At 39.3% G+C, this 72089-nt stretch overlaps 1 protein-coding gene and 1 non-coding gene across 27 annotated transcripts; both read right to left on the reverse strand.

The window, feature by feature from the left end:
• Nucleotides 1-10476: 10476 nt before the first annotated feature.
• LOC131219407 (uncharacterized) lies at nucleotides 10477-26882 on the reverse strand. Of its 26 annotated transcripts, none has more exons than XR_009158181.1 (10): nucleotides 26554-26865; nucleotides 16553-16726; nucleotides 16375-16434; nucleotides 16126-16209; nucleotides 14296-14364; nucleotides 11532-12183; nucleotides 11255-11379; nucleotides 11115-11177; nucleotides 10943-11017; nucleotides 10477-10618 (listed from the first exon to the last, which is right to left on the reverse strand). XR_009158181.1 is itself a non-coding variant. In XM_058214526.1 (8 exons), the coding sequence occupies exons 2-6, from the start codon at nucleotides 16580-16582 to the stop codon at nucleotides 11344-11346; spliced, it is 327 nt and encodes a 108-aa protein (XP_058070509.1). In that variant the 5' UTR covers nucleotides 16583-16726; nucleotides 26554-26882; the 3' UTR covers nucleotides 10863-11017; nucleotides 11115-11177; nucleotides 11255-11343. The 26 variants fall into 26 exon arrangements, 3 of the variants coding, with proteins under 3 accessions (XP_058070509.1, XP_058070510.1, XP_058070508.1); XR_009158178.1 differs by having other exon boundaries at nucleotides 10477-10634; nucleotides 26554-26864; XR_009158175.1 differs by lacking the exon at nucleotides 10477-10618 and adding an exon at nucleotides 16896-16963 and having other exon boundaries at nucleotides 10863-11017; nucleotides 26554-26868.
• A 36746-nt stretch (nucleotides 26883-63628) lies between these two features.
• Nucleotides 63629-63735, reverse strand: LOC131219731 (small nucleolar RNA R71). Its single transcript, XR_009158376.1, has one exon. It is a non-coding gene; the product is annotated as a small nucleolar RNA R71 (small nucleolar RNA).
• Nucleotides 63736-72089: the final 8354 nt, after the last annotated feature.

The following is a 72089-nucleotide window of genomic DNA, read 5'->3' on the forward strand; positions in this document are numbered from 1 at the left end:
CTAAACACTTTGTATGTGTTTTGTATCATGGCAATTTCTCAAGAGATTTTCAAAACTTGTGGTTTTTCCTGCGAGATTATTGTGACAATCTCACCTAAAATAAATTATTTAAAATAACACACAAACACACACACACACACACACATATATATAGAGAGAGAGAGGGAGAGAGAGGAATGATCCTGCTCACCTGTTCACACGTCATTACGTGTGAATCTTGATGTCGGCCATATAATATGACGTATGGTTTAGATGATGTGCAAGTTTGAGAGTGAATTTCAGTCACGCGCACCTCGCGGAGAGAAAAGCTCTCTCACTTGCACACCTCTAGATGCGAGTTTCCTACCGAAGCCTTTCGCATAAAGTTATTTCGATAGGATGCTGGTGGGGCCCACCATGATGTTTGTGAGAAATCCACCCCTTCCATCTGCTTTGGGAGATCATTTTAGTACGTCACATCAAAAATGGGGCCCACTCGAATTTTGAATCTGTCCCATTTTTGGTCGTATGTCTTAAAATGATCTCACAAAATGGATGAACAGGGTGGATTTCTCACAAACATCATAGTGGGCCCCACCTAGCATCCACAGTAGTAACTTCATGCGAAGGGCTTATATAGGAAACCCGCATAAGAAGGCATGGGAGTGAGAGAGTATCTCTCTCTTCACGAGGTGTACGTAACCGAAATTCACTCTCAAACTCGCACATTATCTAAACCATATGTCAAATCTTACGACTAACATCAAAATTTACACGTAATGACGTGCGAATTGACGCATAGGTGAGCATTCATATATATATATATATATATATAAAGCCGAATGCTCAACACTAAGGTCTTGGTATCGATTCCCTAGTGGGGGTGGCTAATAGTGAAGTGTGAACTGATAGTGGGGTGTACTAACAAGCTAACTAAAAAAAAAAAACATGCTCAATTGCACACTAGTTCACACGAAACTCGTGCAAACCTTTTTGAGAACTCATCATACGTGATGTAACTCTAAAATCTGAACAGTCCATGTGAAGCAGCACCTCATGAAACCCCTCGAGCCTAATTTTTACTTTAATCCAAAACTTTGGTGGGCCATGAAAAATGAAAACAGTTTCCTCCCTTGATTTGCATTTCTCTACCCCATGGGAACTTCCCATAAGGTCGAGTTATGTGGGCCACACCGTGATGTGTGTTAAACATCTACCCCAATAGTCAGATGCACCATTCAATGGTGGGCCACTAGCTTAAAAATCAAGTCAATCTATGACTTGGGTGGGCCACACCACATATAATAGTCGACAGGGGTTACCCTTCCATTAAAACATTCATTATCATTTATTGGCCCCACCAAGATGTGGTTCACAAATCCAGACTATCCATTGTGTGTCCCACTTGGATGAGGGTTCAGACTAAGTTTCAGCCACATCCAAAACTCAAGTTGGCCCCACCTAGTACTTTAATCAGTTTTAAGTATGTACATTTGATATGAAGTTCGTATATGTGCTTGCCGGATGGGAGGGATCTGCCTCTGATGTACGCGTCTTACATAGTGCATTGACACATTCCACTGATCGCTTTACTATTCTCAAGAGTACTTCATGTAAATCATTATGACCGAACATCTTGATAATAAGATTTCTTATGAAATTATATTGATAATTACTCATAATTAATTGTAGGTAAGTACTACGTAGTTAATGCTAGTTATACTCATTCTCCTGGATTTATAGCTTCTTACCGTGGTGTATAGTACCATCTCAATGAATACCGCACGGGCCGCAATCCTTCCAATAAGAAAGAACTTTTCAACTACTAGCATACTCAATTACGAAACATTATAGAGTTAATTTTTGGAGTATTGAAAGCTCGCTTTCCAATCCTCAAATCAGCTCCACCATATAACCTTTTAACACAAGTGAAGATAGTGATCGCATGTTGTGTGTTACACAACTTTATCCGTTTATTTGGAGGAGATGGTTTGGTCGAAGATCAATCTATCACCATATGATGTTAATGTCACACAACGTGAGAAGGACGAATGGGCGACATTTCGAAACAATATTACTTCGAGGATGTGGAATGAATCTCATCATGTGAGTTATAGCGTATGATAATCGCATTCTAAATTGTCATTTTGTAGGAGATAATATCCTCATAGGATTGTAATCCATTACCTACAAGCATGTGTTTAAATTATCATCATTTTGGATGATTGAAAAAAGATAATCCTCTTGCTTCAACTTTTATATCATGTTTGGAATATATGTATATTTCTCTAATTTGTTAAATATTACCTTTATATGACTTGTATACAAGGTCATAATGTTTATTAAATATGTTCATTTCACTATTTGTAGATAATTAAAGTTAGTGACGAGGAAATGTCATCGAACAAATGAATCAACCAGTCAACCCCAATGAAACAAATCGGTCAAGACCTATGTGTTTCACCATGAAGGACACCGAGAAAATATAAATTAAAATCACTTGATGACAATGGATTGTCTAGTGGTGTGATGCGTTGGACCAATGAAATGGATGACTGCCTACGCTGATGGATGTTGTTGTGAATGGCTATAAGAGTGATAATAGATTTAAGAAGGAGACCTATAAAACAGTCGTGAAAACTGTGAAGAGTGCATTAAGGATATCAGTTCAGGAAAAACATGTTGGGAATCACCTCTACACGTTGAAGAGGTTGTATTTCAAGGTTCGGGATACCCTAAACGCCATTGGGTTTGGATGGAATGATGACAAGAAGCTAGTGATCGCTCAGGACGAGGTTTGGGAGGGTTACATACGGGTGAGATTAACTTTTTTGTAAATTCAGCAAAATGTTTCGTTTTATAATTGTACATATATTCTCATGTTTGTTTACTTGGACCAATTTTTCTTCGTTGTTGTCAATAGTCACATCTTTATGCACAACATGTTCGGGGCAAAGTGGTGCGAAGGTATGATAACCTAATGTATTTATTTAAAAATCACCTAACTACTGGATTGCATGCTTCAATAAGAAACATACATAATACTCTACGTTCGAGAAAGTCTAGGGATCCTGATATTTCACCGACAACGTCAGTTGATCTAAATAACGATATACTCGTGTCATCAAGTGATGATGTAGGAGACAGTGCACCTAACATCTAGTGGTCATATCAAAGTCGTGACGGTACTCATATTGCAAACTAACGTTCGAATGTAAACAGGAACAACTCGGTGAACACAAGAAGCACATCCAATTCAAGAAAGAGAGGAAGAATGAATCGCCCTGGTAACATCATAGGCAAAGGAATGAGCGACGTTGCTGAAGCTGTCAAGTCACTAACTATAACTATACACCAAGGGAAGGACATGGTACATATGTCACAGATTGTACCTACCTTGGAGCAGATTGAGGGCTTTACAGGTCATGAGATCTTGCGTGCAACAAGGATCCTATTGAAAGATGGACAACAATTTGTCTCATTCCTTTCTCTCCCTAAGCATAAAATGTTGGACTTTGTGCTGATGCTGCTTTCACCAGATCAGTTGTCTGACTGATCGCAATGCGCTCCACTTGAGCGATGGTTTTATGTTTGCTTTGGCTGGTTAGCCAAGTGGTTTTTTGGATGAAACTTTTATTTTTTTTGCTATAGGGTTAGTTGTGTTGACTAACTGGATTTATGTGAGTTTTTTTGGATGATCACTTTTATTTTTTTGGATTCTGATGTATATTTAATGCTTCATCCTTCAATGCCTTTTAACTGCATTACCTGTTTTTAATCTACTGGAATATTTGATTTAAATTACGATTATGCTGCTTATATCTGCGTAATGTATATGATAATTACATAGGTTTATTTCCAACAATCACAACTTCAGGTATGTTGTCTTCGAATCGTTATATCACCAGTTTTCTGCTGTAGTTAGAGACAAATTGTGATATTTATATTAATATGTTTCATTATTAATACAATCATTTTATCCTTGTACATAATATTCTGTTATGTGCAGATGGGTAAGAAGATGTATGTAGTATTCAATGGATGCCAACCCGAGATCTATTATACCTGGGAGGAGTGTCGTGAGCAGGTTGAGGGATGTTCAATGGCCCGTTTCCGTGGATACAAATCGGCCTCGGAGGCATTTTTTCAATGGACAACTTATTGTGAGACTTTGGAGCTTTCAAATGCACCAGTACGGGAAAACGAAGACGATCATGACAATAAGGGTTGATGCATGGAAGGTGTTTCGTTGCCAATTGCACGAACCCTCTAGCAACCTCCCCAGTACCATCCTATTATTGTCCACCCAGTGGTGGCGACGACGCACAGGAAAAAGGTGTTGAGGAAACGCTGCATTCACTTGCGGCCCTGATTAGGATAATCTTCACTTGCTTGGTTTTAATCCTCACCATTCAGCTCATATTGTGGCGCTAATATAGGGCTTGCCGGATCACAACTTCAGTTTACTAGCCTTTTGATTGTAGATGCTTAAAAGGACTGTTTGGACATTTTTTGGACAATGATTTGCATCGGTTTGTCAGTATGAAAGACTGTGGAAACTGCGGGGTTAACCTTAATAGAGGTTTTATTCTCCCTGTACCTATGTAGGCGGCACACATATATCATAACTGACTCGTAGCATTTTGGATTAAATTCTGTTGGAGTTTAGGTATATCATATATTCTTACAAATTCAGGCTTACCATCAGACAACATCTACAGTGGGTTGTTGATCCCACGTCCAAACAACATCATAGGGAAGGGTTTTTTATTTATTTATTTATTGTGGAGGGCCTACAAACAACACATTGGACTCTATTGGTCCAATAGATTACATTGCCTTAATGAGGTGAGGATCTGCTAATAGTCTAAAAATGATATTGAAAAATGGGGAGAACAGGTAAGCTCGTATGTGGCCACCTTGCTTCCAGTGTCGATTTATCCACACTGCCCATCCGTTTATATATAGTCAACCATATAGTGGTGATTCCCAAAATTGAAGGATATCCAAATATATTGTGGACCATACGACAGGAATGAAAGAACTTGCTGATATTTTCCCACGTTGAAACCAAACTAAGGCCCCCCACTAATTACAACATCATACCAAATGATTGATACAGATGGATCAACAACGTGGATGAAAAATGTACAGAAAAGTGTCCCACAGGACATTGACCACTAACCACCGATCTAACGAGAGGGGGAGGCTACAATCTATAACTCCCATCAGGATTACAAATGAATACAGACAGTGCTTTGCATTTGTAATAGAGTTGAGGTGCTGGGCACCATATGAGTAAAATAGGAATGACATGACTAATACACCTTCTACCCAAACACACGGCTAGTGAATTCATTCCTATTCTACCAGAAAAATTGTAAAAAAACAAATGTGTGAGAGCAGTCAATGGGAATACGGACAATCATTGCAAATACAAGTAAAAAATAATTATGAGTTCTTTACAACCAACTACCATGGTAATTGGAAAACCAAACAGGCCCTACAATCTTAGCTATTAGAGAATGGTGTATCAATGTATGTGGAGCTCCGCATGGGAATACACTATAAGTGTAGAGGGACACTCACACTATAAATAGGCCTAGCTTGATTTCCAAGTCTCGGCCGACTTGATTTTCATGGGAAAATATATTATGAGGCATCTATTACAGAGGCCAGACTTTAATACATGTGCGCCGCTTACTTGATGCTTTTGCCGGGCTGTGCCATCAAATAACTAAAGGCCCATTTGGATATCACCAAATAAGTTACTTTTTTCTACTTCTAGCAGTAGATAAGTAACTTATCTGATATAATTAGGATTAGTTTAAGATTAATTATTAGTTTTTTATTCAAAGTTAATCACTTCAGTTTAATTAGTAGAAACCAAGATAAACTACACAAAGCAGTACTGCAGAGCTGTACATGTGTTTAGTTGGTTCGATTAGCTCGCTCGGCTCGACTCGGAAAAGCTCGACTCGCCTTGGCTCCATATTGGATTCGGACTGAGTTGAGCAGTTTTTTGAGATCGAAAAAATTTCGAACCGAGTTCAAGCTTGCTCGGGCTCGACTCAGATCAAACTTTAACTTGAATCAACTCGGATCAAATTGGCTCAGTGACTCGGTTATTTTGATATTGATGCTGCTCGCAGAGTGTTTGATGAAATGACTCAATGAAGTGTTGTTTTAGGTGCATATATTCTCCGTGGGATCAGCCTGTGGCCCTCATATCTTGATTTTGATGTTGCCCGCCAAGTGTTTGAAGAAATGCCTGTATACTGGTGTTAATGTTTTGCATTATGTGAGAAATTGAAGATGTATTTTATATACTTGAGAAAATGTCGCACAAGCTCAAACTCGGCTCAAATTATCCTGAGCCACTGACCAAATTGAGCCAAGCTGACAAGTTACGCTCGAGGACCGAGCTGAGCCAAGTACAAATTGGGGTTAGCTATTGGCCAAGCTGAGCCGAGGTGTGCCAAGCTCGACTCAGCTTGACTCGTGTACAGCTATAGGCATTAGCAGCTTATCTTAAGTAACTTGCGATACAAAACCCCTGAAAGTCCACCCAAATGCATGAATTTCATAAATTCGGGGAATTTTCCTTCCCTTAGCTACCCCTAATGGACCACAACTTATTTGATGTGGCTGGTTGATATCGGTGGGTGACGGTTCAATTCTATGGTTCGTTCATCGGATGCCCTCTACCGTGGATAGGAAGTGCTTAGAAAGCCTCCCAATCAGAGAATTCTAACCCTTTGACAAGAGCCTGAAAATTGACAGACATGACGAAAGACCTCAAAGATCTGGAGAGAAAATTTTATAGAATCTTTCCAGACAATTGTGGAAGCCCCATCGACAATGGGACCCATTACATTAACGGTCTGGATCACTGAATCATCTCCCCATCAGTACGGGCTGGGCTGGTGGTGGCACTACGTACGGTATTCACTCCTTGGAGACTGGAGTATCCGGGTAATTACTTCCACGCACAGGACTCTTATGTTAGTTTTTCACTGTTTGGTGGTGACTGCTGCCTCTCTCATGTGGCACTGATTTACAGCAATCCTGCCGATCCAGATAGTGGGTCCCACTTTGAATGCTGATATATTTAAAAATCACACTGATGAAGCAATCCTTACCATCCAATTAGTGGCTATCAAAATGGATGATTAAAAGTAAAATAAAGAATCGTCAAAATTCAACTGAAAAAATCAGATGGTTAACATTATCTTTTCAATGCAAAATTTCGGTTATGTTCCATCCACAGTTAGGCCAGCGGTTTAGACGGTCTGATTTGCCTTAGCTGTACCAAGTGTACGTTTGAAGAGTCATCAATATTCTTCAAATGGTGAAAAACTAAAATAAGGAGTCTTCCTTGCAAAACTCTAAAATTAGAATATTTTCAATGGCCCATTGTTTTGTAAGCCACTGATTGAAAGTTTAGATCAAATTTAGGGATGGTAATGGGCTGGTTTGGGTCAAATAAAATCAATATTTTGAATAAGCTCAGCCCAACTAATTCAACATCCATGCCAAAACCAACCTTAGGCCCGCCTGTTGCTGGGCGTGTAATTAAGGATCTTTAAATCTTTAATATTTAATTAGGAGCAGCCATAATTAATGGTAGAAGTCATAGATCAACGGTTTGGATCACCCAACATGATCCTGAATCCAACAGCATAGTCCAATTTTATTTTATGAAATGGAACAATACATTGAGACATTGTACCAAACCTGTCATTCCCAACCAACACAAAACACAAATATTTCATTAAAATCACTAGAGAAGATACAAATATTATTGGAAACTGAAAGAGATTTTGCCATTTATCAAATCAGGTAAATCAGGTCCAGTAAATTTTATATATATATATATATATATATATATATATATATATATATATAAACAAGGCTGGTCCAGTCCTCAGATGGGTGGAACGTGAACATGGACCACTGATAGTTTTTCTGGAACCTATATACTTTGTCACACGTGCTTCTCACGAGGGGAGAGGACAGAGGTGATGTTGACAAAGGACCAACCTGATTAGAGTGGCCTGGATCTTACACATGGATGCTATATTGGCATGTATGAAGAAGGAGAGGACTTAAAAGTTGACTCTTGTAACCAATAAAACATCACAAAATACATACGAAGAGAGCGATAGAGGTTTTATCTGCACCCATATGTTTTCTCGCATGCTCGATCGTAGGGTTTTCCAGGTTTGGCTTCAACAGGAGCAGGTCGATTTGCCTCTAGAGGCATATATTTTATTTTCTCTGCAAGAATCCTTCTGTTGATATCAGAGTCCATGAAAAATTCTACTTGCTCTTCGTAGCATTCTCCAATGGAACCATTGCATGCTGCACTTGCCTCACTCCTTTCGCAACTCCCACCACCAATAAGACTCCCAATCACTATTACAAGGATTCCTGCAATGATACGAACTCTCAACTCTCTCTCCATTGTGGCCTCTCTCTCTCTCCTTCTTATTCTATGGTCTTATATAATGTAAAATCCTTTCTCTCTCTCCACCTTATTTTATGGCCTTATATAGTGTAAAATCCACTCCCCTCCCACCTTATTTTATGGCCTTATATAGTGTAAAATCCACTCCCCTCCCACCTTATTTTATGGCCCCCTCCCCCCCCACTATCCCTATGGCCTTATATAGTGTAAAATCCACTCCCCCCCCTCTCTCTCTCTGGCCTTATATAGTGTAAAATCCACTCCCCCCCCCCTCTCTCTCTCTCTCTCTCTCTCTCTCTCTCTCTCTCTCTCTGCACGTGTTTGCACTTGCACTAGACAACAAAGAAGAGGTTTTCGCCAATACATTATCCCTACTTGATCAAACATTATTGCAATACGATACTAAAGGATTTTTGGCCTTTAAATCAGGGTCATCTTGTAATAATCCTAACCGTTTATACGAATATTCTCATTCTGTATTATGAAACCCAACAAATAAAAGCAATCAGTTGGATTATTTCAGCCTTTTATAATTTGGGATTTTTTATTTGAACATGAACGGTTAAAATATTCATAATAGAACAATCAAAGGTTTGAGATTGTTCTCTCCCATATTTTTTTGAGTAATTCCCGTCTAAGCGGAGCCTTATCAAATGAACGGCTTGTATCATTAAAAAAAAAAAAAAATCTAAATCCAATGAGTAGGGTCTCAACACTCCTTTTATTGTTATAGATCGAGATGTACTGGAACAACGCCGACAAAGAGTGCGACATAATTAGATCACTTTTGCATCATCAGTCATCTTAGAAGGAACAGAGAGACATGCAGAAAGTTACTCGCGAGAGCAGGATACTCCATACTGGAAACGTATTGGCTACTCTCGGTGCTCTGTGGGCCCCACCATGATGTATGTGTTTCATCCATGCCGTCTATCTATTTTTCTAGATTATTTTATGGTATGAGACCAAAATTGAGTTATATCCTAATCTCAAGTAGACCACATTACAGGAAACAGTGTTTAATGAACGTAGACCATTAAAAACCTTTTGGAGCCCATAAAAGTTTTGGATTAAGCTTATCTTTGCTTTTCCCCTTCATCTGGGTCTGTATGACCCAATCAACAGATTGGATATCAAATAAACAGTACAGTGGGCCTTATGAGGATTTTAATGGTGGATATCCAATCACTACTGTTTTTCTATGGTGTGGTCCATCTGAGATTTATATCTCTCATCTTAGAGTTTTGCACGGTATAGATTATGCGCTGGATTACGACATTGGCGGGTGTCGCCAGTAGCCTTAGCTAGTGCAAGAAACGAAATGAAAGGAACACATCATCATGCACCCACATAGATCATGCTTTTCACCCGTGTTCCACATGAGTTATGCTGCATTTAATGAATACCACCCATTGCTTCTTTTTTTTTTTTAAATAAATGTCGAGAAGAATCTCAAAACCATTTATACCATGGACCGTGGATGGACAAAAACCAAAATAAATAAATAAATAAAAATTGGAAATTCTTGTCAATGGCCTACCAAAAACGGGTCTATATTAAAATTAAAGAATTGAAGATGAAATTATTGAAACTTAAGACTCTGAGATTTCTTTTTCGAGTAACCCTCATCTACGATTGGGCCCATTGAATAAACGATTCGGATCATTGCAACATGAGCCCACATCCAAAATATACAGTGGTGTATAAATAACAATGAGTGGGGTGGATTGGGAGCCGATTGGGTCAGGTCGGTGATGCTAAAACCGTGGGGCTCAACTTGACGTATGTGTTGTATATGATGCAATTTTACCGTATTGTAAATAGAAACACAGAGTAATGTAAAATAAAAATAAAAACAATGACTAACAACAATGCTCAACAAGAGGGACCTGATTTCATAAAAATGGAAATAATAAAATCATGCTTACAGGGCCAACTTCCTTTGTGATGTTTCTTGATACAAAAAAAAATAATAATAATAATAATAATAATAATTTAAAGAATCAAGCCAACGTTTACAATGAATAGAAAAATAAACAAAATGTGTTATGGAAGCTTGCAGCTCATACATTTTCTTGCAAAGTCATAGGTTAGAATCTCAGTCATACCATATGATTCTTGTGAGAATGTGAGTTTTGCACGCAGAGTATGTTCAGATCCACCAACAATCTGAAATATTTCACATCTGCGCTAAATCATTAGTATCATGAAACAATAAAAACACTTCAGAAATGATAAAATCAGATATGTATATTGGACCCAAGACTCTAAACTACATGATGTGGACCAACCACTGCTACTTCCAGGTCAAACAAATCCATATTGTTTCTCCCAATCAAGCATCTTATAACACCTCTAAAGTAAGAGACAGGTCCGCAATCGAGAAAAAAGTTTTTTTTTTTTTCCCGCTAGGTTCTTCCTTCTGTGCAAGATTCCAGTGTAGACAGTATGGTCTAGAAAGCATGGCAAAAGCATCCATACGGGAGTATATACCTTGTCTATTTCAAGGTCAAACAGTTGATTTAATCCAACAATGTAAACATCCATGAAAAGCGCAGGCACCAAAGCCTGCAAACATTGATTAACGAGAATCAAAACAATACAACCACACGAGATACAATCAAATGTACACATACTCAGAACTGGAAGCTGTTCATCGTGTTACCTCCAAAATTGTTCAAACATGTGGTGCAGAACATGGGATCAACAAATTGGCATAGCATATTATCTGCCAAATACAGATATCTCCTGTCATATAAAAGCATATAAAAAAGAAAAAGGAAGAAAGAGAGACACGGTTCATACCATGTCCAAGAGCTTTTCTTCTAGTCTGTGACAAAAAGTAAACAATGATTTTCTGGTAGACGCCAAATTAGAAAAGGTGACAACAAAAGTCATTGCCTGGTTTGAACAGAGAAACCAAAGCCAATCTGCATTTCGCATATGAATTGTCAAATGTCTCCATAAATGCTCCTACAACCAAAAGAAAAGAAGAAGAAAAAAAAAAAAAAAAAAATCACTCTATAGCTTCATGAAATTCAACACAACTTAGAGGCATCAATGTAAATGGTGAGTTTGTTACAACTAAGGGAGCGCCATGATATAGTCGAACAACAAAAGATAGTTTGGTGAACTTCTTGCACTCAGGGTACAATACCTGATCGGCATCTTCCACCAATTTGAAAAATTGTTGTGCTTCGGTATTAAGCCCCAGTGTAGGTCCATATTCTGTATCACTCTCTTGACCATCCGGGCACGAAACACCAAACACATCTTCCAACAATCCGTGCATATTGTCACATGGATCCGGATCATCAACTTCAACATTTGCAGTAGCAGGCATAAAAGAAGACGTACCTTCTCTATGAAAACGCCAATGGGTGTAACTCGTATTAAATCCATCACACACAATATGATCGTATGCTTCTTGTCGAGATACCCAGAAGTTATTGTTGCATTTCTTACATGGACATAGGATCCTACTTCTATTGCTTGCATTTAGAAACGCAACATCTAGGAATTTCACGGCTCTACTGAAGTATTCGTTGCTCACCCTAAACCATCCAATGAAATTGGAGGACATGTCAAAAAAATGCATCTTAACCATTGGGCCATAACAACTAGAAAGAGAAGTTAGTGAGGTACCTTGACATACGAATCCAACTCTTATCCATCACCATATTCCTCAGCTTGATGATTGACTACGAAATACAACGTAGGCCCGACAAAGCTTCCTACGAAAGATTAACTAGAATGACCCACTTGATGATTCACTATTGTCAAAGATTTAGACATCCAATAAAATCCCTAATGGTATCTCTAACTGATTGACTAAATCAGTCACTCATCTAAGACCGGATAGATTGTAATGCTTTCATGTTCGCATATAAATGCCCACACCGAAATTCCGACAGCATCTCCCTTTGTCTCTCTAGATACGTTGATCTTGCATTTTATTCTCACATCAAGTATCCACACAATGTGAGGATATTTGACATTAGAAATAAATGTAAGAAACATAACAAAAAAGAAATAAAGAGATACAACGCAGAACAAGCATGAACATTTAAATTAAAGAACCGAAAACATTTTAATCTATCCAACCTTGAATTGTCCAAACGTGGGACAATTTAAGAATTTTTATGCTTCCAAAAGCACACTATATCTATGCTTGGCCACACAGAAATTCTCAAATGGGCAACTGATTGTCTTATACTTAAACAATTCCATAATCAATCGTAATTGACATTCATCATCTAGCTAACTAATAACAAATTCAAAATCAAATCCATTAAATTAAGTGCCTTCATAGGTATAAGCATAAAATAAGATTAACAAACAAAAACAAAAAACACTGCGTATCACTTTTAGACTCAATGGGCAGATCTGGTAGTTCTACGCCAGAACCCTTGGGTTGACGTGAAAGCGGGCTCCAAAGGAGCTACTGCTCAGAGAGCATGGGTAGAGGTGTTACCTCTTCTACCAAAAGGGTTGTTGTTCTAAAGAAATCAAACTCTCTTTGAGTATATTTGCCAATCTATATTAAGGAGGTAATTATCTGTAAAATTCTCAAAAATAAATTAAGCAAGATCATGTAGCCAACCCCAAATAATTGGAATAAGGCTTAGAGGATAACGATGTTGATGATGATGTATGGTGAATTGTTAGTTCACTGAACTAAAGTAGGCGATGATTTTTAAGGTGCATGCCTTAAATGCTACTAAATAGTCAGTTCAGTTACAAGAGGTAAGGAGGAATGTTCACAATTATATCTCTTAAATAAATAAATAAAGGCCAACCATTGTATCTCTTGAAGTTGATAAAGAGCAACTTGCACAATTCATCAAGATTGCATCAGGATCAACCTCAAAGGTGAGGTTATTGGTATACCTTGTGGTTGGAGTCATTGCAAGAAATGGTCCTGCATGTCCATGCTTGCATAGGGGCTTTCTGCCAAAAGCTATGCATGACCTTTTATGACCTGTTGTGGTATATTGTATACAAAGTTTGTTCTTGTATGGAACATTGTCAATGAGAGTGGGATAAATTTGCAACTAGTCATATGACTGGTATCTAAAGGTGGAGCACCTGAGAATTACTAGAACTTTCAGCAAATGTCTGATGTGGAAACTTTAAAATTGTTTTACTATAGTTTTTTGGACAAGTTCAGCTGTTTAGACTACAAAGGCTTGAATGATGTCGCTAGTCATGAAGTAGGACTTGATACATGATAGAAGGCTGGTCTCTGAGAGACGACATGTGTGGATAGTTCTTATATGGAATATAGTGAGAGATGATCATTAAGCTTCTTATGACTGCGTCACAGATAAAGACTTTTGTCGGTTTGTCCCATGAAGTGATAGGAAATGATATCAGAATGAACTTGTTGATAAGTCTTCATTACACCTTGCACATAAAGTATGCTCTGTTCTCCTGACCAGATGTTCTTTTCTCTGAGGGCTGGCAACATGTTGTTCTTCCTTTTTTCTTTTCTTTTTTTAGCTAACCTTCCCACCAATTTATGGAAGTACACTCAAATGAAACAGATGTATTGCACCAACAAAGAAAAAACAGTATTCTACTCTTGGATGTTACTAAGGAACGATCTCTTTAGATAATCCAATATGTTGCTTGTATACTTTTACCTAGCATCATGCATCCAACTAATTCATGATATAGTGAATTACTTCAAAGTTATAAATAGTTCAAAATTCAAATTAAAAAATAAGGTTAACCGCAGCAGTCATATAGTACTGATTGGTATTAATATTCAGCATTCCAAAGAAAAACAATATGAGAAGAAAGAACAATGTTCACAACACTCTAATCATGAAAAAGAGCTATACCAAGTCTGCAATAACAAAATCTATCTCTTTGACAAAATTTTCTCTACGACGTTCCCACTCTGCAGCAGTCTGGAAAATGTAATCCAACCATATTAGGATTATGCACATGGCACGACCCTAAGAATCAAACTTATAAAGAGAAAATTGAATTGTCAATTAAACTTTCAAATCTGGTCACATGCAATGGAAAACACATCTAAAATTCATTATGTGCTTTGGCAAATGTCATCAGCACTGGTAAATGAACCATCCATCAAAAAACTGTTTCCCATCAATCAGAAAAATAAATAATGGATCGTTCATATGTTATTCTATTCAGAAGAAATTCTTTATAGATTAGAACCCAAGATAGAAACAGTGAAAGAATCAAATATTGACCGAAATTTATTTCTGAAAACTAGAAAATGTGTGGTGAAAAATCACTGCTAGAGGACCAGTTGAAAAGTGCCACCTGCTGACCAATCATATCATGGAAAGGAATGGACGGCACAGAACTTATGTAGTGGCATGAAAACATAGACAATCATGGACAACAAGACAAGCCAAGAACAACATAACCAAGAGTGATCATCAAGTATTCCATACATCTACAATCACAACCAATAGTAAATGTAAGATTAAACAACATGGTGAAAGAATAAAATCCAACAAGCCTGACTTGCAGCACCAAAGTTATAGTCCCCCAAGCTTTCCCTGCAAAGCCTTGATAAGTGATAGTGCCCCTTTGCAGCTCCTCATCCACTCATTACCAAACATGTAATATTAAAACCACAGACTGCAAAGCATCTACAGCTCTAATATTCAAAGGCATGGTCATGGATGAGGTAGCAAACTGCTATAATAAATTGCCAATCTCATATCTTTCAACATCCAGTTATTCAAAACATCACAAGTACCATAAGCTAAACTCCAAGCAACCACCATCTCACAAGATATCCAAAATAGTGAGTTCACTATCTCTTCTAATCCCCACAACACAGTAAAGGGGGGAGCCCAAAAGATCAAAAAATGCCCACGTAGAAACAAGAAACCGGGGAAAAAACCATAACCTGATTATGAAGGTACCTGAGATGTATTAGAAAAAACATTCAGCACTCTAAAAACCACAAAATCATCATAAAGCTCAAAAATTCAAAGGAATAATAACCAAAATGAGGAAAAATCACATATAACACACACATACATATACACACATCTTTCATGTTAACTATATATGATATGGACCCAAAGTTATATTTTTGACTGGTTATGGTAAGTGAATAAGGTTAATCTTTTAGATTAAGACATTTCTTTTCTTTTTCTTTTTTCCTTTTTTTTTTAAAATTAAAATTAAAATTGTATCTCTTAACTGATCTCCACAAATTTCTCCCTAGACATCCCATCTCTCTATGTATAATTTCCCCATTGTTAGTGGAATAAACATACATATATGTAATCTTATGGTTTAACATGACTCATTGGTGATCACATGGAAAAAGTTAGCTGTCTGTGAGCAATTATTTTAAGGTGCTTGTGGACTTGGTGTTATTGACATACACAGAAGAAAATTTTGAGGCGAAGAAACTACCATTCCTTGTGATATAATCATAAGTAGAATATAATACAGATATTACGAGCAGCAATGATCTATTCAGACATTCCACATGAGAGGAAGAAAGCCTTCTCTAGAGACATATTCAGCACCACACACTATTAAATTTAGCCAATGCATTCAGAAAATTCTAGCAGAATCATTAAATGATAAATTTGATACTATCTAATAAGCTTCCAGATGTCAAAATGCTAAACTTTTCCCACGGTACAACAATTAGGAGGATATATCCAACTTACATCAACATCTCTCGCTTTCGAATTCTTTGGTTTTACCAAATTAGGATTTTCGATCTCATTAACACCCTGTGTGCCTTTCTTTTTCTGCCAAACATCAGGCAGAGTTACATAAAAGAAAGAAGTGAGTACAGATAATGACAGCCAAGTGGTGCAAAATGAAATTGTCAAGTTGTAACATAAGATTCCCAAAGTAAGAAGAGACAAAGAAAAGCACAAAAGAAGCAATAATCAGAGAGACATCCCACTGACCTCAGTTTCTTCTTCAGATTCTTCTTTGTATTCCTCTTCTTCTTTGTCTTTAGCTTCTTCCTGATGGTATTAAAATTTTTGCTTAAAACCCAAATGGATAAAACAGAAGTGTAGGCAAGTCAATAACGACAAAATGAAAAACTATGTATCTAGTTTTATAGTTTCACAATCATTCGACCTCAAAGAAGCTATGATTGGCTCCTAGCATATGTACATGCCTTTTCCTATGTAGCTACTGTCAGTGATATCAACTTGGTCTGTACAAGAGAATTCTCAGATCATCTGTATGCAAGTTGGGTCTTCCCAGAATTGCCTATTGAAGCACTAGGCTCTCCCAGCGTGGAAGTAGCTCCTGATGAAAACATCACAAGCAAGGGTTAATAAAGGGTCAGTCCAAACATACATGAGCAGAAATACCAAAAGGGAAATGCACATCAGGTGGGCCACACATGCATCGAGCATTCTTCACATGTCTGCTTTTAAATTTAGTTAATTCTTTTCACATTCATGCACTAGCCTACCTGACGAGTGGACCGGCCTTAGCAAGAATCATACAAAAGACAGCTCGGGAGGGGATTATCCATTATAGCTGCTCACGCCCGAATCACAAAACAAAGGAGTCAGGTGGGGCAGACTACTCCTTACTAGTTAATTCTTCACATGATGTTTGTTTGCAAAACTGGTAAAGGGTCCAAAGTGGGTTCATGTACATCACAAGCCTAGTGTCTAGAGATGGTCTTTGGCCCGTAAGATATCAATGATTGATGCACTAACATGTATCTATAATGCCAAAAAATAATCCATACAACCAATTATGCCACAACCAAAACAAACAGCCCATGACAAGCAAGTAATCAATGCGCTAACACCAAATACAAAGCTTTCAAAAACAATCTACGCATTGCTACCCAACAACATCGAGCACTGGAATCATTATCGATTACAGACAGCGATTGAGGGCTGACGGTGAACAATAATAAAAGGTGGTTAGAACCAGTGTATCTAACGTGCAGGGACCAGCAATCATACATTGATTACCAGCTTGGTTACTAAAAACAGAGTATGGATTCCACTGAAAACAGGGTATTGATTGCAGCTATTTGCAGTTGTGAAATACTGAATGTGAAGCATGCCACAATCCTAGATGATCCAATTGCAGGTGAAGATAAAGGCATGAAATCAATCAAAACATCATAATAAATGCAGCACAATACCCTTGGTTTAAAAAAGAACAAAAAAAAAAAAAAAAGACAAAAAGGGATACCACAAGTTTTTAATCTATAATCCACAATTAGGGAATCGACACTACAAATCCCTAATTAGGGATTCAAAACTCAAAAATTCCCAATACACAAATCATTGCACAATGTTACTTGAAGGATTAAAAAATGCCAAAAAAAAAAGCCCAAATTGATATGAATAGATAAGGGGGGAGAGAGAGAGAGAGAGAGAGAGAGAGAGCTGATGTTGCAGCAGAATGCTCCTTGATGTGCGGTAGATCGAGCGGAGAGGGAGATACCTGATGTTGCAGCAAAGGGCCGAGGAGATGGAGAGAGAGGACTAGGGTTTTGAGAAAGAGTGAGAGGGAGAGGGAGAGCGAGCGGAGAGGGAAAGGGAGAGGCAGAGAGAGGGAGGGAGTCGGAGAGGGAGAGCGCGCGAGAGGGAGAGGGCCGGAGACGGAGAAGTAGAGGCAGAGAGAGAGAGAGAGTCGATGTCGTTTGATAGAGGGTTAGGGCTTTGTTTATATATATATATATATATATATAGCCCCATCAGTCGGCTAAGGCCCGTTCTCTTGTAGTGCATCCAACCTATTGATAAGGTCACACGTTCCTAGATGAAGAGAAAACATAAATATCAGGTTTATCCAATACTTATGTGGCCCACAAGAAGTTTTTAATAGTCAATCACCATTGTTTATTGTGATGTAGTGTAGGCTGATGGGATGGATGGACCACTGTTTCCTACGATGTAGATGGATGGAGGCCGACTAGCTTGGCCTCAAGATTAACAATAGGGTCCTGCCCTAGGGAACAGCTAGATGTTGTGACAAGGGACTACCGAGAATGTAGTTGGGAGTCCCCAAACTAATGCAAGTATTGTACTTACTCTCCACGAAATGCCTCGAGATGTATTGTAGGACACTTGATATCATTATACCTTTTAAATTTGGGCATCTTAAAGTTTTAAGACACCTGTATGTGAGGAAATGAAGAAAAGTCACTAGACTTTGTAGTGGAAAAATCCACACCTGGCTGCCTTTTAGAATTACTCTCCATGACAAGCAGCTACTCTTGAAATTGTTCTCTAGGTTGCTCGAGGAGCTAGACTTGAGAGGTTTTAATGCAGGGGCATTTTCACACCGGGCTTGAGTAGGGTATCCCGTGGGATGCGGGGACACACTCAGGGTGGGTGACCCCTGTGATTTGGGGCCCAGGGGGGGAGGTCTCGTGTTCGAGACTCCTCATTGGGGGTAATTAATGCACATTTCACACCGAGGTCGAGTGGGGTAGCCTATGGGGTGCGGGTACATACTCGGGGTGGGCGGCCCGTGTGAGGTGGTACCCATGTGATTTGAGGCCCACGAGGTGGGTTCAGCCGAGGTCCTAACCCATGCGATGTGGGGCCTGAGCTATGAGTTAAAGGGATTAATTCGCCATACTTTAACAGTTCGAGCTTTTAGAGCAAGTGGTTAATTGTCCTGCATCAGGTTTTGACTCCTGCTATAATTGGATTACTTATTCTTCGTGGTAGTCAATCTTCTACTTCTACTATTAGTGTAGGAGAGGTTGGAATATTTGAATATTGCTCCCATTAGAGAAATATACAAGGCTAGACTCTTATAAAGGAGAGGATGTAATTGAAAAGGATTCCCGCTTGTGGGAAAAAGGCTTAAATTGCACCCATTACTAGAGTTTAGGTTTAGGGTTAGGGGAATGTGAGATTAGAATTTCACAGCTCGAGTCAAGCCTTAACAGAAAGTTCTACAGAACCTTCTATGGGGATGTTTGGTACATGGACTTTGATGGGATTAGGTGGGATGGAATTGCATTTGCTCCCATGTGGGATTTCTGGATATCCACTACACATGTGGGCCCTACATCGATGCATGTGTTTTATCCATGCCGTCCATCCATATATGCCTTTTACACGTGACATTCTAGTTATATTCATGTACAAGTGACCAATATCTATTGTGAATTTAATTCATTGATTAAAGTTCCATAGTACACAAACAATTTTTTTTTGTTTTCAATCTAGTGTTTTTCTCATAACAAGAATTTTATTCCAAACATGGGGATTGGATAGCCAAAATACTAGACGCGGATTGCGTCCTACCCCTGCTCGTCTTCAGTTGGGAATGTGCAGGGGCTCCGAGTGGCCACCGTGATGTATGGGTTTTATCCACACTGTTCATCCATTTTTCAGTGTCATTTCAGGAATTAGACCCCAAACTAAGGCAGATTCAAGAGATTGGTGGACCACACAGTGAGATTTAAACTTTTACCATTGAAAACTTCTTAGGGGGCACAAAAGTTATGAATCGAGCTAATATTTATGTTTTCCCTTCATGCAAGTCTACATAACTTTATGAATATTTTGGATGGAAAATAAACATTGCAGTGGGCCTAAGAGAGTTTCAACGGTGAGCATCCCTATCACTGCTACTTCTTGTGGTGTGGTCCACTTGAGACTTGGATCTTCCTAAATTTTGGTCCTATTCTATAAAATTCCACAGAGAAATGGATGAACATCACAGTGGCCCTATGAGAGTTTCAACAGTGAGCATCCTTATCACTACTACTTCCTGTGGTTTGGTCCACTTGAGACTTGGATCTTTCTAAAATTTGGTCCTATTCTATAAAATTCAATGGAGAAATGAATGAACAGTGTGGATAAAACCCATACATCACCATGGCCACTGAGAGCCCCTGCCTGTTCCCAGCTGAAGACGGTGGGGGTTAAGACGGAATCCGCATTCAAAAATACCATGGCATTTCAGATAAACAATCATTGTGCAGTAATGGTGTTAATCCCATCTAATGCAATTCCATACCATTTAATCCCACGGACCAAACAGGTAACATGGATTCAAATCAAGCACTTAGAAGGCACTCCGGCAGTTTGATGTATGTTATGATCTTTACGAGATCGGATATTTGACATGCAGTCAGTATTGTAAGCAGATACATGTCAAACTCCGGCAAGCAATATTGGAAAGCAGTGAAATGGTTACTTCGTTAATTACGAAGTATAACGGAATAAATCTTAACAATCGAAAAATCAGAGGAAAAATTGATAGGCTATGTAGACGTCGATTACGTAAGAAATGTGAACAATAGGAGGTCGACTTTCGGTTACTCATTTATATTAGTGGGTGGAGTGGTCAATTGGATGTCGAAGTTCAGTCTGTGGTTTCTCTTTCCATAATTGAAGTTAAGCGTATGACAATGACGAAAACATTCAAGGAATGTGTTTGGTTTTGGTTACGATGAATGATGAAGGAACTTAGGCTTCAACAGGAAGCTGTGCCGGTTAATTGTTACAGCAAAAGTGCGAACAATATGGTGAAGAATTTGGTTTACCATTCTAGAACTAAACATATTGATGTTCATCATTTTATCTGTCAACCGTTGGGTATTTGATGAAGGCAGTGTCACTCTCGAGAAGGTCCACACGAGCGTGAATTCGGTGGATACATACATACATATATATATATATACATATATATATATATATATATATATATATATATATATATATATATATATATATATATATGCTTACGAAGGTAGTTCCCTCAGAGAAGTTCCGATTCTATTTTATTTCTCTTTAGTCTGGCAAAAGGCTAATGAAGACGGAGTGTGCACGAAAGCAACGGTGATGGTGAAGCTATAATAGAGGCAATTAAAGAGATGGAGTTGTGGTTCATGATGATTGAAGACATGGTGGAGATTTTTGTCAAATGTCTTCAAATTGTACATGAAACAGGGGTTCGGTCAATCGATTGAGTGAGCCTAAATTATACAAATTGTTCTCCGGACAGTTTCGATTGGTTGAATATGTGGAGTTCAATCGATCGAGGATTGCTCGATCGGTGTCGATCGATCAATGCTTAGATCAATGTCAAGCACAATTTTGCATAATTGCGTAATCAGTTTCCTATTTCGAGTGTTATGCTATATATATGAGTGTAATTGTGGGATTGAGGTATTCTAATAAGGGCTAAGTTGTTTTTAGAGTTTAGAGAGGAGAAAAACGAGGGTTTTCTAAATTGTAAGTTCATCCATCTTATGTACTTTTCATTTTCATAGTGATTATTGTCTCTTTGTGCCGTAATTTTTTCCCCGTAAGGGTTTTTCCACGTAAATTTCATGTGTCCTTTATGCATGCTTTGTTGCATTTATCTTTCAATTGTTCGATTCGGATTTGAGGGTTTGCTTCCACAATTCCCCAATACCCTACACCAGCATATTGCCGGCTTTATATAGGACCTTCAAATCATGAATATTTTAGGACCGGCCATAATTAACTGTAAAACTCATTAGATCAATGGTTGGATCGCCCACCATGATAGAATATCCAGTACCTATAGTCCCACTGTATCTTATGACATGGAACATTACATTCAAATCAATAGAAAACCTACTCTTCCAAACCAACACAAAACACAAAATCTTTCATTGAAATCAGTAGAAAAATATCAATGTACATTGAATACACAAAAGATAGAATCAAATGAGAAGGAAGATACAGACATGTTTGGAACCGGAAGAGAAATGTCATATTTCTCTGATCCGATGTCAAATCAGAAGTGATTACATTGTGAAAACTATAATTTATTTATTTCAATACACACAAGATGAGAAAGAACTGTAGAGATATTAATAAATAAATAATCTAATTTAAGGAGACTATCCTGATCTATTCTAAGAATATTTTCTTCCCGTGGCCCATCTAAGGATAGTTCTGCAACACCAAGGAACAGTGAGGATAAGGATGTCCCACCATAGAAACCATCCTGGGGGTACTGTTTTTTATATGCCTTCCAACAAGGAACAGTGAGGAGATGTATTGCTTGACAATTTGGGCTTGCAATCGATCAGGATGGTGTAAAGGCTGACAGAAGTTTTGTATTTTGCGTCATTAGTGCTCTCTTAGCTTCTTCTCCTAAGCTGACATTTATATCAAATTGCATTTGCATTGGAGTTTGTATCTATAACTTGTCTGTTTTCCAGGCTTTGCAATAGAATCTGAGTGTGTGGGCTGCGGATGGTGGCATGTTCCATGCTAGAGCAAGGTCAGAAATACAAATGTATGGGTGAAGGTATGCAGAGTCTCCATGTGTTGCTCTACCCATTGTATGGTGGCCCCATACACCCCTGTCCATTGTTTTGTCCAGAGATCATGGTCGTCCGTTTGGTGTGGTGTGGATGTGATGCTGATCTTTTTAGTTATTTTATTAGTTTTGGGGCATCTATAGCAGCAGATGTTTGGGCTGCATTTCTAGTTGTTGTGGAAGCATGGGAGTTGTGTTGGGTTGGCTCTGTCCCCTCTTGCACACTAAATGCAATGTAAGAATTCTATAAGGTGGGGCTTGTTGATCAACGGTCAGGATTGCCCCAAGGGTTAGATAGTGTGATTGGGAGTAACAGTGGACCCCACTCAAATGTGATTCATCTAAAATCGTGCAAGGGGTGGTGCGCTACAACTATGTGACAAATTCATGTAGAGCCTAAGGGAGAGGAGTTTCAATGGTTCCAAGCTTCTCAACCCACACTCCTCACTTTACACCCTTTAGAGAAGCAATGGAACAAGGAAATAACTAATGTTGTATGTAGGCTTTCGAATCCAGTCCTATTTATATAACTTTGGAGGGTTGAGGTCCTTGCAGAGTTTGGAACCCATCAAAACTCTTCTCCTTAGGCTCCATATGAATTTGTCAAATCCTAGTCACTACCCCTTACACGATTTTAGATTAATCACAACTGAGTGGGATCCACTGGTACTCCCGATCACACTATCCAACCTTTAGGGAAATCCAGACCGTTGATCAACAAGGCCCACCTTGTAAAATTCTTTCATGAATCTATTTGCTATGTCAACTGAGGGCATATATTTTCTTTTTTGTTGCAGCCATTATGCCCAGCCCTTAAGGTGGACCCCCTCATAATGGTGGTTGTGTGAAATTTTGTAGAGATCTATTTTGACACTTGTATATAGAGTGTAGCGGCAGGTCAATTACAAGTCCCAAGAACAATTACAGTTCAATAATAGGTCTCAGAACGATTGTGGTGCGATTAGAGGTCCAGAGAATGATTACAGTACAATTATAGATCCGGGAAATGATTACAATCCAATTAGAGGTCCCAAGAAAGATTACAGTCCGATAATAGGTCTCAGTAGTATGACACTGTTGTTTTTTGAGGGGAGCTGGTAGAATTTGCATGTTAGTGGCCTAGGAGATAACCCTTGATAAACTTCTTCCGGGATGGATGGTGTGTGCTGCTCTTGTATTGGCAATTTTGTTGTCTGTACATCCGTGCGGTCTCTGTTGTGAGGGTGGTAGTGTTTGTGACTTGGATTAGTAATGTCTGTGCTTGTATATGGCCCTCTATCTACTTGAAGTCTTAATTATCATGGAAAGAAGAAAGAAAGATACAAAGATCAGGTGTTCAGTTGGTTGTTGTTGGGTCTATCTCACGGCTTGAAAATTGGGTGATGCTAGATTCTCGAATGTCTTGGAAATTTGGTTAGCAAGTTCAAAATAAACCAAGGGACTGAGGTCATTCTATGTGGAGCGAAGTGGCTGCTAAGCAAGTGTTTCACACCCTCCAGCTTTTTCGCGTCCTACAGACTAACTAATGCCATCGGTGGGAAGGATTAGCAATGTATAGAAGGTTGGCTGTGTTTGCAAACACTGGTCTTTGCTGATGGAGTACTAATGGACCTGTGGTGATGTTGGTTTTTGTTGCTGCCTTAGCCCTCAGTGCAATAAATAAGGGTCTTGATGGGTTTGAAGAGGAGATGTTAGCAGCTTTATGTGATCAGTAGAGACTGATGGAGTTGGGAATGGTTTGTGGCTATGTTTGATTGCTATAAGGTCTATTATTACAAGATGTCTCTAAGATATATAATAAATTTGTTTTAATCAACAAAGTTATAGGTGGAGATATATAGTAATTTTGTTTTAATTAACAAAGTTATAGGTGGTGAGCTTGTAATTTTCCTTATAACAAACAAAAACAAAAAAAAAAACCAACTTTATTCAGGATTTTACATTGTTCCTATAGTGTGGCCCACCTGAGATTTGGATCAGCAGCTTTCTTTTAAAAAACGGTGAAAATATGGTGTAAAAACTGATGGATGGAATGGATAGGCACACAAGCATCATAGTAAGCGTAGGCGATTTATGTGATTTATGTTGTTAATGGATGTTCATGGGGATGGAAGCTTTAAAATAGAAATAACAATCATGGGCCAGCATCATCAACAATGACCATGTATGCATGTCATGATGTGCTATAGATAGGCAAGGGACTGGAGGCTCTAAATTTTGAGCTGACGGCCGTAGGAGAAGCAACTGGTTGCAACCCCTGAGCCCATCTTGCAGCAAGCCAAAAGTGTCAACTTGATCCTATTTTGCTAAGAGCAATGAGAGAAGGGAAACACAAACAATAGAGAGCAACCCATCCAACCAGCCAACCTGAGGAATTGAACACAACCATAACCACAACAAACACTTAGCTTTGACCAGATTCTTCCATCAATCTCATGGCCCTTGCTTAACTCCTTGTTCCATAAACTAGCCACTAGTTGAATGGATCAGACGACAAACGCAGAACACGCGAGAGCCCGACCTGGAGGAATGAATAGTTCCCTGGTGCCTCGGCTAGCCAGCGAGCAAGGACTAGCTGAAAAGCCATGTGACCCATCATCACTATCCATAAGCGTTAATGCATGCATGATAATGGAGGGGCATTTTCACACCAGCTCGAGTAGGGTGGCATGTGGGATGCAAGGGCACACTCAGGGTGGGCGGCCCATGTGAGGCGGGTGGCTCGTGTAAGGCGGAACCCATGTAATGTGAAGCCCATGAGGAGGTTCGGCCGAGGGCCTAACTCATGGGATGTGGGGCCTGGGCTATAAGATTAAGGGATTGATTTGCCATGATTTATCAGTTCGAGTTTTAAGAGCAAGTGGTTAGTTGTCCATAGGATGTAGGGCCTAGGTTATGAGATAAAGGGATTGATTCACCGAAGACCTAACCAATTGTGCAATGGATGAGTATGAGGATGGAATCTATAAAATAGGAATAACAATCGGTGCCCATCGCCCCCACCCCCACCATCACCACCATCATCAAACGCAACTTTCCTATAACCCGGAGTTACAAGAATCCATTGCAACCCCAATTTTTGTGGGGCCTACCATGATATCCATGTGACATCTACTCTGTCCATCCGCTTTGACAACTCATTTTAGGACATGACCCCGAAAATGAGGCAGACCCAAAACTCAAGTAAGCCACACCACAAGAAACAGTGAGGATCGAAACACCCACTATTGAAACCTTCCTGGGGCCGACACGGTAAGTTCATATGCCATCCAACCTGTTCATGAGGTTATTCCCACCGGGACAAAGCAAAAAGAAAAATACCAACCTGATCCAAAATTCCTTTAGCCCCCAAAAATCTTTCAGTGGTGGGCATTCAATTCCCACTCTTTCTTGTAATGTAGCCCACTTGAGCTTTGAATCTGTTGCACCCCCATGCCCTTATCCAATAATTAATTTAAATTTAAATTTAATCAATTTCCTATCTATATGAGTTAGTAGAGATTTGCTATGCATTTATTTCTTCTCAGGAATGAATTAAATGAAGAGTTGCATTCTACCATTAACCCATGTTTTAGACCCTATAAGAATCTACCTGATTTTTGAGAAATCACCCTAACATGAACTGGCTCAAACGATGAACGGAGTGGATATAACAAAAACATCATGGTGGGCCCCCAAGAAGGTTTGGATGTACGAATACATGTTATATGGTGGTATTGATGGGCATGGAGATGTAAGCTTGAAAAATAGGAATAACCCATCATCATCAACATCACCATCAAGCAAGACCATGTTACACATGCATGTTATGGATGTATGGGGGATATGGATGTACGTACCTACGTAGAGCGTGTTCTTCTGCACTTGCAGATTCATCCTTCAATCTTCTCTTCCCTTCTGTTCTCTTTGCTTCGCTTCTCCTCTTTTGTATCCGATGAGCTGTATGATACTCGGGCTGTGTATGACGCTTGATACGCAGGCAGGCACTCAGAATTTCTAAACGTAGCATATATTAATCAAATAAACCGACTAGATTGTGCGGTCCACTATCTCCAAGTCAGGATCCTATGATCAGATTGGTTGGATAATCTTAAGGCCTGATTTGTGGATATTTGTTTGTGGAAATAGACGGTTGGATATTTCTCATTTTCAACTGTCCAATAAATATTCATTAATCTGATATTCACGTTATTAAATAAGATTATATTTTGGTTCATGATATATCTACACTGGTTTCCTTAATTTAGACGGTTTAATTTGATTAATTATACGCCATGTGCCTAACTTTTAGGTAATTTCTAAGTGCCTGTGTATCATCCAACATGCTCTGCCAGAGTATTGAAGTTTCTCTCTGGGGCTGGCTCCACCAGGACCTGTACGCATCATCCAAAATAATCTGCCAGAGTAATTTCCAAGTGACTGCGTATCATCGCCACTGTTTCTTATGGTATGGTCCTAACTGATCTACTTGAGTTTTGGGATAATGCCCTAAAATGATAGACGGTGTGGATACATAATACATACATCAAGGCGGGCCCCACCGTAATGGACACTGTGTCTAGGGCGGGGTCGGGGTCTAACCTAATCAGCTTTACGCTGAGGTGGACCATACTTACATAGAATAGTGGTGATTGAATGTCCTACTATTAAAAGGTTTTTAGGCCCACTATAATATTTATTTATCATCCGACCTGTAGATAAGGTCATGTAGGCTGAGAATAGGGAAAATAAATAAATCAGCTTAGATCCAAAACTTCTGTGATTCATTAATGGTTAATCAACTCTATTTTGTATAGTATAGCTCACTTGAGCTTTGGATCTACCTCATTTTTAGGATCTTGGTCAAACTCAGTCTAAACTTTTCTTTCTTTTTCAACCAATATTCAAACCTAGCCTAACATTCGACAAGCCGAAATAGTCTAACTTGGGCCCAGCCCAAGCTTAATTATAACCATTCTCAAAAAGAGAGAGGAGGGAGGATAGGTGGGTTTTTAAATTTTCAATATTATGAAGAAGGTGAGAAGTTGAATTGCTGGGTATTTTTATTTTAAAACTTTTTTAAGAGGGAGTGAAATTTCAATTGTGTGAGGGGAGAGAAAAGAGATGTGGCTGGTTTCTGAATTTTGCAAATTTTTGAAGAGGAAAGATATTTTATATTTTAAATTCTAACTGCGAGATGGTGGACGGGTTGGGGGGCTGTGGGCTTTAGACATGTAAGTCCAAGGCCGGCACAATTGTGAATCGGGCTATATTTTTAAGCTTGAGCCTACCCTGCGGGGTTGATACTCCAGCCCAAGCCCGGCCCAAAATCCTGTTAGGCCAATGTAGCCCATCCAGTTCTCAGCATTCCTTCCACTAGAAATTCAAATTCCCAAACTGATTATATCCTGCCCCACCTGGACCATAATCTGTCCACGTAAGGCTCTGCGAGCGTATGGCTTTTATCCATGCTGTTAATCCATTTTCATATGATTTTAGAATATGAATCATAAAATGAGGTAGATTTAAGGCTCAAGTGGACTACACAGTGGGGATTGAACTCCCACCATTAAAAACTTATGGAAGTTTTAGATTAATATGATATATGTGTTTTCCTTCATCTAAGTCTATATGACCTTATAGACAGGTTAGACATCAAATAAACATCAAGGTGGCCATAGGAAGGTTTCAACGATGAGTTTCATTGTCACCGTGTTCTTCCCATGGTGCAATCCACTTGAACATTGGACCTACTTTTCTTTTAAACTTGTATTCTAAAATGATTTGAAAAAAAAAAAAAAAAATAGATGAACAATATAGATAAAATCTATACATCATGGTGGGCCCCACAAAGCCCTGCATGAATGCATGGATTAAGCATTTAAAATGTTCATGTGGGACATGGATGCAATTTCCTTCCACAATTTTATAGCAAATAATTAATGCTAAAAAAGAGTTAAAAACATGATGATTCACATTACTTGCATCATTTCAACACAATCCCTAAATAAATGAGTCAGAGAAACAGGGTTGCTTGTGGTTTTGAATATCCAAGTACAGGCTCCGTTTTTAAAGTGCAGAAAACGGTCCAAATCCGACAAACAAATAATCCATTTCCACATAAGTCATGACATTCTAATTAATCAATCTTTTGGGAGATGACCAATCTACAGTGGGTCCTACCCTTTGAGCGGTTCAGATTTTTAGTACATGCAATCTACAGTGGGTCCTACCTTTTGGATTGGGAGATGACCAATCCAACAAACATTATTTTTGCTACTTACAACAGTAGATAAGTAACTTATTTAAGATAAGTAAGTTTGGTTTAAGATTAATTATAAGCAACTTTTTTACTTAAAGTTACTAAATCACTTTACTTAATAAGTAGAAATCAAGATAAGTTACTTGAGGCATAAGTAGCTTATCTTAAGTAACTTATGATTCAAACGCCTCCTAAGGGTCCGTTTGGATACCACCAAATAAGTTATTTTTTCTACTTATAATAGTAGATAAGCAATTTATTTGAGATAAGTAAGTTTGGTTTAAAATTAATTATAAGTAACTTTTTTTTACATAAAGTTACTTAATCACTTCAACTTAATAAGTAGAAACCAATTGATAAGTTACTAGAGGCATAAGTAGCTTATCTTAAGTAACTTATGATTCAAATGCCTCCTAAGGGTCCCTTTGGATACCACCAAATAAGTTATTTTTTCTAGTTACAACAGTAGATAAGTAATTTATTTGAGATGAGTAAGTTTGGTTTAAGATTAATTATAAGTAACTTTTTTACATAAAGTTACTTAATCACTTCAACTTAATAAGTAGAAACCAATTGATAAGTTACTTGAGGCACAAGTAGCTTATCTTAAGTAACTTATGATTCAAAGGCCTCCTAAGGGTCTGTTTGGATATCACCAAATAAGTTACTTTTTCTACCTACAATAATAAATAAGTAATTTATTTGAGATACGTAAATTTAGTTTAAGATTAATTATAAGTAACTTTTTTACTTAAAGTTAATCACTTTAACTTAAATCATTAGAAACCAAGTCAAGTTACTTGAGCCATGAGTGCTTATCTTAAGTAACTTAAGATCCAAACGCCCTTAGGGCCCATTTGAATGGTAAATTGCTTAAGACAAGTTACTTACTTAAGCTATTCATGCCTCAAGTAACTTATCTTAGTTATGATAAGTTACTTATACCACAAGTAACTTATCTTAGTTTATACTTATTAAGAACATAAATATGTTTAGTAAACAACCTACGTATCAACTTTTCCTTTCTTTGGTCTCTCATAAACATTTCATTTCTTCAGTAACTTAAGAAAAATAGAAAAGCTAATTGAAGTAATTAAGTAATTTCAAATAAAAAAAAAGTTACTTATCACTAATTATAAGCCAAACTTACTTATCTGAAATACTTATCTACTCCTGTAAGTTGAAAAAGTAACTTATTTGACAAAAGTTTGTTTTATGATTAATTATAAGTAAATTTTTTAACTTGAAAGTTACTTAATTACTTCAACTTAATAAGTAACTTATTTGAGATAAGCTACTTGAGGATTGCATGATGACCTACATCAAGGTGGGCCTCACATAAAATAGGCCCACATTAAAGGTCAGCCCCAAATGGCCTACATTCAAGGCAGGGCTTGCATGATGGACGGCTCACTTCGAAGGTGGCCCCATAGTGAATGGTCCACATGCATTATAAGTCTATATTCCTCAGCATTATCCTGAGGACTACACAAAAACAACCATTCTATCAGCAGCTCTCCCTCCTCTGTCAAATTCCAATCGAGGATTACAAAGGAGGTGAGAAACCACCATCATCGAGACCACTTCATGGGTTGTCTTCTTTTCCATGCTTACTTTCCCAAATCTTCTCTTTTCTTCGGTGATATTTGGGATAAGGTGAAATGTGCTTTGCCACGTGATGGCAAAGGCAAGGTCATTTTCATTGCTCATAGCTTCTCCAATGAATGAGAGATGCTGCTTACACAAACTCAAGCCATTATCTAATGAATTGGTGTGGGAACTCTTTAGAAAAGAAGCATTTATGAACAAAAACTTTCAGAGAACTTTCCCCGAACATTTGAAAGACGCGGCAAAAGCCATAGCGGGAAGATGCAAAGGTTTACCAAAGTGGAATAATGTGCTCAAGGATCTTCATTGGAGCCACAATCAAGATCTTGCAAGACTAAATCAAGTCCTGCTTACAAGTTACAACCATTTACCTCCTGAGCTCAAATATTGTTTATTGTACTGTGCTCTATTTCCCAAGGATCGCGAAATTAAGAGACAAGCTGATTCGTATGTGGGTGGCAAAGGACATGATGAGGTCGATCACTATCTTCCTCAAGGATAACTACTCTGAATCTATGGAGCTTCTCTAGATTCCTCATAAAGATTCCTCAAATCCAAGAAGGATAAAAATAAAAATAATTTCTAATTATTCGAAATAAATTGATTAATGATAAGAAAAAAATGAAATTACAATTTTAATCCTTTAAACAGTGAACTCAAACCGAGGACAGAGTTTCATACTCAAAACTCCAACTCAAACTCCCTAAAAACGTTACTTATTATAAATGGTAAACTTACTATTTATAGATGGTCATGATTCCTACTAGACTTCATGATTTTTGGTTAAAAATAGTACGTGTCTATTTTGGCCTAACCACGTTATTCTCCTAATTTTTAAAGTCCTTTTCATTTTGGACAGGACTCCTAAAACTCAAAGGATCAAGAGTTATGATCAAATTAAAAGTAACTATTTATAATAAAAATGAAAATAAAATGGACTTTTGACCGTAGATCTGATGGAATCTCACAAATCCGGCATGGGAAAACCAGCATAGTGGGGTTGGTTGGCTAAAGTAGCTTCTCCTACCCCAAAATCATATATAATATATCGAAAAAATCATTTCGGTTTGCGAGATATGACTGTTTTAAAGTTCTGACGGTCCTGATCACCTCCACATCTGATCAGGCCTTTTCTGATCCATCTTGGCCATGAAAGTGTCCACGACCCACTCTATATCAAACTAATGGATAGAAACCTGATACTACCTGTGTTTGATGAGTATGAAGGGGAAATCACAACGTGCCAATTGCACGAAGTCATGCCAGACATTGATATTTACATGTTTAAGAAGGAAGAATTTAGAGCAATCCTAACAAACCTAGAAGATAATTCCAAACAAAAATGACGTCGCTTGGCGATTCAAAACAATGCAAATGACATTCTAGGAAGCACAGTTGAATTGAATCCTGGATCGTTGCTCTCGTGTTTAATGAAAATGAGTTTTCCTCTCCCACTTTGGGCAGAATGTTGTCTGAATTTAAATTTATGAGAGCATTAGATCTCAAAGGCATTAAAATCCAGGGCTTGCCAAATGAAGTGGGCAACATGATTCTAAGCAAGGAGATGATGTAGAGCAGGTCGGGTATACCTTCATGGAAAAGATGGATCAGAGAAGGCCCGATCGCAGGTAGAAATGATTCGGACCGTCAAGACTTTAAACCAGTTGTATCTTGCAAACACCGGGACGAGTTTTTTGACATATTATATATGATTTTGGGTAGGAGAACCTACTCAAACCAACCAAGCCGCTATGCCGGGTTGCCCACACCGGATTTGCGAGATTCCATTAGATTGACTGTCAAAAGTCCTATTTATTTTCATTTTAATTATAAGTAGTAAGTTTTAGTTAGAATATAACTTTTGATCCTTTGAGTTGTAGAAGTCACGCCCAACATGAAAAGGGCTTAGAAAAGTTAGGAGAATAACATGGTTGGGCCAAATTGGATACTTACTAATTTTGGCCGAAAACCATAAAGTCTAATAGGAATAGAGGTCATTTATAAATAATAAGTTTACTATTTATAGTAAGTCACGTCTTTAGAGTGTTTGAGTTGGAGTCCAAGTCTAAAAATCCGTCCCACATTTGAGTTCATTATTTAAATGGTTGTAATTTCATTTTTTTTTTATCATCAATCAAATTATTTCAAATTTAGTAAGAATTATTCATGCTTTTTATTCCTCGTGGACTCGAGAAAGCTCCGTGAGGAGTCCAAAGAGCTCCGTGGATTCGCAGTAGATATCCCTTAAGGCAGATGGTGATTGACCTCATCACGTCCCTCCCAGTGTCAGGAGATCACATATTAAGAAGCTCCCAACTTCATTAAAGAGACTACACAACTTATGGATGTTAGAGATTTTGATGTGAAAAGATTGCCCAATAGGATTGTGAAGCTAGTGCAATTGAGACAGCTTCTCTTTGTTAATCGTCAAGGCGATCTCAAGTTCCTTGAGATGCCGAGGGGAAAGAGTAACTTACGTTGCATCCAAACATTATCAGGTGCATTAGTTGATGGACTTTCAAAATGGATGTTGGTTATGAAAATGAATAACTCCGGTTACAAGCATTCTCAAATCCACCACAATCACTTGAGAAACTATATTTGGAAGGCCTCACGAGATAGTTTCCTCAGTGGGTTGTGCTCTTGCCAAAGGGCAGGGCATAAACATCCGCGACCCGCTCTACATCACTCTTATTCATCAGATGCCCCCTTGGCTCAGATAGGCTTCTTGAATTCCTGTTAGCAGCTTCTTATTCTGGCACAACAGGGTTGGGCCTGCTTGTTTGTTTCAAGTGGCTGGTTTGGTGAAAGAAGCTCAAGTGGTTGGTTTGCAATTTTGGTGGAAGGCTTTTTCAAGTGGATGGTTTGAAGCAAAAGATGTTTTTAGGTTCTTTTCTTGGGCTTTGTTAAAGTAGATTAATCTAGTATTACTAGACTAAGCTATTTCCTTTTATGTTAAGATGAGTATTTGCTAAAATATTGTATGTCTTTCACATATCTCTCTCTTTTTCTATATATTTCTAATATTCTCAGTGATAAAAAAAACAAAAATAAATAAATAAATAAATAAATGAAAAAGAAAGAAGAAGAAGAAGTTATATTTAAACAATGTAATCTATATTGTGGTTTAAGAGAGTTTGGAGATCTTTCTTTTCTTTTCCACACTTAATGGAATTCCCTTAATGCAAGGGCATTTTCACACTGGGCTTGAGTAGGGTGGCCTGTGGGATGCGAGGCCGTGGTGGGCGGTCCATGTGAGGCGGGTGGCTTGTGTGGGCAGAACCCATGTGATGTGGGGCCCACAATAAGGATTCGATTGAATAAATAAACGATGGGATGTGGGGTATGGGAAATGAGAAAAATGGATTGATTCGCCGCACTCTATTAGTTCAAGCTTTTACATTAAATGGTTAGCTGTCATACATCATTAATCCGTGAGTTAGAAAATCATAAGCTTTGTCAACCATCTACATTTGGGCCCACTATTTGAAAGGTTTGATTTGAATTACTTGTATGCCATGTATACAATTCTGTAATGCCAAGGTGATGAGTGGTTGGAATGTTGCACATGTTATCAGGGCAGGAGATCTGTGCATGTACAAGCTCTGGCCCAGAGGTCTTCAGATGGGCCTAACATGTACTCAAGAAATTGATGCTTGTTTAATTTTTCTGAAGGGTTTACAATCAAGCATGTGTGGCCCACCAGATGAGCGAACTGGCTCTGATTTTTTTTTTAAAAATATTGCTGGGAAATCTGCATTGTATGACCAGGCTTGTTTTTAGGGCTGTCAACAAGCTGGGCCAGGGATTGTACACGGCTCAGATTTTGAATGGTTCGAACTAGGGCCCATCTGGCCATTTTTATTTTTTATTTTTTTAAAAAAAAGATCATTCTGATTGGGTTGGGCCCGTCCATCAACAGCCCTTATTACTTTCTTAGAAAATCATTGATAAAGCGATCCTAACCATCACATTCGTTGGCCTTTTTGTTATATGATGATCACGTGCAAACGTTTTCATGGCATGGGCCCCATTGTGATGCGTTGATAACATCCACTCCGACCATCATGCAAGTCCCCTTATGTTTATCCATGGACACAAAATTCAGATCAATCTATGAACTAGGTGGGCCACACAGAAGGAAAAGTTGTGAAGGGGATGTGCAATCTTGAGCCCTGCCCCAGTTTCAAAATGATCTGAGTTTTTAGATGTATCATCATCTAGGGTAGATGTTTCACATCAATGGATTGGATGATACACACACACACAGCATGGTTGGTCCTTTACTGATCAAGGTTGGGGTCCCCCTCTCACGTGTTCACTATAATGGGGCCCACCTAAATCATGGATTATTCTTAATTTTTTGGGTCAATGGTAAACATGGCATGACATGCATGATGATTGGAGTGGATGTCATTGGAACATCACAATGGGCCCCACAAATGTCATTTCTACCACAATTGTGGTGAGAACGTTTACTATGATCATTTCCACATGTAAATTGACGGTTGAGATGAACTCTACCCAGTTAGATACGTGACCCGATCTGATTTTAACCATGTCTATGACAATGCACTTCATTCGGACTTAATATATACACCATTTATATTAGCCTGGATATCATCCGTACGAGCAAAAGGGTGGGTGGCTCGAGTGGGCCCACCTTAATTTGTTTCTGAAATCTACTCTGACTGTTAGATGCATGACCTCATGTATTGAGTTTATGAAATCCACGCCGACTATTAGGTGCATGACCTCATGTTGGTCCCAGGGTTCAAAAACTAGGGGAAACCGTTATTTAAATGGGCCACAACAAGGCAAATAGTTGGGAAGGGGACACCCACCATGATATGTATGTAAAATCCACCCCAACTATTAAATGCTACATGTGCTCCAAGGATTAGAATGTCACACAAACAGTTATGCCTGGGGCTTGAAAATTAGGCCCATCGGTTATTTAGGTGGGCCATACCAACAGAAATAGACCGGAGGGTAGACATCACCATGTATAATATTTCTAATTGTGTGGTCCACCTTAATTACGGATGAGTCTAGTTTTTTAGCCTTATGCCTAACATAGTGTCATGCACCTTATGATCGGAGTAGATTTTGGAAACACATCACAATGGAGCTCACCCTAGCTACATAGATGATCCCATATGTGTGTGAGTAGGTCTCAAGTCTAACCGGTGGGACCACGAAGTACAGTACTCCAACCAGAAACTAACATCCAAACTATTAAGGGAATGTGACATCCAACCCTTCCAATAGGTTAGTTCCACTATGAGGATCATTAAGTGCAAAAATCATCCCTATATACTTATTAGCTGTGCCACGTCATATAAAACAATTTCTAGACATTAATAAATAGTAAAAATGAGATATGGTGCACTCAATGAGTCGATAATTTTTAGTTTTTACAAAGTGATCCTCATGATACGGCCACCATACTGGATGGGTTGGATGTCAAACACGTTGGGTGGACCATAACTAATAGTCTAACCGGTTGGACTTAAGATGTATATGCGTGAGTTGTTAATTAAAATAACTCTAAATTATGATGTAATGTAAGCGCCGTAACATCCTGGATTTTCGTTATTTTGGATTTTCAAAAACTCATGAAAATTCTTATTCTAATTAACTTATATTATCACTTACTAACCATTAACACTTGATGTTAGCCTATACGTGAGTGATCCCAATAAAGAACCACACCAATCTGATTAATCAATCATACGAAGCCAACAAATCCAGCCGATCACTTAAACACCGAGTTTAGTTACACGATTTGCTCACGTAGGGTCCAAATCTAGCTGACCTATCACTGACTAATCGAGACAACCATAACTAAATAAAGATCCACCCAAAGCTGAAACGAGTAGGGGTCAGATCTTAATTAACAAACCAAATCAATCTAGTTACTCCTTTAGCCTAAAAATCAACGGTTTAGGGTTATTAAGACCGAATCGCCATTTCCACTAATTACGAATAGACCACACTATGAACATAGTTAATCCAAACCCTAATCATCGCGCACAAGAAATCTTGCTACCTAATTCATTTTAAAAATGTCTTGATTATTCAAACGAGCTCTAAATTGCTTGTTAGTGGGCCACTAATTTCAAAACTATATAATAATGTCCATCTTACTGGGCTCGGCGTCCATCACGAGAGTCGGACATGAGTAGTGTTTAGAACCGCTCGACTTGAGCTGAGGGACGAGTGCATGAGAAGTGCAAATACCTTAAAGGAAGAAGCTAAAACTTAACTGAATTGGGTCGTCTACTCTTACGCAAAGTTGAGAATTTGAGACTGTCGGTTTACGATCAAACTTCACATGTAAAGTAAGGATATTTCCCCACACATATCTGTATAGTCGTGGCCCTGATTGACTATCGGTAACTGTTGAATAAACTTCTGATCATACCCGTCGATTAACACATCTAAATGGCAGGCTGATCATATCTATACGTAGATCATCAATGAAGCTAACTATCCTATGATGTATATCAACCTGCACACCCTATAATGGGCCCTAGAGGTTAGAAAAATCCGCCCATATGGCTAGTATAGTAAAAATCCAGGCCTTGGGGCCATTTACACTAAATCTGGCACTATATAAGGGCTTCATTTGGGCACCCCATCTCTCCATACGAATTTACATTCTCCAAAGGAGAGAAAGAGAGAAAGAAAAGGAGAAAGAAGAATAAGAAGAAGAGTGAGAGAAGGAGTTGGAGGTTTTTAGTGCTTCCTTTCATCGGTGTCCTCCAACCAAGGCCCTAGCCTTGATCATTTTCCTTCACCGAATCCACCATACTTATGATTGGGAGGTAAGAAACAAATCTTACTTTCTAACCTAGGTTTTTGTAAAATGAATTGCATAAATCTCACATAGTTCTTAGTGTTTATATAGGAATTTGTGATTTTCCTCAAATTCCTAACTTTAGGAGTTCAAAATCGAATATTTATTCTTAAGGTGCAGACCATTACGCCTAGGTTTCCATCTATCGACCCTTGACAGTCTCAGTTAATTATTAGATGCTTGTAGATGAATTTATGCATGCTAGTATGTTAACATTTTAATTTTTACAATAATATATGCTATCGCATGGATATGGATGCTCACATGTTTGATGAAATGTCTAAGTGGTGGAATATCTTGCTTTGTCGATGTTCACATGCTTGATTTAATGCTTAGGCGATTGTATTACTTTACGTGTGTTCGTATGCTTGATTTAATACTTTAGTGAACGTAGTACACTATGAATGCTCACATATTCAATGAAATACCTAAGTAATTGTGCAGTGAAACTAATGTTATAATTATGTGATATAGTGTTAGTCCATAGTGATACTTAGGATTGTTACGATGTTAGGTCAATTGGCTAACCGCCTAAAGTAAAAGGGAGGCCTAAGTTAGGGCGGCCACCCTAAGCTTATTTGATCGACCTAGGTTAGACAGGGATGATCGACAGTAGCTGGACTACACGAGATGCTTGCACCCAATGCCGGTTGCGTCGTGGTTCTCCCAGGTCAATGAAATTAGCCCACTAGCCGACTGATCATGTTTGTTCATAATGTATAACACGACTAAATGGAATCCAATAGATGTGTCCATTCATAACCGTTAGTGCAGTACGATCCTACTAAGACTCATGAGCCGGGTATGGTGGTAAGGGATACCATGTCCGAGCTGTCGGCATACATTGGGGTGAAGAGTCTCCCCGTAGTCACTAATGAGCAACTACGACTCATGAGCTGGGCATGGTGGTATAGGACACTGTGTCTGAGCTGTCGGCCTATGTTGGGGTGACGAGCCTTCCCATAGTGACCAGTGAGCACTAATAGAGGTGATATACCAATGTTCGAATGACCCGTCAAATTACTCGATCGATGGTTCCGTGCCAGAGTACCGTTCGAACGGTTCGAGCGTGAATAGAATTGGGTGACGAGCCTTTTCCTTTATATATTTTTTTCATTTTGTATGACAAGCTCGCACCTCAGAACTGAGTGATCATACTCGGTTTGGGTGACGACCCATACCAGGTTGATCCTCATACATTTAGATATCATACCGTACATTTGGAATCATTGATTTGTGAGATAAATGGATGACATCTAAATTTGGATCAAGGGACACTGGTAAGGAGTCGCTACATGCAACAACGAACCACATGATCCAGATAAGGACTCGTGATATAACATCAGTATCCCATCTTCGCCAATACACTGGATGTATTGAACTTAATAATTACTCGATTAACATGATCATTCACTGCATTGCATTAGCTTATAATGTGGTGAATAGTCGTGGTTGTCGCGTGATGAGGAAGTGTTGTCATTTGCGAAACAGGTGGTCAGAGTCGCCTGTGAGGGAGTATTATTTGGAAAGGACATGCATCATGTTATATCTTCATATGCACATTTAACAAGATTATATAGGAATTGTTTGTTTCTTCTTTGTCTTCATTGCGCTGATTGTGTCGATAGCATGTGTAACTTAGAACTAATGGAACCACTGAGTTAACTATTCACTCCCACCTGGGACAGTGTTTTAAAATACCAACCAGGAGTATCATTGATGCAGGTACTAGTGAGACCTTAGACAGGTAAGCTTATATCGGGTTGTGCCAACATCATTACGTTTTGGAGAATTGGGCGTAAACTGAAAGCTTTATACTTTAACCATCTTAGGTATGTATATTGTGGCTTGTATAATCCATATTTTAGGCGATCACCACCATTAAAATTGTATGTTTAATTGTTAGCTCTACTATTCTGAATCTTTCGTTATTTCTACTGCGCTTTTGATTCGCTAAGTGAATTACGTTACTCTAATTATCTGTGTGAAATGATTTCGAATCTAAATAAGGACACACGTGCGTATTCATTTGGTTGACATCTGAGAACTTTGGATTAGAGTCTATACTCGGGTGCCGATTTTCGGGGCGTTATAGGCGTTGATGCAAAAAATTGAAGTTAGATATTTTTTAGCCATCTAGACATTATTTAGTTTTTTCCATGATGAAAATGCATTTCTATTAGTCGTTGACTCGTATTGCAGTATCTTTTCATGGAGGTCGAGAGAGGCTTTTAAAAATATGATATGGGCCTCACTAAATCAACGTTTGAGGCCACCCTTGGCCAATCTAATCCGTTTACTTTAATCAAACAGCCGTGAACTCAAAGTAGAGTCATTCCAAAAAAAATAATTTTTAAAAAAATAGAGTTGACCCACAACTATATTAACGTTATGAATTAATTCTGAAATGTTTCTACTCGTGTGATCCATCCATGATGAGTTTTGTCCTCAAACTTGAGTAAATGGCATGTAATTAAAATCTCTTTCATGTGGACAGCTTAAATATGCTACAAGATGATCTAGTGGACCATATATAAGATGTGGGATGAGTTCAATAGGTGGGTCACTTTCATGAGAAGGTTGTTTAGCATTTTCTTTCTCTTTCTTCTTCATTTTTTTTTTCATGGGAGGGGACCATTTAGCCATCAGGACCACTACCACCTCTGTAGGACCTACTCCGGTAAACTTTTGACATAATTTCCTCCATTCAGTTGAGCTTTTGAGTGTTTTTTTTAAAAAAGATTTCCAGCCATACCCTCTCAAAGGTTTCGGTTAGGATAATAGTAGTTTTTTTTTTTGGTATCAATGACAAAAGTTTGTGAAAGGGAGGAGGGTGTGGTGGTTTCCTTTATCATTATTTTTTCATTTTTTATGGGTATGAATGGTACAAGTTTGTGAAATAGATAAATTTTGTAATGAAACAATGTTACAATAGATGAATTCTGTAATGAAATAATAAAATGGATGAATGTCATAAATGTTGAAATAAATTAATGTTGTACTTGAAGAATGTCGAAATGCATAAATGGTCATAACTCTTTATAGGTCGTAGATCCCATAAAAATGATCATCACTCCCTTATTACATACCTAATTTGGGTGAGTTTGTACTTGTTACAAAAATATAATTTGATGAGCTTTCAAATGGCTTTGAAATCACTTTATTTGAACATCATTTGATTGCCCAAGCCTAAATTTATTGTAGTTTGTCAATACTCATTGTGTATCGTCGATACTCACTATGGATCGTCAGTCCCATGAAAATAGTCACAACTCCCTCTTTACATATTCGATTTAAGTGATTTTATACTCTTTGGAAAGGTAATTTGACGAAAATTTAAATGGCTTTAGAATCACCTTATTTGGACACCATTTGATTACCTAAAAGTGATCACAAAGTTACTGTGATTCGTTGATATTTACTGTTGATCACCGGTACTCACTGTGGAAAGGAGACTTTGTGTTTTAATTTCATGTAGAGCTCACTAGATTGTCTTGTAGAAGATCCAAGCCATCCATATGAAATGGATTTTAATTTCATGTCATCTACCCAAATTTGAAGGCAAAACTCATCATGGATAAACCACACCGAAAAAAACGGTTCAAAATTAACTCACAATGTTAATGTAGTTGTAAGCCGTAGACACCTCCAAATTTTTTTTTTAAATGACCCTATTATGGGTTTCTGACTATCCGATTAAAGTAAAAAAATCAGGTGGCCCCAATCATTGATTTAGCAAACTCCACAACCTCCTTTTAAAAGGCCCTCTCGACTTCCATAACAAGTCTACCGTACAAAGGGATGGCCTACGGAGGGGCATTTTCATATTTTGAAAAGCCAAAAGATGCCTAAATGACTAAAAAAGATATGAATTCAAATAACTCATGTTTAGAGAGAGAGAGAGAGAGAGAGAGAGAGAGAGAGAGAGAGAGAGAGAGAGAATCAAATGCATTCTAAATCTAAGCTTCCATATGGGTTAATAAAGTATATAGTATTTAGCGGTTATTGATGGAGGATGAAATGTTTAAATTACTCTTCTTACCTTAACTGAAAGCCTCATCTCTTGCACTGTGAGAAAGAGAATTATCTAGAAAAAGCAAAAGCTATGTAAGCCTTAACTTCTTGTGTTTCTAAAATCTAATTTGCTTACTAATTGCTTGACTTAATTTTAGGTGTAGGTATAAAAAACCAGTCCCATCCACTATTTAGGTGGACCATATGATTGGAAATAATGCAGATGTCAATGCTCACCCACTACACTTTTTCCTATGGTGTGGCCTAACTAAATCAATTATTGTGCTGAATTTTGGGTCCAAGACTTAAATGTTTTTGTGACATCTAATGGTTCAAGTGGATTTTACATCATCATCATAGGGGGTCCTACACAATCTATGGTGGACATCTCTCCCAACTATTTCCTTTGGTGTAGCCCATCCGAATTACTGGTCTGCTTGATCTTTTGGCAGTGAGCCTAACGTTAGATTAGACATATAAGTGGATTTCACATACACATCATAGTGGGCCCTGCAACAATTGGTGGCGGTGGTCTCTCTAATAGCATATTGGGTACTACCCTGCCATGACCTAGCCAAATGGTCCAGGCAGGGGCTCTGTGGGTTCATCTTGATGTATGTGTTTTATCCAAGTTGTCCATCCATTTTGACAAGTCATTTTATTATTTTAAAACATAAGCCTAAAAGGAGGGCATATCTAAGGCTCAAGTGGACCACACCATAGGAGCATATTGTGCCACAGAAGTTTTGGATCAAACTGATATTTATGTTTTACATTCACCCAGGCCCGACTACCCTTCGGCACAGGTTGGATGGCTAATAAACATTATGGTGGACCCTAGAAAGGTTTAAAAGGTATATCATTCACTATCAGTTTCGGGTAAAGACCCCTTAGTATTTATGGGCCAATGATTTGATGGTTAGGATGTTTTGACCAGTGTGATTTTTGAATGCAAATCCTTCAAGAGTGGTTTGGTTTGGATTGACGGCTCTAACTGATGCAATAGCTGTCCATATGTAATTTTCACCAAAATAGGAACATTAGGAAGTAGATTAGTGCTCCAAAATGCTATCCATTGTGTTTTCTACCTCCCTTTTCATCCAAACATGGAACAATTTAAGTCATGGGACGCGGATTTCCTGCTAAAGCCTTTCCCATGAAGTTCCTGCGCCAGTATGCTGGGTGGGGCCCAATGCAATGTATGTGAGAAATCCATTCCGTTAATCTGTTTTTTTGAGATCATCTTACTAGGTGATACCAAAAAATGAGATGGATAAAAAAACTCAAGTGGGTCACGCGAGAGGAAAAATTGAAGAAAGAAATTCCTACCGTTGAAATCTTCCTGGGCTCCACCTTAAAGTTTATATGCTATCCAAACCGTTTATAACCGTTTATAAGGTCATTCCCAATGGGATGAAGTGAAAACACCAGAAATATAGCCTGATGCAAAAATTTTATGGCCATAGGAATGCTTCAACGATGCTCGCTGGATTCTCACTATTTCCTCTTGTGTGGCCCAATTGAGTGTTGTATACATCTCACTTTTGTTCCCACGTCCTAAAATGAGCTCGAAAAAAGGATAGACAGGGTGCATTTCGCACAAACATCTAGGTGGGTCCCACTCAGCATCCTTGCGAAGGATCTTCAAATCCGCGTCCCCTTGAATGCAACAAAAATAAAGCTGGGCCGTATATGGGCCCGGCTAGCCCATTATACATTTGGGCCAAACCTTCCACTGGTCCGGCTTGGGTTTGAATTTAGTTCCATGGGCTGGTGTCAGGCCTGAATTTAGTTACATTTGGGCTCAGGCCCATGCTTAAACAGTGTCTAGGTTTGAGGCCCGGCCTGAATCTGATCATGGCCCACTTACAGTTCCCACGTGCTGAGATCGGGCGCAACCTTTTAGCCCATGAGCCTGAGCCCAGCCCAGCTCAACGGCCTTAGATTAATACTATTTAATGTTTGGGACATCCACCTATAATTTTATGATTACACCCAATGCTTTCGGTGGACCCATGATTTAAACCATGTTTTCAATCAATAATCACTTTCCAAATCAAGTACTGCATATAGACAGCCCTCTGATTAGTCGCCGTAATCTCCTCCATAATGCTGGCCAGGCCCATTTTCTAATTCATAATCATGACCGCAATTTAAAAACATGAAAACCCGACTCGACTCGAAACCTAGTTGAACTGAGTCGACTCAAAAACTTCGGCTAGTTACTCGATTTTCATACTAATTTTTTTTAGTATTATTAAATATTTTAAAATATAAATAACATATAAAAATTGTGAGTTGTGCCAACTTAAAGTTTTGTGGGTACTGCATAATTTTTTCAAATTGAGTTAGGGTTTTCTTAAGTTTTGATTGAGTGATGCGAGTCGTAGTGAAATCCGGTCCACTCGAGTTGACTCAGGCGAGCTGAGTCAAGTTTTTAAACTATGATCATGATGAGTGGTATTCTACAAATTAAGAGAGAGAAGCGGCGCGGTCACACGATCATCATGCTCGCATGGCCTAACCATCGTGCTAGCTTGGCCTAGTCGATGATCGTAGCCTTTTAATCCATAGGTATTAAGACCCGGATCACCATAAAAGCCTATAACACTATCGAAAATAAGAATAGAAAAATGCGATCAGATCCGGAAAGGTCCAAAATCAGCATTAGTCAATGTTTGACTCCGTGGTTTCAGCGCTTTAAGTATCACTTAAGCACTAAAAATGTTTATAACTTTATATTATTTATTTATTAATTAGTGTATAGCATGTGAGTAGGTAGGTTAGGAGGCATCTTACACATGCTAGCAAGATCAAGATAACAATAACAAACTTACAAATGCATAATAATATTTATCATGAAAAATGTCCACATACAACCCTTTTTTTCCCGTCAACTTGTCATTTCTATAGCGCATTCGATCCGTGCAAATGCGGGCCACATCGTAAAGATCAATCGGGTTGAAAAATGGGTTGGTCTACTCGTCAAACGGGCTATCGCCATCGAAATCATTGGAAATCCGGTGGTTTGATTCAACCTACGGCGGTGGTCCACTTAATAAGTGCATTGGTTCGGATTTTTAACCAGACGAATCTCTATTTTGTTGCACAATTTTCGCACAGGTCGGATGTTCTATGCAAGTAAATTCTCCCGGAAAAGAAAGCATTGTATGTGAAAGTTTACATACAATGTTGTATGTGAATATTTCACTTGTATTATATGATATCAAGGAAGGTATCACTAACATTACAACATTAGTTTAGTTGTAACATGCTTTGGTGTTTGCTCTCTATGTTTGATTAATGGGGGACAAGGGAATGGGGATTGCATGTGGGAATCTTGAATCATAGCATCTTAATCCCATTAGGTTTATAGGCTTAATGAAGTGGAATTATCAGAATCCGAAGCGGAATTGTGCCGTGGTGTGGCCATTTTGGGTACGTGGGGTCTGCCGTCCGGTGATCTGGACCATTGAACTAATGGGTCTTTTAGTGGATGGATGATATGCTTAAAGTTTTAAAGATTAGAAGATCATAGCCATCTAATTCTTGATTTCTTAATTGAACACAATGATCACAATCCAATTCGGGTTGAAATTTAATCAGGAGTCAATCTAATCATGCATCCAAACACGTTCTATTTGTTGGGGTAGGAATGTTTGCAATTCAATACAATCGTGTGTCCAAACGCGCCCTTGTCGGTGCAATCGAGACTACATGCAGTCAAACTGATAAGAAATAGGATCTAAGCCATGGCTCAATGCTAGACAGCCTGTTTTTCAACATTTTGGTCTTGGGCTCCAACCCACAATGACAAATCTCGTTCTCCAAAACGTCACGTGAGATTTTTTAAATTATGAGGTTTTCCTCGAGATGCTATAGGAAAATTCTCATAAAGAATTAAAAAAATCTATTATAAATTAGTAAATAATTTAAAATTTCAATATTCAATTAAATAATAAATTAGTTAAAATTTTGTGTTTTTACTGCAAAATTCCCAAAAAATCCACTTTTTACCAAATAGTGACTCCACGACTTGAAATCACATGTAGGTACTTTTTAAGAGAGGAATTACAAAAAAGGCCCTCATCTATTTATTTTTTTTCAAAATTAGTGAAAAGTCGAGACTTGTGGGCCCACATGGTATATGTGAAACATCCAACCCGTCTAACATATGAAACCCACTATGGTGGTCCCATGAACAAATAATCAAGTCGATCAAATCATCAAATGGGCTACAATTGAATTTGGATGTTTTGAGTGGTGTATAGTATTTTCTATGGATTGGTTGGCTTTATGATTGAATCCTTTATAATTTTGGTTCATCTAATCATAATATTGATTTAAATCTACTAATGGATTGGATGTTAGACACATACCACGTGGGCCCACGATTCTCAATTATGGTGATATCACTGTTGTATCATCATTCATTTTATTTCTCTCTGGCATGCCTATTCAAAAAAAAAAAAAAAAAACCTGCTTGAGAAAACTATGTTTACTGTAAAATCAGTTGTGGTCCATCTAGCCAATGTTGTGTTGCCAAACGAAAAGATCACATGGTTGGAGAGAGAGAGAGAGAGAGAGAGAGGATAAGAGAAAAGCAACAACAAAGACAAAGCTCTTAAGATCAAACAAATGTTATGGGGACCTTAACACATGGGTGGGTGCTTGAACTTTGTAGAATGGAGCCAATATGTGGGCTAGAATCTGTGCAACATGTTGGTTGGAACCACACATCTTGTACTAACCTTCGTTTTCATCGACTAAGCTTTTCTACATTTCTAAAAATCTGTACATGCACATTTTATTTTTTTGGGTGGAATGATCCCATACAGTCCAATCTATTTGGGGTCCATGTTATACATGTCAGAAATCCAAACCGTGCATCAGATAGGCCCTGTCCATACAATGGTACACCCCAAAAATCATACAGACCCAAAATTCAGCTGGCCTACACCATCAAGAATAGTTTAAAATCATGCATAAAACTACTAAATTACATGGCGTTGCTCATATAAGTCTTAGAATATACTAGATTTTGGTGTGTCCCTTCATCCACATGGATTTCACATAATGAACGAGTTGGATGGTATATAAAAAATACAGTGGGCCCCACAAACAAACCTAAAGCGCCAGCGTCCCCTCTCTACTTTTTTCTGTGGCATGCCCCACCTGAGTTATGGATCAGGCTAATATTTTGGATTTGTGACTAAGGATGGAGGGTGCAACTGATGGACGGGCTGGATTTTCAGAAAACATCGGTGGAGCCCACACAGGTCGACGCTCTAACAAAATGTGATCACTCCTCTGCATGTAAACGAGGTGGTTTCACTCTCAATTAGTTGCACGGCAGTGTTATTGTCCAACCAGCACATGATTGCCAGCATGCCATGTGTATCGAACAGCAATCCATCTGAAGGGGGGGCCTCACCGTAGAGAATATGTGGATCATTCATTAGAGTGTTATTATCCATTCATTGTTTTATGTGGTCGGACCATCTGATTAGAGTGTGGATCTGATTTTTTCGTTAGATATTTTTAAATTTTTTTTTTTTTAAATGTTAACAACCTTTTGAATACATGGGATGTTCCGTATGTTTGTGATTGGATTTGATTATGTGATACCACTTGTTGAAGATTGCAGAAGCACACAAAGATGAATCAAGCAAAGTATTCCAAATGCACAATCAAGTCCAATTACAAACACTCCAAATTTAACGTAGAAAAATTCTTTCGACAAAAAACCACGGCACAAAGCAATAATAACACACTATGAAAGCAGAAAATTACAAGAGATAGAGATTACCCAATTAGAAAAAGCCTCGAATCTCACCAAGCTATGCCCTCGAAACCTTAGAATAAATTAAAAACTCTCACCTACCCCAAATCCAAATTACACTATATATAATATCCATGAAAATCACAATTGAAATTGAAAACAAATCCCACACTCACGCAATTCTGCCCGTGTGCACACTTTGATGATATTGATAGACTGTTGATGGAATTGAATACCCTTAATGTAATCGAGAAAGATACTAAAACATTCCAGCAACAAAACATGAATTTTCTAAATTTTTTCAATTGCATCTTCGATGGGACATTGATGGCATCAAATAGGATACCACAAGGTATCTAGCAACCAACATGAGATTTTTGAATTTTTCCAATGGCATTAAGCAGCCTTCGATGGCATCGAAGTTTGCTCGATGACATCAAGTCGTCTGTGGATGGCATCGAAGTTTGCTCGATGACATCAAGTCGTTTGTGGATTGGCATCGATAGGCCTGTTGTTTTGAGATTTAAGACATCAACAATGCTATATTTATGATAGATATGCACTAGTTGGACACGAACACTATTGTCCAACTAATTGCATGCTAACCTTCTTACTCTACGTGTGTTAACACATCGTATGTGTATTGTATCTGGGCAATTTCCCACTGATTTTCAAAACTTGTAGTTTTTTTGCAAGAATATAGTGACAATCTCAATGAAAATAAAATATTTAAAATAACATTTTAATAAATATTTTAAATTCACACACACACACACATATGCTCACCTGCATATATGCACGTGCACACCTTTACACATATGTCATGAGCCTAAAATTTGAATGGTTCATGTGATGTGGCACCCTATGAAATTCTCAAGGAACAATTTTCACCCTGGTCGAAAACTCAAGTGGGTCATAACAAAGAGAGATGCAAATCAAGGGAGGAAATTATTTAATTTTTCCATGGCCCACCAAAGTCTTGGATCAAGGTAAAACTTGTGCCATGGGGTGCTACATCACATGGTCCATTCAAATTTTGGGCTCATATCATTTTATATATATATATATATATATATATATATATGTATATATATATATATATATATATATGTATATTTTAAACAAGGGTGCATTTAGGTCCAGCAAATATTATAAAGTTTCATGAGATTTTGCTACAAATTAGATTGATTGATCATAAAATATATTTGAATTTCATTATTTTTGTTGCAACCAAACATAATTTAAAAGTATGCAGCAATTCTTATAGTGATTATATCGTTCAAAATCTCGGCCATATTTATCAACACTTTTTTCAGGAGGTTCATAAGCAATTGGTTGGATCAATGAGCCTTGTCAAGAGAGTACAACATCCAAACCATTCAAGGGGTTGGCCCTACGTTGAAGAACATTTGATGCAAAAAATCAGACTGATCTACCCATCAACTGGGCCACACCATAAAAAAATTACACAACTGCCGTTCTGGTCTAGAGCACTAGTTTGGCCCTCCTAATGAGAGGATTGGGCTGATTTTTGGACTAGATGATTGTAGCGCCCCGAAATTTAAGGACCAAGTAGCTACTCGGCTCGTAAATTCCTGAGTGCCACATGTGCAATAATGAGTCATAAGTGCATATAGTTAATCAGGTATTAGCAAGCAATAATGAATTAGACTAAGCATGTTTAATTGCTAATCAGATAATTAAGTTCCAAGTGCTACTAACCAAATAAAGTTCCATCGTAAATTCATATCCAACATAACAACTTAATAAATTCAAATAATAGTCATCCAAGGATCTAATCCCATACGCTCATCACACCCCAAAATGATCTGGGTTTTGGCCCAATCTCGCCGACATCCACCTCGCTAATATGCCCCGCCAAACTCTTGATAGTACTCCTGCTCCTCGCCATCGTCGACACTGACATCGTCTAATACGTGCTGCTCTAGGGTACCTGTATTTATATTGAATTCTGGTTAGTGTTTTAGAACACCATCCCAGAGTGGGAGTGAGTGATTAACTCAGTGGTACTATTAGCAATAGGCATACGAATTATCATGTATAAGATACATTTAATGAACTGTAACACCCCAACTTTTCAGGGGCCGTGTAGGGACTCGGCTCCCAAATTCCCAGGTGTCATGGGTGCCCTAATGGGCTTCAAATTTTAATTACATTTGGATGATCTCATAAACAATGGATAGTTTAACAAGGCATGCAGCGTAAGTAAATCATAAAGCAGTATCGAGTGTCACTAAATATAAAAGTATCTAAACCACAAATCTCAAGTCATCTAAATAGGGAACTAGTCCCACCCATACATAACCCAAAGCGACTAGAGTCCTGGCTCATACCCCGCGGTAGCCCGAACTCAAACTAAAAGGATCCGCCAAAAGTCTGAAAGTAGGGAAGCTCCTTAACCTCATCCATGCTCACCTCGCTCGGCTCGTGGAGCACCGCCTCACCTGCATCTAATAAAGGGTCTGGTTGGTGTTTTAAAACACCATCCCAAAGTGGGAGTGAGTAGCTAACTCAGTTGTTACTATTAGCCTTAAGTTACAACAAGAAGCAATTATATGATAAATTTAATGAAAGGCATACATTCACAGATCACAAATTAGTCTTGTTAATGCATGTACATGTATTATGATATAATGCATGACCTCACAACAACAGTCTCTCTAGCGACTTCGTCTAACGATTGTGCATGACCAACACTCCCTCATTGCGACCTCAACTGCCGAGTCACCAAATCCTATCTAATACGATGCGTGAATAATATTAGCCGAGTATTTAGTTAATTCCGTTCATCTAGTAGATTGGGGAAACTGGTACACCCTACGTATCATTGACCTCAACTGGTTGCGAGGCCAAGACACCTCAACGTGCAAGGCCAAGACCTCGCGATCCTTGATCTCATCGGGTTTTCCATCCCCGATTCAAGTACATGGGGAGTGCTGAGAAGATGGATCACTCGTGGTCACTACGGGGAGGCTCATCACCCCAGCGTAGGCCGACAGCTAAGACACAATGTCCCATTCCACTATGCCCGGCTCTCGAGTCAGTGGATCGGTTTCAGATGGTTATCAATGGGCTTCAGTGGTTGAAGGGTGTTCCAGGTTTTATACATGCGTGAGCAGACATGGTTAACAAACATGGTTGGTCAGTAAGTGGACTGGACAGTGCGAGTTTAGGCGAGTACGTGATGGACGACATCGGGTACAAGTGACCTATGAAGTCCAACTACTGTCGCCCGTTCGCATCCGCCTAAATCTGTTGGTTTAGCCTTAGGATAGTCCTACCAACGGGACCACTTTCTCTCACCTCAGTTTCCTGAGCAACCTAGGGATTTGATGGTATTCAATAATACTTTAACAAATTAGGGTTTATCATCTAGCACAAGTGATGTCAAGTAGTTATACATTAAACATATAAATTCAAGTTTCTATATAAATGCGACTACTAACATTATTACGAAATAAATGTGCAAGTGTGTTATGTGGGTTAGTAAGGAAGCCAAGAATTTCATGTATCTCATAGTACAAAATACACAAGGGTTAATGCATTATGCATGTTATAAGGAAACATTGTACAAAAATCAAGCAAGGAATGAATAAACAATCATCAAATTTATACCCAATCATGTTGAGGAACAACAAACATTCCATAATCATTCCATGTTGATTGAGAGGATCTAAAATGTAAGGTCTTGCCTAAATTTTCTCTAGATTTTCCAAATACATCACCTAATCAAACATAATCATTAGATTCATACTAAAATTGGTGCTAGGCCACCTAAGAATAATAGTCCTCACCTTTAAGAAGGAATCTCCGATTTTGAGCTCCTAGGGTTAGGTTTTTAGAGAAAATTGTTGAAAGACCTAAACAAACATACAAGCTTATAAGATTTGGGATAAACAACTATTGAAACCTTAAATTATATTTGAGATTCAACACTTACCTCCAACCACTGTAAGAAAAGTTCCAACGACGACTCCGGCTACGGTGATGCAGCTAAAAAGGGGATGAGAGGGCGGAGGTGCACCAACACCCACACCCCAAGGTCTCTCTCTTTTCCTTTCTCCTCTTTTTCTTCTCCCTTTCTTCCCCTTTTTTTTTCTTACTCTAGGACATGAAATTCGTATGGGAGGAGGGGGTGCTCAAATAAGGCATTATATAGTACCAGATTTGGTGTAAATGGCCCTAAGAGTTGGGTTTTTACTATACTAGCTCTATGGGAGGATTTTTCTAGCCTCTAGGGCCCACTACGGGGTGTACATATTGATTACACCGTAGGATAGTTATCCCTAATGATGATCTATGTATGGACATGTTTGGCCCGCCATTTGGATGCGTCAATCGACAGATATGGTTAGAAGTCTGTTCAACGGTCACCGATGGTCGATCGGAGCCGCGACTATACGGATATGAGCAGGAAAATATCCTTACTCCACATGTGAAGTTTGGTTATAAATCGACGATCCGAAATTTTCAACTTTACATAAGAACGGACGACGCAATTCACTTAAGTTTCAGCCTCTTCCTTTAAGGTATTTGCACTTCTCATGCACTCGTCTTTTGGCTCAAGTTGAGCAATTCTGCATAGTACCCAGGTTCAACTCCCACGATGGACGTCAAACCCAGTAAGACGGACATTATTCTACAGTTTTGGAAGTAGTGGCCCAACAATGAGCGGTCTAGAACTTGTTCAGAAAATCGGGGCATTTCTGGAATGAATTGGGTAATGGGATTTCTCGCGGGCAATGATTAGGGTTTGGATTAACTATGCTCATAGTGTGGCCTATTTATAAGTAGTGAAAGTGGAGATTTGGTTATGTTTATTCTAAACCATCAGTTTTAAGCTAAAAGAGTAACGAGGTTGATTTGGTCTATTAGTAAAGATCCGGGCCTTATCTAACTCGGCTTCGGTTAGATCTTTAATTTAGTTATGATTGTCTTGATTAGTTAGCGATGGGTTGATTAGATTTGGGCCCTACGTGAGTAAATCATGGGGCTAAACTTGATGTTCAAGTGATCGGGCCTATTCGTTGGCTTCCTGCGGTTGATTAATCGAACTTGTGCGGTTCTTTACTGGTATCACCCGTGTATAAACTAACATTGAGTGTCAATGGTCAGTAAGTGATAATATAAGTTAATTATATTAAAAAAATTTAAGGATTTTTGGAAATCCAAAACAGTGAAAATACAAAATGTTATATGAACAACAAGCAGCATGGAATCCTAAACACTGTTGTTAATGCAAATGCATGGTTATGATATGATGCATGCTCCTCACAAAGACCAGCACTCTCTCAAGCGACGATATCTGACGTTTGCAGTGAAACAACACTTCCTCAAAAGTGACATCGATTGAATAATCGCCACAAATATAATGCAATGTCGTGAAATATGTTAGCCTAGTTGATTAGTTAAGTTCATTCGTCCAGCAGGTTAGCGAAACTGAAATACCCTTATTAGAGTTATTGCTCTAACTCGATCACGCAGCTCAAGAGCCGTGGCCATGTGACTCTTACGACCCTTAGCCCTACCTTAGGGTCATCAATCCCGAAAAATAGTATAAATATAGACGAAACAGATTGGGACTTAAATGCCCTACTCGCGATCACTGTAGGGAGGTCATCACCCCAACATAAGCCGACAGCACGGGTACAGTGTCCCATACTACCGTTCTCAGCTCACGAGTCTAAGTGCTCAGTGGACATTACGGGGAGGCTCGTCACCCCAGCGTAGGCTAATAGCATGGGCATAGTGTCCCATACCACCATCCTCAGCTCATGAGACTTTATGGGCCGTAAATCATAGTTAACAATGGGCGAAATGGTCTTAAGGTACTTCGGGTTCATACAGGCATGATTAAACAAGGTTAACGTACAAGGATAGTCGACTATTAGTCAATGTGCCCCGACGGTCTGAACCATAACTAATCGGCCTGAGAACGTAGTCCTGCGTAGTTCAACTATAGCCAACAACCTATAGTTCAACTATTCGGGACAAATTCACTCACGGACAGGTCCAACAAGGACCGCCCAAGAAATTTAAGGTAATCGGCCAATCCGTAGAGGAAATATGCATTATACACATCAACACGACATCTATGTATACATTTCACATAAAACAGATATAATTTTAGTGAAATCAATACATGGGCAGCTACATTCACAGAGTTCTATTTAATTTACAGGTTCTACACAACATGTTCTAGCTTATACAATTATATGGATAGCCATGTAGCAATGCACCTAAAATAAATCCTCCATAGGTTATCATGTATTATATGGTTCAACCATGCATTAAAATCCAGGCAAGTGACTCGACCCAATCGAAAATTCTTCATCATTACATGTCCTCGACAAAGCATGCTCAATCACAACTTACGGAATCATGAAATCAAACACTAAATAACTATTTATAGCAATTCATATTATCATGGTAGGCATAGTTAACACAAAACTAAAAGAAACACAATTAACCATAAGCAAATTAGGGAAATCCATAAATTTGTAACCAACATAGCATGCGCATCAGCAATTTAATTTATTTAAAGGTTTGGGGTCAATCCCTTTCCTATAAATTTAAGAAATCTCTTATTTGTTATCCTAGTTATACCTAATAAGGAAAATCCAGCCACATGCACCAACATTCACCAAACATGTTCATTAAACCTATACTAGGCACGATAATTAACTACCTAAAGGTAATAGTCCTTAGCTAAACTTAGCCAGATATTGCTGAGACGATTCTAGCGATGCCGGGTCCGCAAGCTCGAGGTGTCGGGGCCCTGCATTGCATTGGGTGGACAAATATCACATGCATGTTGTAGAAATTAGGAAAATAGAGTGAGAATTCCTATATTACCTTAGATGGGTTGAAATTCCTCTTCCAACGGCGAAGAACAAGCAGGATTTCTGGAGGAGGAGGGGAGAGGACGTCAGAATTTACGAATTTCGGCCACTGGGGTCACATGCAAGTAAGGTGCCCCAATCTCTCTCCTCTTCTCTCTCTCTCTCAACTGCTGGAAATGGGTTTAAGAGAGAGAGAGGGCAGCCTTTTATATGCCCAAGGTTATTTCATTTAACCTTGATGTTTTGGGTAATTTCCCAAATAGCCAAATGGGGTCCATGTGGATTATTGGAGCTGCTTTGATGGACCCCTAGCCCATCTGACACATGAGATAGGTACTCCATGGCCTGATGAAGGGTTGGGCGTAGTTTGATCACAAACAGATGCAGGGTTTTGCCGTAGCGGCTTGATTCGCGATCAACGATCACCGTTCCACGATCAACGGCCAGATTTTGTAGGCGCGGGCCTGCACTTAATTCAACCTTCGGTGTGAATTTAGAAGAGACTCGACGGCTAGAAGGCCCGAATTTGCATACTCAAGCAGCGAGGTTATTAGGGTAAATTTTAGAATTTTGTCACTTTTGGCCAAACAACTTGCAATTTGCAAGTGCCAGTAGGGTAGCACTGCTTGATGGTTTCTGGATATCTTTGGGGCCTGGCGTCTGTTTGGGACCACAAGCCCAGCGAGCCCAAAGGTCTGACAAAGTTTCGGGACTGTTAGACCTTCCTCGGGCGATATATGGCCCATATAGACAATCGCCGAATATAAAGGGGCTACCTGACTCTATGGCCTGTGCTCGACCCGAGCATGATTTGATTTAATCCCATTAGTGATTAAGTTTGTCATTAATTAGTCCATAGTAGGCACACACGTGTGACTGAATTATCACATCTTACATTGGTTCGGACGTGTACCTCATGACACTGTTCCCTTTTTGGACGGGACGTTACAATTTACCCCCCTTACAAAAAAATTTTCTTCCTCAAAATTTGTACCTGCTCATATTGTTAAGAAGGTTGGTGGAGTGTTTGCGAACTTCGGCTTTTGTTTCCCAAGTAACTTCTTCTTCTCTGTGGTGCATCCATAATACCTTCATTAGTGAAATCACCTTGTTTTACAAAACTTGCTCCTTCTTGTCCAAAATCTTGGTGGGCTTAAGGACATATGTGGTATTGTCCTTCAGTTCTACATGTTCCCACCGAATAATATGCGAAGGATCCGGAACGTATTTCTTGAGCATGGAGACGTAAAATACATTATGCACGCCAGCAAGGGGAGTAGGCAAAGCCAGACGATAAGCAATCGGTCCTATCCGATCCAAGATCTAAAAAGGGCTGATATATCGTGGGGTAAGTTTTCCCTTCTTACTAAAATGTAGAACTCCCTTCATTGGTGAAATTTTCAGAAATATATGGTCTCCTACTTTGAATTCCAAATCTCTTTGCCTTGTATCCGCATGACTTTTCTGCCTGCTCTGGGCTGTCAATAATCGTCGTATGATAATTTCAATATTTTCAGTAGTTGTTTGTACTATTTTAGGTCCCAACAAACTTTTCTCACTAATTTCAGCCCAGCATTGTGGAGCTCGGCACGAGCGCCCGTATAAGGCTTCGTAGGGTGTCATGCCGATGCTAGCTTAGAAACTGTTGTTGTAGGCGAACTTGGTATAAGGGAAACACTCATCCCAACTGTCCAAAAAATCCAATATACACGCTCTTAACATATCTTCTAGTATTCGATTCACCCATTTTATTTGTCCATCAGTCTGAGGGTGAAAAGCGGTGTTGAACTTCAACTTGACTCCCATGGCATCTTGCATTCGAATCTAGAGCATTTAAGTAAATCATGTGTCTTGGTCCGACATAATTTCCAAAGGAACATGATGAAGTCGAACTATCTCTTTGATATATAATCTGTCTAAGTCACCCGCAAAGTATGAAGTTCGGATAGGGAGGAAGTGGGATGATTTAGTCAACTGGTCCACAATTACCCAAATTGAATAATGCCCTTTCTTTATTTTGGGCAAACCTGAAATGAAATCCATGGAAATATAGTCTCATTTTCATTCAGCGAGTGGCATAGGCTGTAGGAGACCTGGCGGTCAACGATGCTCTCCCTTAATTTGCTGACATCTACGGCACCGAGATACAAAGCCAACTATCTCTCTTTTCATGTTGTCCCACTAGTAATTGCGCCTAAGGTCCTGGTACATCTTGGTACTTCCAGGGTGCATGGCTAGCTTGGAGTTATGGGCCTCAGCTAGTAGTGTTTCCTTCAGTTTTAGATTATCTGGGACACTAAGACGGCCTTGAAAGCGTAATCCTCCATCAGTGCCAATTCTCCATTCAGAATCACTTCGAACGGCCACAAGTTCTCTCATTTTTTACAATAATTCATCGCCTCTTTGGGCCTCAATGATATGATTGTTGATCATAGGTTGGGCGTGAATATGTGCAATGACTTCATACGGCTCTTCTATTCTTAGTCTTAGCTCGAAGTCCCGCACGAATTCTATCATATTCCATTCTTCCACCATTAGTGGAGCCGCAAATTCGACAGTTTTCTTTCGGCTCAAAGCATTTGCCACCAGATTGGCTTTTCCAGGATTATAGGAAACCTCAAATTTAAAATCTTTTAAGTTTTTCATCCAATGTCGTTACCTCACATTCAAATCTCTATTGGTAAAGATGTATTTGAGGCTCTTATGGTCACAAAAGAGTTCAAATTCTTCCCCATACAGATAGTGTCTCCATATCTTCAGGGCATATAACCGCGGCTAGTTCCAGGTCATGAGTGGGGTGATTTTCTTCATGCTTCCTCAATTGCTGAGAAGCATAAGTAATAACTTTGTCCTTTTGCATAAGGATGCAGCCTAGACCCACGCAAGATGCATCGGTAAAAATGGTGTACTTAACCCTTGCTCAGGCAGAATGAGGACTGAGCTGAGGTTAACCTTTCTTTCAATTCCTCGAAGGCCGCTTCTGCCTTTTCATTCCAGGCAAACTTGAGGTCCTTTCAGGTAAGTTGGGATAACAATCGGGAAATCTTTGAGAAATCTTTAATAAATCGGCAGTAGTATCCCGCCAATCCCAAGAAGCTTCTAACTTCCGTAACTAAGCTCGGCCGCTTTCAGTCCTGTATTGTTGCCACTTTGGCCAAATCACAGAGATGTCTTCTTTAGACACCACGTGGACCAAAAATTTCACTTCTTCTTTTCAGAAGTCGTATTTTCGAAATTGAGCATACAGTTTGTTCCGTTTGAGCATTTTTAGGACCGCTCGCAGATGTTCTTCGTGTTCCTCATGACTCTTTGAATAAATTAAAATGTCATATATGAACGCGATGACAAACCGATATAGGAATGACCTAAAGACTCTGTTCATTAAGTCCATGAACACATCCGGCACATTTGTGAGTACAAAAGGCATAACCAAGTACTCAAAGTGCCCAAAGCTAGTCCTGAATGCCGTCTTTGGCACATATTCAGTTTTAATCCGCAGTTGATGGTATCCGGATTGCAGGTCGATCTTTGAGAAGTATTGAGCACCTCTCAATTAGTCGAACAGATCATCAATTCGAGGAAGGGGGTATTTGTTCTTTATGGTGACCTGATTCAACCTTCGGTAGTCAATAAACAAACGCAGGGAGCCATCTTTCTTTCTCACGAACACAACTGGGGCTCCCCATGGAGACACACTAGGTCGGATAAAACCCACTTTCAACAACCCATCAATTTGAAGTCGGAGCTCCTCCATTTCATACGGAGGCATCCGATAGGTTGGGAGAGAAATGGGTGCAGTGCCCGACACCAAATCAATGGTGAAGTCGATCTCCCACCGGGGAGGAAGTCTTGGAATATTCTTGAACACATCAACGAAGTTACTCACTATGGGGGTGCAAGTTAATGAAATCTCTTCGTGATTTTCTTCTAGCGAAGCATAATAGAGGACTCATTGTGGGTAGTTAACCTGTATTGTGAATGTGAAGGGAGATCTACCGTCTTTATATATGGTCACCGTTCGGTCCTCACAATCAATCTCGGCTCTCATTGCGGAGAGCTAATTCATTCCCAAAATTATATCATAGTGGAAGACCTTCGTGACTATGAGATCCACGTGAATCTTCTTTCTCCCAAAGTCTACGGAACAACCTCGGCAGACAGATGTGGCTTCGGTGAATGTTTCGGCTGTCGTTATAATTCTTACCCCCGACATGGAAGTAGTTGGTAGTCATAGATTCTTGACGGTTGTAGATGATATAAGTGAGGTTGTGGACTCAGTGTCCACAAGGAGAAAAACAGGTGTTGTCACGTCTCAAACCCGAAAATTGAATTCACAGGAATCTCGATCTTCGAATCCGGTGCCGACAGCCTCCGTAGTACCCCATTCTCGGCTCCCAACGCCCAAATGCTAGGTTCTGATCTTGGGACCCTACAAGGAGAATTTTTCAACGTACATTTATCTCGTAAGAAACATAACCACAAGTTTACCCAAATCACAAAGGCAACATCATCATCACATATCTACTAATATAAATATTTGAATACAATGCTGAAAGGGAAATACGTATGTTAAAATCAAAGCTCTAGAAGACAGTTGCACGTTCCAAGCTCAACACTGCTGCGACCTAACGCCACCTGCACGCATCTATCGTGCATAAGCTTATACAAAGCTTAGAGGGTGGTGAAAGTGTGTGCGCGAGATAAGTGTCAAGCACACAAATACAACGCCATAAATCATACAATATCAGAATAAGCAGAAATACTGAAAAAATCATGAATCATACGATATCACAGTAAGCGAAAATATACTGGTAAGTCCATGAGTGCTATCAGCCGTACCAAGGCTATGCAATGCAAGACATGAATGCTAACGGCCATATCAAGGCTATGCAATGCAAAACATAATAAGATAGTAACAGATGTTGAGGATGCAATGCAAGATACAAATCCCGATGAGCCACGAATACCATCAACCTCATCTAGGCCATTCATCAAACCTGTGTGTATCACGCGATCATGTGGGGATAACTCTGTCTCATAAGGAGTCCTGTAAACATCTCAGCCCAATGGCATCTGCTTTAATCAATCATCCATTACAACATGCATATGAATGATGGGGGTCCATAGAAGGATGGCGGATCTAGTCTAAATATCAAGATAAGCTCACTGATTTAAAATACGTCACGATAGTTAAGAAAAGAATCCAACTTATAGCCACCATAACATCGGACGATGCAACCGTTGTGGGACAAAGTTCTACCTTCACTGTGTGCACAATAGCCTGCCAATCACTGGTAGCTCTCCCAGGCTCCTCAGGCCTCTCTCACATCAGTGTCCACCCACGTGCGCCCGCCCACATGTGATCACAATGATGGAGCGTCACAATATATGTAACATCTTGGATTTTCACTGTTTTGGATTTTTAAAAATCCTTGAAATTTCTTTTTTTGTAATTAACTTATATTGTCACTTACTGACTACTAGCACTCAATGTTAGTTTATGCACGAGTGAAACCAGTAAAGAACCGCACAAGTCCGATTAATCAACCGTAAGAAGCCAACGAATCCGCCCGATCACTTGAACACCAAGTTTAGTCCCATGATTTACTCACATAGGGCCCAAATCCAACCGACTTATCGCTAACTAATCAAGACAATCATAACTAAAGTAAAGATTTAACCGAAGCCGAGTCAGATAAGGCCCGGATCTTGACTAATAGACCAAATCAACTTTGTTACTCTTTTAGCCTAAAACCGACAGTTTGGAGTAAGCTTGACCAAATCTCCACTTTTACTAGTTATAAATAGGTCACACTATGAACATAGTTAATCCAAACCCTAATCATTGCCCACGAGAAATCTCAATACCTAATTCATTCCAAAAATGCCCCAATTTTTTGAACAAGCTCTAAACCGCTCGTTGGCGGGAAACTAGTTCCAAAACTATAAAATAATATCCATCTTACTAAGCTTGACATCCATCGAGGGAGTCAGACATGGGTACTGTCTAAAACCGCTCAACTTGAGCCAAAGGACGAGTGCATGAGAAGTGCAAATACTGTTGAGGGTCAAATATTGCATATCAGACCTCAGTTTTTGCCTGGATTTACAAACATAGTACTGTTTAACGGCCTGATTTAATCGTGTTTGTGATGCAGGGCGTATTTACGAGCCTGGACTGGGAAAGTGAACTAAAAGTATGGATTTAATAGTCTGAAGTCACCAAGGCAAGCGACGGACCCCAAGATACTAAGATCGAAAGATTTGCACGCCAGGGATCCAAGAAAATCGAGAAACTGAAGCTCAAGTGGCCCGAAAGACATCCAGAGTGCAAGATCAGAGGGTTCCCACCATCCATTCAGCTCGAAAATTCTTACATCGCCCGAGGACCATAAATTAACCGTACACGTCGAATTTCATCCTTTCAATTCCTGCGCAAGTGTCCCAACGGACAGATCAGCCCATAAACCCTTGATTCGGGGCCCACCTGAGCTCTGGATGCGCTTTAATTTTGGACTCAACATCTTAAATTAGATGGGGAAAAGGATGGACGGTACGGATTTCTTGAGAATATCATAGTGGACTGCACCTGCACTTGAGTGTGCACAGTGCTTGGGTGCGCTGGACGCTCACCGGACGGTCAACCCGCTCAAAGACGGGCTTACCCATCTTTCTTCTTGCGCAGGAACAGCGGGCGGACGTGGGTCCGCTGGTTTCGATCAGTGGGGCCCACACGTCACTAATTTGGAGGATCTGAACCATTCATCTGCTCCAGAGGTGTGGCATGACCATCTCCAAGCTTTCTCTTTGGACTCATGCAAATGTAAATGAGTAAGAGCACCGTCAAATGCAGAATAAACGGTGGAAGCAAAGATTCAAGGGGCCACATCAAAGGACGTCCAAAAATAGTCTTTTCCAACCGGTTTTTCGAGGATAACGCAATAGACGTGGTGGATTTCTCCGATGACATCAATAATGGGCCCCACCATCTCACCAGCACGAACAGAGCTGCGTAAGCTCTGTTCTGCGGCTGGATCTGTCGACCCAGGTGGGCCACCAAGACTAGCCGATGAAAAGATCTGATCCGTTCATCGTGTAGGCCGTCGAAAACCGTCCCAAGGGATGTTAATTCTTTGGAAATCCTTTGAAAAGAAAGCAGGGAAAAGGAGTCTTCTGCACTGCCTTTCGCTGCGAAAGGTGTTGTGTGCGCGGCCTGTCTGCGTAAAAGCTTCGCACGACGTCCGATTTTCACCAGGACTCCAGTAACCCTTATGCACTTGTAGCCGACCTCACCACTATTATAAAGAAAAGAGAGAGAGAGAGAGAGAGAGAGAGAGAGAGGGGTGGAATTTTACAGGATCTTGGCTGCTGGAACGTGAGAGAGAGAAAGAGACAATAGTGGGTTTTCTTCTTTTCCTTTGTATTTCTTTTGCTTTTTATTTACTTTGTTAAAAGGTTTAGCCCATTCATGTGTGGCTAAACCTCTTAGCTAGGGCTAAGAGGCGAAGCCTGTAGCAAGATGGGAGATACTATTTCATGCTTTTAATTTAAATTTATGAACTGAATGGATTTGGTATTGGGTTGATTGTAAGGGAATGTTTTCAGTTTTTAATGGTCTGTTGTGACTAAAATTTCAATAGGTTTGCGATGGCTTTGAGCATGTTTCTTCATTATTTTTTTATGTTTATGACGTCAGGAAGCCCTGTTGTTCACCATAGTCTCATGGGCATGGTCGGATGACGGTACCCTTCCTAAACCTCATAACATGTTGATTGGTTGGTAATTAGTTTAATTCTGTTGTCTACTTTGTCTCCTGGGCATGGTTTGGTGAAGGAATCCATTCTAATTCCTATACCTTTCATCTCTTGAAACTTATATCAGGTAAGTTCAGTTAATTTCCATGATTCTTGAAGCAGGCGTAAGATCTCCCTGATCTCTACAAGTGGATCCTCTGAATCCCTAGTTTCTTACCTCTGATTTCCCTTGGGTTTTAGATCATTTATTTCACAATTATTCTTTAAATTCTATTTTGATTTAGATTACATCTTTTGCTAGTTCTAGTTCTAGATCTAGTTAGTTCCAGATCACGTACAAGTTTCAGTCCCTGTGGATTCGACCTCGGTCTCACCGAGTTTATTACTACATCATAACCCTATACTTGGGGAGTGAACAAGTTTTTGGCGCCGTTGCCGGGGATTGACGGTTACGTTTTTCTGAAATTAATTAGTTTTAGAATTAGTTTAAGATTAGAATTTTTCTAACTATAGGTCTAGGTTTTTTTGATTTCTAGAAGCTAACCTGTATTTCTTGTTTTGTAGGATCCTGACATGAGTTTCTAAATTGGTAATTCCTTCCTAAATTTCCTCTACTTTTTCTACTTTTAAAATTAGGGTTTGAATTTTAGAAATTTTCTAATTCTAGTTCTTTCCTATTTGTAGGAAATAGTTTATTTTTAGAAACTTTTCTCTTTTGTTTTGGAAACTAGGTTATTTATTTCCCTTTTTAGAAATTAACTTTCTATTTTTGCCTTTTAGTAACTTTCTAATTCTAACTCTTTTAGAATCTAATTTTGTTTCCTAATTTTCTACTCATAGAATTTTTGTTTAGAAACTAACTTTCCTATTGTGTAGGCCTTTAAGATAGAAATTTCTAATTCGGTAAGTTCTTTCTCTCTACTTTCTATTTTTCAGTTCTCTTTTAGTAATTTACTTTCTAGTTTAGGACTTTCCTAATTTATTTTAGAAATTTCCACTTTCCCTTAGGAATTTTTTCTTTTAGAAACTAATTTACTTCTATATTTCTTTTTAAGGATTTTCTAATTTTAGATCTTCTCTTTAGAAACTGACTTGTTTTGTTTTCTTTTACAGGTGTTGTTACTTAGGGCTTTCAATTTGGTAACTTCTTTCCAACCCACTCTTTCTTTTTAGATTTTATTTTCCTTTCTTGGGATTAGGTATCGAATTTGATTGAGGGCTACGAGTGTTTCATGCCCAAGTGGGCCCGTGACAACACTCGACGTCTCTTGACTGAAGGAGGATTGGTTGAGGGGTTGACTATCCATCGCAGGACTAGACACCACTCGAAATCCCCTGAGTTAATTGAAGTTATGGCTGTAGACCAACCTCCTCGACTTCCACCCAGGGTGGAGGATACCCAAGATGAGAATGAGATGCATCAGGTACCCCTGCCTCGTACTTTAAGAGATTATCTACAACCGGCGGGAGTGAGTACGACCTCATGCATGATTTTTTCTGAAAACACAGGACAAATGGACATCAAGCCAGGAGTTATCCAACTCCTTCCCAAATTCCATGGACTTGAATCAGAAAGTCCATATTTACATTTGAAAGAGTTCGATGAGATTATAGCTACATTATATTTTCCTAATGTATCTGAGGATACAATCAGGCTGAAACTCTTTCCTTTTTCCTTAAAAGAGAAGGCTAAGACGTGGTTATATTCATTGCGTCCTAGATCCATTGGCACATGGAACAACATGCAGAGGGAATTCATAAAAAAATTCTTCCCACATCATAAAACGATTTCCCTCAGAAAAGCAATCATGAACTTTGCCCAAAAGGAAGATGAAACATTCTTCCAATGTTGGGAAAGGTTCAAAGATTTGGTCAGTTCATGCCCACAACACGGATTTGAAACGTGGTGCATTACAAATTTTTTCTATGATGGACTGACATCTTCCATGCGCCAAATGGTCGAGACAATGTGTAATGGAGAATTCATTAATAAAAATGTTGATGAGGTATGGGATTACCTCAATAGTCTTGTTGAAAAAACACAATCATGGGACTATTACCCAAAGTCGAACACCACATCTAGGCCGACTCAATTAAAGGAGAAATGTGAATTATATCTCTTGAAAGAAGAGGATGATCTCAAGTGTAAAGTGACTACGCTCATAAGGAAAGTTGAGGCCATAGAAGGAAAGAAGGATAAGGTCAATGAAATTGTTTGCGGCATCTATGATTGCAACATTCACACAACTGAAAACTGTCTTACAATACCTGCCTTTCGAGGAGTGTTGAATGAACAAGCCAATGCCGTAAACAACTATCAAAGACCTTTTACTGGACCTAACTCTAATACGTACAATCCTGGTTGGAAAAATCATCCAAACTTTAGTTGGAGGAATGGACAAACGGTTACCCCTCAAGGTTTCTTCAATCAAAATCCAAATCAAGTGAAACCTCAAGAGGAACCGGTTCAAAATTCCATACAAGAGCTGGCTCAGGCAATGCGGGGAATTACAGATTTTATGCAAAGGATAGATTCTCATATGACGGTTATAGAAAAGGGGATGCTTCCTGCACAACCTCTCCCCAATCCTAAACCGCAGTACGAGATTAGTGATCCCAGCTCTTCAAATCAGATGGGGCACGCTAAATCCATCACCACTCTTAGGAGTGGAAAGATCATTGATAAAACTCTTCCAGTTAGGCCCGAAAAGCCTCAGGAACCAGAAGAGGACAACAATGATGGATCTAAGGATGCTCCAAAAAATTAGAACCGGAACTTCTAGAGAAGCCAGTTGCTCCATTCCCCCAATGGTTAGTTGCACCAAAATGTCTTTCTAACTCTCAGGATATTCTGGAGGTGTTGAAACAAGTGAAAGTTAACATTCCTCCACTTGATGTCGTGAAACAAATTCCTTCATATGCCAAATTTCTGAAAGAATTATGCACGACCAAAAGATGGCAAATCATTCAAAAGAAAATCTTCTTGACTGAGAAAGTGAGTGCTATCCTGAAGCAAGACGTGCCACAGAAATTCAAGGATCCCGGTAGGCCAACTATATCATGTGTAATCGGAAACCATCGAATTGATCACGCACTTCTTGACTTAGGAGCGAGCATAAATCTGATTCCCTACTCGGTATACAAACAGTTAGGTTTGGGTGAATTAAAACCTACCCTGACCACACTACAACTTGCTGATCGCTCTGTTCGTGTACTAAGAGGGATAATTGAGGATGTGTTAGTCCAGGTCGATAGATTTTACTACCCTGTAGATTTTATCATCCTGGACACCGAACCCATCAATAACATGAGCACTCAGATTCTCGTCATTCTTGGTCACCCATTCCTTGCCACGTCAAATGCAATTATCAATTGCAGGAATGGTGTCATGACTATGTCTTTTGAAAATTTGACATTGGAGTCAAACATCTTTTTCAATAACGGCAGCAACTCAGAGGATGATGACGATTTCCACGACATTAACATGATTGACTCTTTCGTGGAAGATACGACACCTCTAATCTTATCCTCCGACCATCTAGAGACGTGCCTGGCCCACTCCCATGATTTTGAAGATGACATGATTAGGGAGACGTGCGCCTTGCTTGATACTGCACCGGTACTTGAAGTTAACCGGTGAAGGCCACAATTTGAAGAATTGCCACAAACCGATGTAGTGCCTCTACCGTCTAACCTCAAGCCGCCGAAGCTTGATCTAAAACCTTTGCCCTCTGATTTGAAATATGCCTATTTAGGTCAAGATGAGACATACTCGGTGGTGATCTCTACCCACCTGGAGAAAGAACAGGAGAGTATGCTCATATCTACTCTCATTGAGCATAAAGGAGCCCTAGGATGGACGATAGCGGACCTCAAGGGAATCGATCCCTCGATTTGTACTCACCGCATATATCTTGAAGATAATGCAAAAATCGCTCGGCAACCACAACGTAGACTAAATCCAAACATGAAGGAAGTGGTTAAGGCCGAGGTTCTTAAACTATTGGACGTGGGTATCATATACCCTATATCTGATAGTCAATGGGTGAGTCCAACTCAAGTGGTCCCTAAGAAGTCCGGAATCACCATCGTAGCCAATGCTAATAATGAACTCGTGCCAACTAGAGTCACCACTGGTTGGAGAATGTGCATTGACTGCAGGAAGTTGAATACCATCACGAGGAAAGACCACTTTCCTTTACCATTCATTGATCAGATCCTGGAAAGGTTAGCTAGTCATTCCTATTACAGTTTCCTTGACGGGTATTCGGGCTACAACCAGATAGAGATAGCCCCTGAAGACCAGGAAAAGACCACATTTACATGTCCCTACGGTACCTTTGCCTACCGAAGGATGCCATTTGGACTATGTAATGCCCCTGCCACCTTTCAGCGATGTATGCTGAGTATCTTTTCTGATATGGTGGGGCAATATCTAGAGGTCTTCATAGACGATTTCTCTGTTTACGGTCCATCTTTCAGCAAGTGCTTGGAAAGTTTTAAATGTGTGCTGAAAAGATGTGAAGAAAAGAACTTGGTACTTAATTGGGAGAAGTGTCATTTCATGGTTCAGAAGGGAATTGTCCTTGGGCATATCATCTCGTCTAAGGGAATCGAGGTAGATAAGGCAAAAATCGATCTTATCTCTAACCTACCTCCACCCAAGAACATCAGAGATGTGCGATCCTTCTTAGGACACACAGGTTTTTACAGGCAATTCATAAAGGACTTTAGTCTCCTCTCGTCCTTTATGTAATCTTCTTCAAAAGGATGCTCCGTACGAGTGGACTGAGAAATGCCAGGAAGCTTTCACCAAGCTTAAGGGCACGTTAACCACTGCACCTATCATGCAGCCACCCGACTGGAGCCTTCCTTTTGAGCTTATGTGCGACGCTTCTGATTATGCTCTTGGAGTGGTTTTAGGCCAGAGAAAAGATAAGAGACCCTACGTCATCCATTACGCGAGTAGGACTTTAAATCCGGCCCAAGTAAACTACTCAACTACGGAAAAGGAACTCTTAGCTGTAGTGTTCGCCTTGGACAAATTTAGGTCCTACCTGATCGAATCCAAGATCATTATCTATATAGATCATGCGGCACTGAAGTATCTTCTTTCCAAGAATGATTCTAAGCCCCGACTGATACGATGGATCCTTCTACTCCAAGAATTTGATTTGGAAATTAAAGATAAAAAGGGGGTAGAAAACGTTGTGACCGATCACCTTTCTCGCCTTAATACCTTTGATTCCCTTGAGACGACCCATATCAACGACATGTTCCCTGATGAACAACTGTTCAGAGTCTCCCATTCACCTTGGTTCGCTAATATTGTTAATTATCTTGCTACAGGTGCCATACCGATACAGTGGACTGCGCAAGATAAGAGGAAATTCTTCACCGAGGTGCGTAACTTTTTCTGGGACGATCCATATTTGTTTAAATATTGCCCAGACCAGATCTTAAGGAGATGTGTGCCAGACGATGAGCATTAGAGTGTCATCTCTTTTTGTCACTCACAGGCCTGTGGTGGTCACTTTCTGCTAAAAAGACCACGGCCAAGATTTTGCAGTGTGGCTTTTACTGGCCCACTATGTTTAGGGACACTCATGAGTTTTGCAAAGCTTGTGAACGTTGTCAGAAATTAGGAGTATTGTCCTGTCGAAATATGATGCCTTTGAATCCCATCCTTATCATTGAAGCATTTGATTGCTGGGGCATCAATTTCATGGGACCATTCCCCCAATCATTTGGAAATCTGTATATTTTGCTCACCGTGGATTATGTCACTAAATGGGTCGAAGCGATTCCGTGTCGAACTAATGATCATCGCACGGTCATTAAATTTCTAAAAGAAAACATCCTTTCTCGATTCTCGAGCCATCATTAGTGATGGGGGCTCACACTTTTGTAATGAACCATTTGAGAGCTTAATGAAGAAATACGGTATCTCTCATAAGGTGAGCACCCCATACCACCCACAGACAAGTGGGTAAGCTAAGATTTCTAATAGGAAAATTAAACATATTTTGGAGAAAACGGTTAACCCTGATCGTAAGGATTGGTCAATCCGATTGACCGATGCCTTATGGGCATACCATACTGCCTTTAAAACCCCTATTGGGATGTCTCCCTTTACACTTGTCTATGGGAAAGCTTGTCACTTGCCTGTGGAGCTGGAACATAAAGCGTACTGGGCGATCAAAAATCTTAATTTCAATCTGGACAACGCTGGCTCGCTATGCAAACTTCAATTGAATGAGCTTGAAGAAATCCGGAATGATGCGTACGATAATTCGAGAATTTATAAGGACAAGATGAAAGCATTTCATGACCAACACATTTTGCAAAAATCATTCACGCCTAGTCAAAAGGTCTTTTTGTACAATTCTCGATTACATCTCTTTCCGAGTAAGCTTCGATCTCGTTGGATCGGCCCTTACATTGTTGTTACTGTTTTTCCTCATGGGACCGTTGAGATAAGAGATCCCGACAATGGCAAGGAGTTTAAAGTCAATGGACATCGATTGAAACCATTTGTCGAGAAATTTGATTCAGAGGACATGTCCATGCCCCTGACTGCTCCTGTTTACCAGGATTGATCTCCTAATCTGATGGAGGTACAGGTAGGTTTATCACTTTCATAGGACTAGGGTAGTTGCTTTATTTGTTTGGCTGAAGACGGTAAACTTAGCGCTCCTGGGAGGCAACCCAGCTCTTCATTTCATTTCATTTTTATCATTAGTTAGTTCAATGTTTGTGGGTAACATTACTGCAAACCCTCACGAGACTACAACTCGTCCACTAGGGGCAACCTAGGGGTTTAAAGGCTTGTTGCATATGCTAAATGCAATCGAGAGCACCTGTGAAAGTGGTATAGGTAGGATTTTATCTTTACTTTTGTTGGTTTCTCTCTTGTACTAACCCTCTTTTACGTAAATATCTATGGAAAGCCTCTTGATTCTTTCATTCAGGTATTATCTTCCCATCACTTCTCATTTACTTATTTTGTCTCATGTGCATTGCATGCTTATTTCTTTTACATTGAGGACAATGTAGATTTTAGGTTGGGGGTGGGAGATTAGGTTTCCTAATCAGTGTTTTCTTAGTCTTGAGCAGAAATTGTGAAAATTTTTAAATTTTTATAGAATTTCGTATGAATTCGAAGCGATTTTGACGGCCATCTTGGATTTAGAATTACAAGATAAGTGATGTTGGAATTTATGACTCTTGGATTCAACTATTTGTTAGATTTCACAGTTAAGATTAGAACTATTAATCCATGATTAGAAGTTTTAAACATTGATTGAATCATAATTTTACATGTCACATCTCACTTACACATTAAGGTTTCATTCGATATTGAAGGATTAATTTGGTGATCACTAAGCTTGAAAGGAACCAACCTGAGAAATTGAAAAGATTGGGCGAATGGTTTTCACCATAGGTTTGCTCCCTACAGGTGAAGGTTTGATTCCCCAAGGTTGACATTCATAAACTTTTTGGCGATTGGTCTTTACCATAGGTTTGCTCCCTAAAGGTGTAGATTCGATTCTCCTCCTTGACTGTACTTTTAAAAAGTTGACATAGTGTGAAAATCATCAAAAGCTGGAAGAATGAATCAAGCTTTGGTTTAGGTGTTGGTTATCTTGAATTCTCTTGTGGTTACCAATGATATCCTGAAATAGAGAAGTGAATTTTAATAATGTTAAGTCGAGATTACACTATACACTCATGGAACTCAATATTTAGAATCGTTCTAATTAATGGATTAATATTTGAGCTTGATTATGAAGTTTACCGTGAGCTTGATTCCAGGAGAAAGTAATGCCAACATTCATGAATCTTAGAATTCGAGTATCTGAATTGTTTTTCATAAATCTCTTGAGTTTGTAGAAATTGTCCTGTAATTCTCAATTTATTTTTCGCATACCTTGCTCGGGACTAGCAAGATGCTGGTTGGGGGTTGTGTTGATGGTCAAATATTACATATCAGACTCTAGTTTTTGCCTGGATTTACAAACATAGTACTGTTTAACGGCCCGATTTAATCGTGTTTGTGATGCAGGGCGTATTTACGAGCCTGGACTGGGAAAGGGTACTAAAAGCATGGATTTAACGGTCTGAAGTCACCAAGGCAAGCGACGGACCCCAGGAGACTAAGATCGACAGATTTGCACGCCAGGGATCCAAGAAAATCGAGAAACTGAAGCTCAAGTGGCCCGAAAGACATCCAGAGTGCAAGATCAGAGGGTTCTCACCATCCGTTCAGCTCAAAAATTCTTACATCGCCCGAGGACCATAAATTAACCGTACACGTCAAATTTCATCCGTTCAATTCCTGCGCAAGTGTCCCAACGGACAGATCAGCCCATAAATCCTTGATTCGGGGCCCACCTGAGCTCTGGATGCGCTTCAATTTTGGACTCAACATTTTAAATTGGATGGGAAAAAGGATGGACGGTACGGATTTCTTGAGAATATCATAGTGGACCGCACCTGCACTTGAGTGTGCACAGTGCTTAGGTGCACTGGACGCTCACCGGACGGTCAGCCCGGTCAAAGACGGGCTGACCCGTCTTTCTTCTTGCGCAGGAACAGCGGGTGGACGTGGGTCCGCCGGTTTCGCTCAGTGGGGCCCACACGTCACTAATTTGGAGGATCTGAACCATCCATCTGCTCCAGAGGTGTGGCGTGACAATCTCCAAGCTTTCTCTTTGGACTCATGCAAAGGTAAACGAGTAAGAGCATCGTCAAACGCAGAATGAACGGTGGAAGCAAAGATTCAAGGGGCCACATCAAAGGACGTCCAAAAATAGTCTTTTCCAACCAATTTTTCGAGGATAACGCAATGGACGTGGTGGATTTCTCCGATGACATCAATAATGGGCCCCACCATCTCACCAGCGCGAACAGAGCTGCGTAAGCTCTATTCTGCGGCTGGATCTGTCGACCCAGGTGGGCCACCAGGACTGGCCGATGAAAAGATCTGATCCGTTCATCGTGTAGGCCGTCGAAAACCATCCCAAGGGATGTTAATTCTTTGGAAATCCTTTGAAAAGAAAGCAGGGAAAAGGAGTCTTCTGTGCTGCCTTTCGCTACGAAAGGTGTTGTGTGCGCGGCCTGTCTGCGTAAAAGCTTCGCACGACGTCCAATTTTCACCAGGACTCCAGTAACCCTTATGCACTTGCAGCCGACCTCACCACTATTATAAAGAAGAGAGAGAGAGAGAGAGGGGTGTAATTTTGCAGGATCTTGGCTGCTGGAATGTGAGAGAGAGAAAGAGACAATAGTGGGTTTTCTTCTTTTCCTTTATATTTCTTTTGCTTTTTATTTGCTTTGTTAAAAGGTTCAGCCCATTCATGTGTGGCTAAACCTCTTAGCTAGGGCTAAGAGGTGAAGCCTGTAGCAAGATGGGAGATACTATTTCATGCTTTTAATTTAAATTTATGAACTGAATGGATTTGGTATTGGGTTGATTGTAAGGGAATGTTTTCAGTTTTTAATGGTCTGTTGTGACTAAAATTACAATAGGTTTGCGATGGCTTTGAGCATGTTTCTTCATTATTTTTTTATGTTTATGACGTCAGGAAGCCCTGTTGTTCACCATAGTCTCATAGGCATGGTCGGATGACGGTACCCTTCTTAAACCTCGTAACATGTTGATTGGTTGGTAATTAGTTTAATTCTGTTGTCTACTTTGTCTCCTGGGCATGGTTTGGTGAAGGAATCCATTCTAATTCCTATACCTTTCATCTCTTGAAACTTATATCAGGTAAGTTCAGTTAATTTTCATGATTCTTGAAGTAGGCGTAAGATCTCCCTGATCTCTACAAGTGAATCCTCTGAATCCCTAGTTTCTTACCTCTGATTTCCCTTGGGTTTTAGATAATTTATTTCACAATTATTCTTTAAATTCTATTTTGATTTAGATTACATCTTTTGCTAGTTCTAGATCTAGTTAGTTCCAGATCACGTACAAGTTTCAGTCCCTGTGGATTCGACCTCGGTCTCACCGAGTTTATTACTACATCACAACCCTATACTTGGGGAGTGAACAAATACCCTAAAGGAATAAGCTGAAACTTAAGTAAATTGGGTCATCCACTCTTAGGCAAAGTTGAGGATTTCGGACTATTGGTTTATGACCAAACTTCGCACGTGGAGTAAGGATATTTCTCTGCTCATATCCATATAGTCGCGGCCCCGATCGACCATCGGTGACCGTTGAATAGACTTCTCATCATATCTATC

This window comes from Magnolia sinica, chromosome 11 (genome assembly GCF_029962835.1).
Source record: "Magnolia sinica isolate HGM2019 chromosome 11, MsV1, whole genome shotgun sequence".
NCBI lineage: Eukaryota > Viridiplantae > Streptophyta > Magnoliopsida > Magnoliales > Magnoliaceae > Magnolia > Magnolia sinica.

Bases quoted from the DNA above. Each gene is read 5' to 3' on its own strand.
- LOC131219407 (XM_058214525.1), bottom strand. From the start codon at position 16,582: ATGCTAGGAGCCAATCATAGCTTCTTTGAG. The intron at 16,435-16,552 runs GTCGAATGATTG...TAATACCATCAG, and splicing joins CCAATCATAGCTTCTTTGAG to GAAGAAGCTAAAGACAAAGA. The intron at 11,423-16,125 runs GTAAGTTGGATA...TTTTGGTTGTAG, and splicing joins CGAAAGCGAGAGATGTTGAT to GAGCATTTATGGAGACATTT.